We start from the raw sequence: 72,089 nt of genomic DNA on the forward strand, positions 1-72,089 counted from the left end.
ATGGTTAGAGGTAGGGGTCTAATTTTATAGTTTTCCATATGGATAAGCAGTAGTCCTAGTACCACTTAGTGGATAATCCATTATTTCCCCACTGATTTGAAATGTCCCACACGCTGCATATCAACCTTCCATATATGTGTGGTCTGTTTGGGGGCTTTATATTGTGTTTCATTGATTGTCTATCTCCATAGTATACTTTTAATTACTACAGATTTACAGCCAGTCTTGATACCTAGTGTATTATAGATTCTGGAACAAATGAATAACACAATCAAAAAATTACTTTGGGAAAAATATTGTTATGGCTGTCAACAGAGTAAACAGGTCAAAGGACAGAGTAAACCCAACAGGATTTATTTAAAGTAAAATGCAATAACCCAGATAGGCTATCACAAGGGCTTACAATAAAGTTATGGCAGTGCGAATGGAGAGAAAATAAGGAATCTAAAAGTAATTCCATGTAAAATATTAACAGGGTTTGTTGACTGATTGGATATAGAGATTAGGAGGGGGAGGACAATATATGACTTTCAAGTGAAATGATAATGAGTTAGTTTTGTGACGTAGTGATGTGTTAACAATGGACACTATTAGGTAACAGGTCTGGGCCAGGGATATATATTTGGACACTGTCTAGTTAGAGGTGACCTGGAGGGGACGCAGAGGAGGAGCAAAGGTCTGGGCTTTGGGGAATTCTCCGATATAGGGCATAGAAGAAAGAAGAGGAAGGGAAATGGTAGGATAACCAACACGGAGCATTATAACCTTAAGAAATATATATATATATTGTATGTTATATATATTGTTTCATATATGGATGATGTGGGTCGCATTGACACAACAGGTTTGAGATCCCCCATAGGTGTGACTGTGTTTTGTTTCTGTGGCCATCTTCAAAGTCCGCAGAACAATTTTGATGTCACAGGTGGCATTTAAACCCCATTCCTTGCTGGACATGGTAGAGACGCCCCCAGTCCGTCGGGTCTCTCGCTGCAGTTCCGCAGGTTGGCCGCAGGGAGCGGAATCTGCGGCGGCCTGGAAAACTGGCGGGGGCGCGAGGCGCCGCTCTCTCTCGGGTCAGATTCTCAGCTCCCAGCACCCCGCTCCCGGCGCCCGGCGCCCGGCGCGGAGCGGTTCCTCAAACGACACGCAGCCGAGGTGGGTGGGTGTGGGGACTCGGGAGCCACTGTCGTCGGATCCGCCCGCAGTCCGCTGTCCCGCCGAGTCCGGAGGCCGCCTGGATGGAGCCGCCGCTCCCGGTCGGAGCCCAGCCCCTTGCCGTATCCGCCGGAGAGAAGGGGGAGGGGAGACCGCGCAGGGCCGCGGGTGGGGGTCGGGGGCCCTGCGGAACACGGCGGGGCGGGGCAACCGGGTGGCCCAGAGGCCGAGCAGAGTGGGGGAGGGGGCCGGCGCGGGAGGCGAAGCCGGGCGGGGCGGGGGAGGGCGGCCGGGGGGGTGGGTGGAAGACCCCCTTCGCCCGCAGTGCACCACTCCTCCCCACCGCGCTTCCAAAGGAGACCCTTGACTAGCGCCCGCATACTGTCGAGGGTATGGAGATGAAGGGTCCTCTCCGGGAGCCCTGCGCCCTGACCCTAGCCCAGAGGAACGGGCAATATGAGTAAGTAACCACCTGATTCCCACAGAGGAGGTGAGCCTGCCATTACCTCCCAACCCCAAACCGCTACGGGTCACCCACTGTCCTCCTACTAAGGCCACGCGGGCAACAGGTTCAGGTCCAGGTGTGAAGTGCCAGTGCTCTCTAACCTCGGGGCTTTGTCCCCAACTTCCACGCCTCGATCTTGCTTGGCAGTGTGGCTCAGTGGAATGACTGAATGGGCGGGGAAGCAGGAAGCCTGGGTTCTTAGTTCCTGCCCCTGCAACTGACATGTGTTGTGTAACGTTGGGCAAGTCAATAAAGCTTTCTGGGCCAAAGTTAACTCTTCAGTTTAATAAAACCATTAACTGCCTTACCTTATAGCCTTTGGAGTTATAAGTGGGGGAAAAATAAATGCGAGCGTGGTTTACAAAACGTAAAAATGCTATGGAAATGCCTCATTGTTCACGTTACAGACGTGTCTTAACCCTATTCAGCTGGTTTCTCCAGTCTCCCCACCCCCTTATCCCACTTGTTTGAAGGCATATTCATTAATTCAGTAATGGTTTAGTGTAGGCCAGAAACTGCCTCACTTACTGATTTGACTGTTAGAAAGAAAATGTAATGAAATGTGTAGAGATAGAAATAACAGTATTTTATCAGTGTGTCACCTTCCTCTCTGCCTTAGACATAGGAACTCAGTAAATACTGTTGAATGTTGATCAAAAGATTATTTTGATAAGCTATCACTATAGCTGCTAACCTCTATTGTCACTAATGCCTCATCTCAAAAGTATCCATGGTGACCTTTACATATCATAGGTCCCTATCCCTGTGTGCCAAAGACACCTCCCTTGGATATTCACTGGCTTCTTGACATAATATTCCTTCCCAGTTTAAAAATTGTTCACTTAAATCTTGCCATCTCCCAACGTTGGGTTCTGCCTCAAACCAATTTCCTCAGTCCCCGCTTTTAGATCCTCTGTGTCTATGCTGTCTGATTTACATGGAAGAAATCCCCACTGGCCCAACCTGCTCTTTTCTGAGACTATTGATGCCACTGTAACTGGATGTCAGCTAGTTCTATGAAGTAGCTCCTTCCTAGGTCCTGCTTAGTCAGCTCTATTGGGAAGTTCATCAAACCCAGATTTCATCCAACCCTGGAAGACTAGTTTAATGAAACTAAATTCAGAATTTAATAAAACTAAATTCAGCAGAAAAGTGGAACACCACTAACATTTCCAAAGGCTAGAGTGGGTTAGAGAGAGGTGACCCTTGAGCAAACCAGTAAAACTTCTGTGCCTTGGTTTCCTCTAATGTAAAAACAAAAATCTGAAGATTGAATAGAATAGCTACATTACTGAGATGACCACAGCCCAGAATGTGGTCCCTCGGATTTAGTAGATTTGGAACTCTGTTGAGCTAATAAGGAAGTCTTGTGTTCCAATTCTGTGTAAGCTATGGGGGTATAGTTGGGGGTATATGTGGGGGTATGCGGTTGCTATATAACTAACACTAATATATAAGTAACACTATAAAACTAACAACTATATAACTAACAACTACTATAGTTGTTACTATATTAATAGTTTATTTATAAACTATATAGTTTTAAATATATATAAACTATAGTTTATATATAAACTAACAACTGATACAGTTGTTGCTATATAACTAACACTCAATGACTGCTTATGTGCCAGGTACTGTTCTAAGCACTTTTCATTAATTAGTTCATTTAATCCACGTGTGAGGGTTACGATAAAATAGTAATATCATCATCCCCCTTTTATAGATACAGAAATTGAAGCACAGACAGGTTAAGTCACTTGTTTGCGATTAGGAAGTAGAATACCTGAGATCTGATCCTATGTAACATGTCTCAGAATGACACTGAGAAGTTTCTCTTGAAAGCATTTACTGGAGACACCTAATACCAACCATAATACCATCTGTAATCCTCATGTTCTTGTCTCTGGTGCCTTCTCTGACTCGAACGTCCAGAACTTTTTACTTTTGGCCTGTTTGTCCTAGAACTTGAAGCCTGTCTTAAATCTTTAGGTCTGTGGTTCCTACTGTCAACCATAGGAAATTTACTTGACCAAAATTGCAATTAAAAATCAGGTTTTTTTGGAAACAGGGACTCAAACACTAAGATTCATCTTTTTCAAGGATAATAGATTATGAAAAAACCTGTTTGACCTTTAACCTTCCTTGAACAAATCAAAGTGTTTCCTAGGGATAAGGCAGAGTTGGCATTCAGGATTTGTCACTCTTTTCTGTTTGACAACTACCAAATTCTGAATTCCATTGTTTTGCTGTATACTAATTATTTCTAATCTTTATATTCTGAAATGAATAATTATACTCAGGTAGAATTTTTATGCTTATTCTTAGCCCTACTCTTTCATCGTAATTTAGTGGGTAACACGTAGTAAATACTCAATAAATGTTTGTGGAATTCACTTAAATTCTCAGTTTATTTCTGTTTTGTAGTAGTTTTTAACAGTACTGTTCACATGAAGCTTTACTGCTAGATGTTCAACACCGTTTCTTGTTTATGTATTTTGAGATTTTAGTGGTTTGTGTTTATCTTCCTCAAAGTAAGCTCTTCCTCCTTAACCTTTGATTTCTCAGCCTTTTATCTGGTTTCTGGTTTCCATCTGGGTTTATAGGACTCTCCACTCAACTCATGAACTTTCCAGATTGAAAGGGGCCTGCCCCATATTCCTGTAGTCACCTTAGAATATAAACCCCTGCAAATTAGGCAAGAAGGATCAGAGCAGAAAAGAAGCATTAATACTTTTATTTCCGTTAGTTCTATCTAAGTAATTACTTATCCTATCCCAGGTTATCCTCTTCAAAGTTAACACATTTGAAAATACAAAAAGCAAAAGCAACAAGCACCCCAAAAGACAACAAAATAGAAATCAAACCCTTCAAAACGATGACATTTTAATGTCAGAAGTTAAACAGTTTCATTTTAAAATTCACCTCTGCTTATAGCTTAATTAAGCTAGTTGATTTATTCAACCAGTATTTGTTGAGCATCTGTTAGGTTGCAAACAAAACTGATTATGATCTAGTCTTTGCTTTCAAGGGGCTCAAATCAGTGAGGGGAAATAAATATAACCATAATGGAGTGTATAAGTGTTCTATTAGAGGGGCAAACAAAGGCAATAAGGCTGCTGGTTCTGCTTGGGGGTATTGAGGAAAGCTTCACAGAGGAGGTGATATTTGAGATGAAACTCAGGAAGAAACAGAGTGTTCCTGACAAAAACAAAACTAAAAACAATACTTGGAAGAGTGCTTGACTTTGGGAATGCTAGTTGACGTTCAGAATGGCTGTTTACCAGTAGGTTGTACCTTGATTCTGGGCCATTAAGGATAAATAATAAATGAAAAATTAATATTTCAGGAGTACATATGGATTTAGAAGTATGGATTTCATACTGGGGAGCCAGGTTTACTCATGTTCATAGAAATACCAGCATAAACTTAGAAACCAGAGAAAAAACACAAGGGATTTGAAGGCAATCCGGTTGTGGTATCTGCCACCTTGTTGGTCACTGATATTTTGACCGATCCAGCTGGCTCGGCACTCCCTCTTACTCCTCCATGAACCTGAATGCTTGTTTGAAGAGACAGATCCATTCTTTGGTAAAAAGCCATGGTAATGTAATTGGAAACTTAATTTATGAATTTTCTAATTCATTGATTCCACACACACGAGCAACTGCTGTGTGCCAGGCTCTGTGCTAGGTACTAGAAATTCCATGGTGTAAAGATAGCTGTGGTCCCTGGACTTCACATCTGGCTGTCAGTTCTTCACTCTGGTATGCATACTCTGAAGCTATATACTCTGTAATTCATGCTCTTAAGCTTGTATGCTGCTTTTAGGGTATATGGCCTAGAGAACAGTGTGGGTAATCAGATGTTCATCACCACTAACATCCTTTTAGGCCTAGAGCAATATCTAGCTGTCATGATGCTCAGATCGAGGGAACTAGATGCAGCAAGTCTAATAAATACAGACTAGATTTGTATAACAGGACAGCGAAGTATTTTGTTGCTAAATGGGTTTTTCAGTGGCTATTCTTTGATGCGTTCTTCTGTTTCCTAGGTTAATAATCCAGTTGCATGAGAAGGAACAGCATGTTCAAGATATCATTCCTATAAATAGCCACTTCAGATGTGTTCAAGGTACTAGCTTTAATTGCTTAGCTAGTTTTATAGTGTTTTTTCTTGGTCATTACTGCATTATGTAATACCATGCATATTTAAATTTGTCACTGCATGTAAAATGAAATGTATTACTCTTTGCATAAAAAGATAACATTGAGGAGATGATACTTTAAGAATGCTGAAGGGTTATATTGCAATGTATTTGTATATATGCGTGTGTCTCTTGGCTCACCTGTTTCCTTGGCTTGGGTTAGAGATGTACGTAGATTGTTACCTGTGTAGGTAGTTTTTTATGCTGACTGACCTATATGTGGATTTAAATAACATTCTTGGGCTTAACGGACACAGTGCTCATTATAAGGTACCAAGGTCACTTGGATTCACACACATTCAGCACTTTCTCCACATGCTATTTGAAATTAAGACATTTGGCAACATACCTTGCCAGATTGTAATATCTTGTGCTGATTCTCAATTGTGCTGATTCTCAAACCTTGACATTGGTGAATCATAAGAAAATTGACTCTGGGGAGGAAATATTTGGCCTCCTGCCCTTAAATTTGGGGACGGAGCACAGAAAATCTGTTGTTTCATCTGCTACGATGAAACTTAAAAATTGGGAGGTTTGTGTAGGAGGTGTTGCTTCTGTCGTCTCACATTGCTCTAGAAAGGAAATTGATACTAGAGAACAAATGCATTCTGTTTTCACTAGGACCAGTGGCTTTATCAGTCAGAAGCATTCTGTATCAATTGTAGCTTCTTGGAAAACTTGTTTTTTCAAGATAAGGTCATTTCCCAGGCTCAAGCGATCCTCCCACTTCAGCCTCCCAAGTAGCTGGGACTGCAGGTGCACCACCCCCCAGCTAATTTTTATTTTTTTGTAACTTTTGTAGAGACGGGGTTTCGCCATGTTGCCCAGGCTGGTCTCAAACTCCTGAGTTCGAGCAGTCTGCCTGTCTCAGCCTCCAAAAGTGCTGGGCAACTTACAGGCGTGAGCCAGCATGCCTGGCCTTTCTTGGAAAACTTAAATCTTAGCTTGCATGGATTATTTCTTAAACTACATTGAACTTTTTTTTAATCACTAAGTGACATGTACATAATGTAATACCTTTGGAAAGAACAGAAAAGTGTAAAGAAAATAGGTCACTTAAATTCCCATCCTTCAGAGATAAACACCTAGCATTTTCCCTTTTTCTATACATACATTGCAGCATGAGTGATACTTATCTTATACAATTTTTTATCTGTTCTACATGCTATCATATTATGAGCACTTTTCCATATCATTAATGGCTATATACCATTCCAGTTTATGAATGGTCCATAATGTAATAATTCCGCTATGTTGACATTTCGGTTATTTTTTCACTAGTATAAATAGTAATATGATGAACATCTCTGCACCTAAATATACCTGCACATCTCTTATTTCCTAAGGATTTATTCCTGTAAGTGAAAATACTAAGCTAGTGGATATGACTTTTTAAGAATGCTTGTGTTAAGAATTAAAAATAGCTTCAATGAATAGTGTCCATATTGTACAGAAGAATGGAGTGATGGCTATTTAGCCTGCCCTATGTGAGAGAGACATTCTAAACAAGGTAGCTGCGTGCCATAGTAAGTGGCTGTGGCCACCTCACTTTTCAAGATGTAGCCCTTCACAGAGGGGAAGAGCCAAAGAACATGACTTTAAATTAATATCCTATTAGCTTTGTACCTTTTTACTCTACGTCTAGGATCTCTTTTACCCTGTTTCTCTTAGTATTTTTAATAAGAAATCAATTGCTGATTGTTAGATTGTAGTGCTGCTGCTTAGAATCTGGGAAAATATGTGCACACATGTAATGTAGTTCCCCATGACTGAAGAAAGACTTATGTATGATTTTCATCTCCTTTCTATTTCCTGACCTGTGCATCTATTTCATAAACTGTGCCTGTAATTCCAACGTTTTGGGAAGCTGAGGCAGGAGGATTGCTTGAGCCCAGGAGTTCAAGACCAACCTGGGCAACATTGCGAGACCCCATCTCTACAAAAATAAAATTAAGAAAACAACATTTGCCAAACGTGGTGGCAGATACCTGTAGTCCCAGCTACTTGGGAGGCTGAAGCAGGAGGATCGCTTGAGCCTAGCAGTTCGAGGCTGCAGTGAGCTGTGATTGTGCCACTGCATGCTAACCTGAGTGAGAGAGTGAGGCCGTCTCTAAAGAAAAAGAGAACCATCTGTAAACACTCAGGTTTTACAGAACTAAAAGTTAATGAAGAACAGTAGTAAACTTACAATAGCTATGTTTTGATGTCCTAATTCCCCTTGTTTAATCATCCTAATAATATCGAGACTACTTTCTGGTATTAAGTGAGTTAGTTTCTTGCCAGTTGCTTCTGTTGTACCTGAGTAATGGAGCCAAATAAATAATTCAGTCTTGGGAGGGAGGTGAAAAAGGTGAGACTACTCCATTTGACCAAGGTAGATCCAAGCTAATCCCACGGAGTCAGTACCCGGAATTCAGTTAGCCTGGAGGGTCTGGCAGGTGCAGTTGGTCAAATCCAGAGAAATCAGAGGGGAAGAGATAGCTTGGATCTAGACACTTGTTGTAAAGGAAGAAGTCCAGGAGAACCATTGAGAGATAAGAGAACTCTAAACTTGCAGACTGCTTTGCACCCTGTTGGGTATGGAGGGCTTTTGGCCCACAGGTAGTAATTGTAACCTGAAGGTATACTCTACCCACCTGTGTGGGGCAGGGGCAGACATGATGAGATCACTGGGAAATTTTCGTAGAATAGATCTGAGTTAAGAAAGTAATTCACCTGTGGGCTTTCAGGGTAACTTCCTTTGCCTTCTGGTATCTAAAGAAGTATCTAAAGGACCCGGAGTTAAATCAGTATATTACAGTTAAGGGGAATTAAACTTGCTTTTGCTTGAATTAACATGTTGTTATATTCTGTACTATTAATTTCTCGTTCCTTGATTTGCTTTGAGGAGTTCCATTTGGTTACTTCTTCAGTTCATTTTTATTTTAGTTGATTTGCTCATAGTCTTTAGAACCTAGTGCTATTAAAAATCCCTTTAAAAAATATTAAATGAAAAAGGATTTAAAAAAATAGGTTCTAAGACCTAGGAGTAGTGACTGAGAGAAGCAGTTATTTAGTTAGGCATGTATTCTTTTGGTTGTAATGAGTGGTTTTCTCTTCCCTGATCTACTCTTTTTTTTTTCCCATCTCAGAAGCAGAAGAAACTCTTTTGATTGACATAGCTTCTAACAGTGAGTATCTTTCTGAATGTGCTTGATTTTTATTCAACAAATATTTACTTGAACACTCACTACATTTAAGACACCTTTTGGGGCACATTTTTTATTTTACCATCTTTTCCTGTAGTCTCCTGTAGCAGCCATACAAATTAGCATTGTTTCCCAAAAACATGTAGGCTAAGCCTAAGAAAAAGCAGGTGGCTGGTAAGAATCTTTATAAAAATTAAAAATAATGAAGTATTTCTACCTTTCTAATGCTGTACTTCATTGAGCTACCAGTATTGTTGCTGTCAGTTAAATCATTGCTATAGAATTGTTAATTGTAGGAAGGGCTAATGTTTAAAGCACATAAGGTTTATTGGTGGGTTTTTTTGGTCACTTTTAACTGCTATTACATTTTAAGTTTTTTCCCTACCCTCTTTTTAAATTAGGTCATAATATTTTCCTTTATTTGTTGTATTTTTTGGAAGGCTGAAGAGTCCCTTAAATTGCTTGTCCAGGCATTCCTTTAAAAAAAAAAAGTTTAGTCTTTTATTTAAGCCCCATCCCCTCAAGGCATCTCTTTATTAGAGGGAACATGATCTTCTTTTCAGTGTTTCCATTCTCTCATTTTTATCTGTTTGAAGCAAATCATCTTTGACTTTCTGTGCAAGCTGTTCTTTGTTTATCATCTAATTGTCCTATTTTATGGGGTGGAGAAAATGGGCACTCTATGCTACTGTGAGGTTGCTATGGAAAAGAGTATCTGACCACATGAATTTAAATCAAATGGGTTGCCTTATCTCTTGGTTGAGTCCTTGGATGAGTGGGAACTGGCACTGAGCTTGGGACTAGGGGTTTACATAACTTTGTTTAGACAGAGTCCCAGCCCTTGGCACTATTAATTTGTATTGAATGGTTTAAGTAGGCTTTTTTCTGGCTTGAGTTTTTTTTTTTTTCCCTTTGGTTGTGGATTTTAGAAGTCTTTTTTTTGTTTGTTTGTTTGTTTGTTTGTTTGTTTGAGACGGAGTCTTGCTCTGCCACCCAGGCTGGAGTACAGTGGCCGGATCTCAGCTCACTGCAAGCTCCGCCTCCCGGGTTTACGCCATTCTCCTGCCTCAGCCTCCTACAGTCGCCCGCCTCGTCGCCCGGCTAGTTTTTTGTATTTTTAAGTAGAGACAGGGTTTCACCGTATTAGCCAGGACGGTCTCGATCTCCTGATCTCGTGATCCGCCTGTCTCGGCCTCCCAAAGTGCTGGGATTACAGGCTTGAGCCACCGCGCCTGGCCCCGGATTTTAGAAGTCTTAAAGGCTGTGCCTGAAAGGCCAGGTAAACCCCAGCTGCAAGTATCCAAGAGAGAAAATAACTTAATGTCTATTTCTTATTGTGCTTAGAAAGGAGAAGGCAAAAACAACACTTAAAAAAGCAAAATTAGAACAAAGGCAATTCTGTAACAACTGAAATTGCTGCTGAAATAAGAGATGGAAATGTCCTGTATTTGATATAGAGAGGTATTTGATTCAAAGCTGAAAAGTTAAACTGAGCTGTGTCTTTTCTCTTATAAGCACTTAATTTTCGGCATTAGTTTTGTTGTAGCTGCTTCTACATTAGCCATGTGTTGCTATGTCCAGAGTTCTAGTTACTGGCTCATAGGGGGAAAATAGGTAAGTGACCACTTAAATAAAATCCTTGGTTATTTCTACCCATTTAGTAATATTTGCACTGAAACCATATTTTATCTTGATCCTTGGGCTTCATACATAAACCTTTACGGTACACAGTGTGTTGCACGAAGGAGATCTTGGGTTTATTAGGCAGGCCTGATTTTAATGTAAATATGCATTTTCCCATTGTCTGGATATTGGTGTTAAATGCCTTGTAAATAATTTTTTTTCATTATAGAAGTAATACATCTTCATTATATACAATTTACAAATTCAGAAAAGCTTAAAGTATCAAATTAAGATTATTTTCCTGCAATCTAGAGATCACCACTGTGGTTAACATTTTTATGTATTTCCTTCCACTCTTTATATTTTTACATAATGGAATCCTCATACATAGTTTTTTATCGTGCATCTTCATTTAACATTATATTGTCACATTTTCCTATGTCATTTATAATTATTTTATAATATGCTTTTTAAAGACCAACATTTCACCATAGGTCTGTGCCAACTTTTATTAAATTAACTTCTTCATAAAATTAAGTCATTGTCAAGGAACATGATGTATCTATTTTTTTCAGGTCCTCCTTTATATCTTTCAGTAAAACTTTATAGTTTCTTCATATATATAGTTTTTAGGTTAAGTATTTTGTGGTGGATTTTATTTGCTGCTATTGCAAGTGGAGTTTTTTTCTATGCCCTTCTAATTGTTTATTACTAGTATACAGAATAGCTGTTGAGTTATGGATATTTATCTTTTATCCAGTTGCTTCATTGAAATTTATTTTTAATCTTTTTTGCTTTTCATTTTGTTTTTTCATTTTGGTAGCTAACCTTAATCATCTATAAATAATAATTTTGTCTCTTTTCTAGTAGCTACTATTGTTGTACACTATACCAGTGAGAATATTGGGACCAGTGGTAAACGATGATGTTTCTTGTTTGGCTCCTGATTTCAGTGAGAATGCCTCAAGTGGTATTTCACTGTTAACGACATTATTGCTTGTTGATTTAACAGGTTTTTTTTTTTCATTAAGAAACTGCATTTATTTCAAGTTTGTGTTTTTTAAAATTATGAATGTATACTGAATTTTAGCAAATGTCTTTTCAGTATTTATGGAGATGATTTTATTCTTTCTTATTTGACCAATTGGTACACTGTATTGTACTAATTTCCTAATATTAAACTGTCCCTTGTTTATTTATTATTCAACAAATATTTGTTGAGTGCCTTCTCTTTGTCAGGCACTTTTGTAAGTGCAGAATCAGTACAGAATGACAAAGGTAAAGTTGCTGCTCCTACTTTGGTTCTTGCTTCTGTGCAATTTGGTACTAGTGTCACACAGATACCTATAATTCAATCATTCATTCTATAAAAATATGACTATCTTTTATGTGCCAGGAACTACGCTAGGCTCTAGGGATATAGCAGAAAGCTGTACAGTCATGATACTTTAAGGATTTTAATATAGGAAACAGACTTTAAACTGATAAGATACAGATAATTGTTGTTTGGGTTTTTTTTGTTTTGTTTTGTTTTTGTTTTTGTTTTTTCTGAGATGGAGTCTTACTCTGTCATCCAGGCTGGAGCGCAGTGGCGCCATCTCGGCTCACTGCAAGCTCCGCCTCCCAGGTTCACGCCATTCTTCTGCCTCAGCCTCCCAAGTAGCTGGGACTACAGACGCCCACCACCAGGCCTGGCTAATTTTTTGTGTTTTTAGTGGAGACAGGGTTTCACCATGTTAGCCAGGATGGTCTCAATCTCCTGACCTTGTGATCTGCCCGTGTCAACCTCCTAAAGTGCTGGGATTACAGGTGTAAGCCACCGTGCCCGACCCAGATACTTGTAGTTTTAATAAATGCTCTTGAGGGAAGGTACTAAGAGTTTATGCGAGGAGTAAGTATATTAGGAGGATGGTCAAGGAAGACCACTTTGAAGAAGTGACAATTAAATTGAGACCAGAGGGGCTAAGTAAGAGACTGGTTAAGATGGGAGAGAGAAGAATTTACCAGGTAAAGGGAATCACAAGGCTCCAGGCTGGGAAGTAGCTTGACACTTTCTTTGAAGTGAAAGAAGACCAGGGTGCCTAAAACAGGTCTTGGGCACCAAGGTAAGAAAAACGGGCTAAGGGACAGATCTGGCAGGATCTTGTAAGCCTTGTATTAAATCTGAATTTTGAGATTTCAAAAATGAGAAGAATATGAAGGATTTTATGCTGGGGTGTCATCATTTGCATGGAAGCAGAGAGACCAGTTAGGAGGCTGTTTCCATAGCATAAGCTAGAGAATGTGGTGGCGGTAGTAATGAAGATAAGCAGTCAGACTTGATGGATGTTTTTGGAGGTAAAATCCATAGGAATTGGTTTGAGTGTAGGGGGTGAGAGGAAGTGTCAAGGATGAATCTCGGGTTTCTGACATGACTGTGGATGATGGTACCATTTGCAGAAATAAGAACACTGCAGAAAGAATGAGTTTTCCTTAAGGGGGAAGGGTCATGAATTCAGTTTCAGTCATGTTTAGTTTGAGATTTTTTTTTTTTTTTTTGAGATGGAACCTCGCTCTTGTCACCCAGGCTGGAGGGCAGTGGCGCGATCTCAGCTCACTGCAACCTCCACCTCCCGGGTTCAAGCTATTCCCCTGCCTCAGCCTCCTGAGTAGCTGGGATTACAGGTGCCCGCCACCATGCCCAGCTAATTTTTGTACTTTCAACAGAGATGGGGGTTTCGCCTTATTGGCCAGGCTGGTCTGGAACTCCTGACCTCAGGTGATCTGCCCACCTCGGCCTCCCAAAGTTCTGGGATTAGCAGGCGTGAGCCACCTTACCTGGCTGAGATTTTTTTTTGAGACACTTGAGTGTAGATGATAAATTGGCAAGTGAATGTATGCATCTGAATCTCAGAAGAAAGGTCTGGGTCACTAGCACGTAGATGATACTCAAAATCGTAAGAGATGATGTGATTGTGTGTGGACTGTGCTATCGAATACAGTAGCCACTAGCTACATGTGCCTATTTAAAATAATTAGAAATAAAATGAGAAATTCAGTCCCTCAGTTGCAGCAGTCGCATATCAAGTTGTTAGCTACCAAATCGGACAGCACAGTTTAGAGCATGCCTATAGTCACAGAAAGTCCCATTGGACAATACTGGTATAGAATGAGAAAAAAGATTTATGTTTGAACTTGAGGAGCTCCACTTTTTAAATGTTAGATAGAGGAAGAGATACTTCAAAGGGCACTCAAAATTAGTGACGAGAGAGAGAGAAACTGGATGAGTATGGTATCATAGAAGCCTTTGGAAGAGATTATGTCAAGCCCTGATTAACTGTTGATTTCTGCTAATAGGTCTAATAAGATGACTGAAGAATATCCATGGGATGGAGGTTATTGGTGAACTTAAAGCAATTTCAGATAAGTAGTGGGTTTGAAAGTCATATTGGAATGGATTCAAGTAAGAAATGGGAGGTCTGTGACTGTGTGTCTTTTAAAGAAACATGACTGCAGGGGAATATAGAGATGGACTGGAGTTGGAGGGAAATCAGAGCTCCAGGAATATTTTTGTTTTTCAGATGAGAAGGACTTAGAACATGATTATATGCTAATGTGGAGGAACTAGTGAAAGGGAAAGCGTTAAGGATATGGGGATGTGTCTAGGGAATAGTTGTGAGTGTAAGATTACTGAGAGAATCAGAGGGGTTGTAATTCAAAGTGAAGGAGGCTTGATAGGAGGAATCTTCTTCCTTGTATCAGTAGGGAAAGGATGAGATGAGTACAAATACAGATAAGTTTCCATGTGATAGCTTTATTTTTTCTCTGAAGTATAAGCTGAAGCATTCTGCTTAGAATAAGAGAGCTCAAGAAGATGGGGGATCCAAATTTTGAGGATAAATGAGTAGGTGTGAAACAGTTGTTTCAGAGAGTAGTAGGAGACTGATTGACTGTGGGAACTTAGGTTGCTTCCTATGATAGAGGACCCAGTTGAGATTGGCAATCAGGAATTTATAATGATAGCCATCTGGTTGTGGATGTGCATATTTGCCCCCTCTGGTTGTTCAGGTATAAGTTCAGAAAAGCAATTAGTTCGATTTATGAGGGTTGGTATTTAGCCAAGTAGGTACCATGGAAGAACAGAGAGGTAAGGCAGTTCGGGGTTTTTGCAAGAGTGTAATGATGGCATCTGTTTGGTAAAAGGGGAAGTGAGAACAGGAAGGGGCTGACGGATAGTAAGAAAATGGAGAAATTAATGGGCTGGAGGTTCCCATGAGGTTAAAAAAAAAAGTTACAGTGGGGATAATGAGCAAGTAAGTTGGAAGGAATAACATATCAGGGAGGGATATTTGAATTAGAGGTTTATGAAGTGGTGGTGGTTCTATGATGACAAAATCCAGGGTATAACTGAGAGGGTTCCAATAGCAACTGAGGAAGTGGTGGCTGAGGTGGAGGGGGAATCTCATTGGATGAGGAAGTTGAAGGGGTTAACTGGGTTTTCTGTGCTGATTTTAAAGGGACCCAAAGTTAATGGCAGGAGATTGAGTGTAGAAAAGTCTTATGAGTGTTATCTTAGATTCTGAAGTTTCTGGGAGGATGATGCATGATCTTGTAGAGGAAAGGGAGGAAATGGTACATTCCAGTGGATGAGCCTCAAAGGAGAAAGGATTTTGCCTGAGGGAGAAGGAGAAAGAATAGTTTGGTGGTGTTATTAGGACAAATAAAGACACCAACTAAAAATTACTTCAGGTGTGAGAGAATATAAACAGACTCCATTAAGAGGGTTAGGCCAGGCACGGTGGCTCAGGCCTGTAATCCCAGCACTTTGGGAGGCTGAGGCGGGCAGATCATGAGGTCAGGAGTTTCAGACTAGCCTGGCCAACATGGTGAAACCCCGTCTCTACTAAAAATACAAAAAGTAGCTGGGCATGGTGGTGCGTGCCTGTAATCCCAGCTACTTGGGAGGCTGAGGCAGGAGAATCGCTTGAACCTGGGTGGTGGAGGTTGCAGTGAGCCGAGATCACACCATTGCACTCCAGGCTGGGCAATAGAGACTCCATCTCATAAATAAATAAATAAATACATACATACACACATACAAGAGGGTTGTAGGAGAAGTGCTTCTCCTAGGGACCAGCCAGTTTTGCGGTAGACTCTGAATTTTAATGTGGACATATGGTCAGATCACTGGGAAACTACGAGTGCCTGGGCTTCACCTCCAGAGATTCTGTTTTAATTGTCCTGGAGTGGGGCCTGGATTCAATATTGTTTTTAAAGTGCCTGTGGTGGCCAGGCACAGTGGCTCACGCCTAAAATCCCAGCACTTTGGGAGGCCAAGGTGAGCGGATCACGAGGTCAGGAGTTCGAGACCAGCCTGACCAACATGGTGAAACCCATCTCTACCAAAAATACAGCAATTAACCAGATGTGGTGGCAGGCACCTGTAATCCCAGCTACTCAGGAGGCTGAGGCAGGAGAATTGCTTGAACCCGGGGGACAAGGTTGCAATGAGCTGAGTTCGTGCCACTGCATTCCAGTCTGGGCAGCAGAGTGAGACTCCATCTCAAAAAATAAATAAATAAATAAAAATGAAGTGCCTCTGGTAATTTTAATGCATGCATAGTTGAGAACTACTGAGAGATGCAGAGAATATTCAGATGAAGTTGAGGATGTAGGAGTGTTTGCAGATCATAGAGGTGCAGAGGGTTTCAGGATGGACAAGAAGAGTAGAAGGTTGAGTCTTGAGGTAATTTGTTCTCTTTCTCAAGCAACATGGTGAGGGAGCATCCAGCGTTATTTTGTAAGCAATTTCTGGCCCATTAAATAGGTCAGTTATGTATTTGCTAAAATAAGTCTTTCAGGAATTGTGTGTTTGTGTGTGTGAGAGAGAATAAGGGTTTTTGTTCTAAATTTATGTCAGATAGAAACTACTCTTTTAAAACCACATTTAGTATAAATTATCTGAGAACGAAAGGACTTGTTAGGCCCTGAAGGAGTTTTCCCTGTATCTTCATGGCTGCTGTAATTGACACTTTGTTCCTTCCCTCTCTTTTTTCCTTTCTACAGTGGCACCCTCATTAATTTTCTTATCTGTAGTCTATTAGGGTGCCTTCTTTCACATTTTTTCTCCATTTTTATCTCTTTTCTTCTAACTAATCATTTTATTTTCCTTTTTGTAACTCACTTTACAAAGATAGAAACAAGAAAAAATGCAGAGGACAAAAAGCCAAAGGTTCAGAAGTGAATTTCCACCATAAAAAATAAACTAGGATTTTCGTTTCATTTTCTCATGTATTTGTTATTCACAAGTGTTAAAGAGTCCAGTTCATCAGTCATTAAATACCTTCTGTCTGTGAAGTCTAATGTTACTGTCACCAGTAGAGTGACCAGCAAGCCTTATTTGCCTGGGACTTTCCCAGTCTTAGCATTGGAAGTCCTGAGTCCTAGGAATCCTCTGAGTCCCATATAATGCTGGGACAGTTGGTTACCCTAGACTGCTGAAAGTGCTGGGTTCCCTGTATGTGCACCCTGCATGTGTATGCTGCCTCTTGCCCTTAAAGGAGCTTGTAGTTTCCAGAGGCATGAGAAAACAACGTATGTAATAAATCAGTTACAATAAGAATAGAAACAAGTACATAGGTTTCCTGGATCACCACATCCAAACAGTTGATATAGATGATAACTATAGGGCATCAGAAAAGGGGAGACAATATGTTATACACATAAGAAATTAAAGTCCTAGCTAACTTTGCTTCTAATTCTCCTAGTTTCCAATTGGGCTATACTTGAACCAAACCACTTCTGAGCATAGGTCATTATATTGTTTTTGTATGTTTATTCAAGACATACATTTTAAACTTGAGGTAATGAGTTGTAGATGCTTCTTTTCAGAATACTTCAGTATCACTATTTTTAAGTCATTTTGTAAATTTTATCTGTACTTACAGACAAACCGTCCTACTTCTTTTATTCCCCTTGTGCTTCAGATACTCTGACAATATGATCTGGACTTGAAATGATAGGAATTTCCAGCTAAGGAATGGGAGGAGGGTGATTTGAGGAATTTACCTTTTGCTAGAATTCGAAGGTCCCTGCTTTGATGTCTGAGAGAGAGATCAGAACGCAGGAAAGTATGATTTTAGTGTGTGTCATATCCTTAGATTGGGCTGCTCATTGACACGTTTCATCAGCCCTAGGAGTTCTCACTTCCCTTAGGGTTCCCTCTCTGCATCACCCCTTCCACCACCGTCGTACTGACTCTCTTGATCTTGTACATGTGCTTCCTATATTATAGATCTGGAATATTTGTGTTCTGGACTTTCTATTAACCTGATAAGTTGAGAATATGATCCCAGTAAAACATTTTATCCCATAGCAGTATATGTATGGATTTCAATTCTTTTTAGGTGGCTGCAAAATTCGGGTTCAGGGGGACTGGATCAGAGAGCGCCGCTTTGAAATCCCTGATGAGGAACACTGTTTGAAGTTCCTCTCAGCTGTCCTTGCTGCTCAGAAAGGTAACTCAAGACTCAGCAATTTTCTTTCTTCTATTTCAATGGGAGTGGAATTCTGACATGCTGATACAGAGGAAAGTGGCCATTGGCAAAATACCTCACCCTTGAAGCCCTGATAGCTGATTTTTTTTTCTTCAGGAGTGAACACAGGGATAGGTTAGGGAACAAATCTGCCCAGCTTTTAGGACACTAGGCCTGTTTTCAGAATATTCAGTGTCATGGCAAGCACAGATTACCATAGACTATAATTCTCCTTCTGCCCCTAGATGACCCCAGAGCTGCCCTCATTTCCTTAGTTTCTTCCACTGTATCCAAAGATGGTGCTGGCCCCTGCTTTTAAGGAATGTTGAAAGAATGGCTTTTGGCTATGGTAAATTCTACTCAATGAAAGACTTCCCAGTTTCTGACCATGAACCTTATCTCTCCAGCTCAGTCACAACTTCTTGTTCCAGAGCAAAAGGACTCATCTAGCTGGTACCAGAAATTAGACACTAAGGACAAACCTTCTGTTTTTTCAGGTACTAAAAAGTTCCTGGTTCCCTTGTTGCTATGGTCATTGCAGAGTCAGTGGATTTTATCAGGCCAAATATGGTGATGTAGATTAAAGCCAATGTCAGACACATTCTCCTGCAGAGTAGTTTTATCAAGTCCAGACCCACTGACCAGCATTCACTCCTTATCCTTTCTGTAGCATGGTAGCTGTTCAGGAGCCAGCTTAGGAGGATAGTAGAAAGTACAAGCTCCAGAGCCAGACAGCCTGGGTTTGAATCCCAAGTGAAGGACTTACTAGTTATGCGACCTTCATCGAGTTACTCAACAACTCTGAACTTCCATTTTCTTTTCTGTAATATGGGAAGATTTTTAATAGTACTAACTTTGTGGGTTTTTTGTGATGATTAAGTGAGATAATGATATATTCCCTTACTGTCAACCAGGCATTGTGCTAAGTCTTCAATAAATGTTAGCTATTACTAGTCTGTTCCAAGTTATTGTAAACTATTGTTCTAATTAGTATATCAGTGCTTCAGGAATGGGTGTGCTTCTTCAAATCCCAATCCAAGTAATTTCTACCCTTATGGTAGCTTTCTGTATAGTAATGCCACTGATCAAATTGTGATCAAATCAAAGCCCTGTTACCCTGGATATGTTGGATGTTAGATTTTTTCCCCCTTTGACTTTGGGGTCTGTGTCTTTCAGGGCTTCTCGGATTTGAAGACAATTTTTCTTCTATGAATTTGGACAAGAAAATAAATTCACAAAATCAGCCTACTGGGATTCACCGGGAACCCCCACCTCCACCCCCTTTAGTGAATAAAATGTAAGTCCCATGTGAAAACATATTTCCCCTGTAGGAGAATTATAGTTTTAACAATTTTACTTTTGAATCTCTCGTTTATTTGCTAGGCTTCCACGTGAAAAAGAAGCTTCTAACAAGGAGCAGCCCAAAGTAACCAACACCATGCGGAAGCTCTTTGTACCAAATACCCAATCTGGGCAGCGGGAGGGTCTCATCAAACATATCCTGGCAAAGCGAGAGAAAGAATATGTCAACATTCAGACTTTCAGGTTAGTGTCTCTTTTGCTTCCTGAGTCTAAAAAGTTAGTAGGTATAACACAGTGGCCTGGTGGTATTTAAGACATTAGCCTAATTAAGAATCAAAATATGATAAAAAGGAATGGTCGCCTGTTTCAAGCTCCTGTCTCTATGCTGGCCAATAACATGCATATCAAAAATAATGCAGATGCTACAGTTTCCCTTTTATTTTCTCTTTTTTTGTGAGTCAGGGTCTCTCTGTCACCCAGGCTGGAGAGCAGATCATGGCTCACTGTAGCCTCAACCTCTTAGTCCTAAGCAATCTTCCCACCCCAGCCCCGCAAGTAGGTGGGACTATAGGTACACACCACCACATCCAACTAATTTTTTTTTTTTGAGACGGAGTCTCACTCTGTCACCCAGGCTGGAGTACAGTGGCACACTCTCAGCTCACTGCAAGCTCCGCCTCCCAGGTTCACACCATTCTCCTGCCTCAGTCTCCCGAGTAGCTGGGACTGCAGGTGCCTGCCACCACTCCCGGCTATTTTTTTTTTTAATTTTTTTTTATTTTTTATTTTTTATTTTTAGTAGAGACTGGGTTTCACTATGTTGCCCAGGCTAGTCTCAAATTCCTGAACTCAGGCAATCCACCTGCCTCGGCCTCACAAAGTGCTGGGATTACAGGCTTGAGCCACTGTGCTTGGCCTTCCCTTGGACTTTCTAACTACTAATTTATGCCATGTCTACTAATGTCTCTATCGAGTCCTAGAGAACCAAATCAAGGTCACGTGTACTAGGGAATTTTCCCCTAGCACATTCCATAAGCAAGCATGTTTATATATATATATCTGGCCTGCTAAGTTTTTTTTTGTTTCAGCCAATATTAGAAAATTAAAGTCCATCATTACCACTAGCTCTTAACTTACTTACTTTGGTAAGTAAAGAAAGTTTCACCCAGTCCTCTTGATTGGGAGGTCTATCTTGGATTCTTTGATCTGTATTATTTTTTATTTCGTCTTTACTTGTCGACATCTTCTTTTCTGGACCTGTGTGTGTATGCTGCATGTGAGGTACCATGTGGCATGTATCACCAATGCATGAAGCAACACCACCTTTCTTTGTTATTCATGAGCAGAATGTACCCTTCTAGTCCAAGATTCTAGTCCCATCTGCTTTCCTGTCATGCCTCATTTATTCTAATTCAATCATAACTATATCACTGTGCTAAAACTTCCAGTTCCTCATATTGCCCACTATGCTTATATTTGTGTGTAAACAGTTAAGACAGTCATGAGTTTTCCCTTCTGCTTTCCCCCTTAATACTATGTCTGCCTCATCAGAATTTCCTACACAGATGTCTTTGCAATCCTTCAGGAAGTGAATTTCTGGAGTCAACTACAGCCCCTTATAGAACATTTATCCATATTTGACTAGCTTACAGCATGAAGATACCTCTTTCCCATCCGTAAGCTCTCCTTTCAAGTATGAGTTTGGATGGAGCTTAATTGAAAGGAAATGTGGTATAGCAATTACCTTTGCATTTTTTAAAAATAGAGACTTGGTTTCCTCCGTAGTTTTACTTAATGTAAAATTTAGAGAAAATAAGCCCACTGCCTTTGTGTTCTAGATGCAAAAGATCTTTCTTACATATGTAGCAAAACATTTTGAGGAATTATGTTAGCATATTGTGAACATACCTTTGTATAGAAGTGAAAAGAAAGACCTTCTGTTGGTTTATACTTCATCTTTGTTTTCAAATTATCTTTTCATATTATGTATTAGGTTTTTTGTTGGAACTTGGAATGTGAATGGCCAGTCTCCAGATAGCGGGTTAGAACCTTGGCTGAACTGTGATCCCAGTCCTCCTGATATCTACTGCATTGGGTAAAGAACACTTCTGGAATTTCCTTTTGGCTATATGTTTGGTGTTAGTTTACATGATGTTTTTGCCTTTTTTAAAAAAGAATTTGGTAAAACCTACTGTAGACTATACACGAGAGTTAACTTGTGGGTCAAATTTGTGAGAACAGAAAGGAACAGATACCTAAAATGGTGTAAGGAAGCATCTAACTTTCTTGAAACCCATAGGAATCTATATATTCTGCATAGAAACTTAAGACTTGAGGTCAGTTCTAACAGTGACAGTTCCTAGGATATAAGTGCAAAGCTCTACTGTTATCCTCTGTGGGAGGTATTTTGATTTATTTTTTGCATAGCTTATGAATGTACTTGTGGGAATTGTTTAGAAAAGAAAGCTACTTGTCGTTACTTATAGCTTGGGTGAACAGAACAGTTCTATAAAATTTATCTCTCTCCCATCTTTTTTTCATTTGCTGTTTCAACATATGGGACAGGAGGTAGCCAGAGATAATTATGGGATATGTATAGATCTCACATCCCTTTTTTCCTCAGATTCCAAGAACTGGACTTGAGCACAGAAGCCTTTTTTTACTTTGAATCTGTGAAGGAACAAGAATGGTCCATGGCTGTAGAGAGGGGTTTGCATTCCAAAGCCAAGTATAAAAAAGTAAGCCTCATTTAATTATCTTTTTAAGTATATGACTAAATAGGGCTCACCGGGAGTTATTCCATTATCTACAACTTGTTCGAAAAGAACAGTTTAATTGAATTCTTCTCTGTGTGTAGTACTGGGATAGGGCAGACTGATCATTCATCCGTATTTCCTAGAAAAAAATTTCCCTAAGCTTTTGGATACTGTATTTTCATTGCTTAGATAGCTTTTAGGGGAAAAAAGAATTTTATTATTCATATATCAGTACTTAGTTTGAAATAATTACACATAAGAGCTCTGATTTATGCAGTAAAATTTGAAGATTGAGATTACTCACTGACATGGTCAGAACTGAATGCTTTACAGAAAAGCAGTATGAAATATGGGCTCATGGTGCATGTGTTGCAATCAGTGAAGTAAAAAGGAGTGCTGTTTGGTTGATTTCAATTTCTTAGAAAATTAGACATCAGAAACTAGGAAGGAAAGGTGGAAGGAACAAGCTGGGGTAGTGGCTTTATTATTTGAACTTTTAATGCTGCTTACTCCTGGTAGGCTAAGAAGTGATTAAAAGAATGGATCTAGAGCTGAAAGTACTCATTGTCCCTCCAGGCTTTTAACTCTTACTGGTCAGAGCCAGATTAGAGCCTCCCCAGAGAATATTGGTTTCCACTTGATGGGGTCCACTGTGAAATTAGAGGATATGAATTCAGGTTTGGGCATTGGTATATCATCTTGATGAAAAATTAGTCATGGGACGTTAGATATGTGGCAAAGATTGGTATTAAAATTAACCTTTTATAACTCCGCGGAACTCATAGGTTCAACTGGTACGCCTTGTCGGGATGATGCTTCTTATATTTGCCAGAAAGGATCAGTGTCGATATATTCGTGATATTGCTACAGAAACAGTTGGAACTGGAATCATGGGGAAAATGGTGAGTTACTTTGGAAATGAGCTTGATTATTATTCATGTTCATGTAAAGTTCAGTTGCTAGTTCAGTGTACTAATTGAATAATTACTCTTGCTAACAGGGAAACAAAGGTGGGGTCGCTGTGAGATTTGTGTTTCACAACACCACCTTTTGCATTGTCAATTCCCATCTGGCTGCCCACGTGGAGGACTTTGAGAGAAGGAATCAAGATTATAAGGACATTTGTGCAAGAATGAGTTTTGTGGTCCCAAATCAGACCCTCCCACAATTGAACATCATGAAGCATGAGTAAGTGATTAACTCACCTGTAGCCTTTGAGTAGTGGCTACAGGAGTTTGGATAGTGAAGAGATTAAATGTGGTGAAATACTGTAGAGCTGTGAAGAGTGAAAGATTACCAGTGAGGGATTGGGGTCACAAAGAAGAGAGGGTTTTTGAGTAACAACAGAATCATTGAGGCCGAGAAATTAGACTTGATATCAGAGGAAAGGATAGTTCTATTAGTGGGGCATCTAGAATAATGCTGGAGGGTCTGTAGTTGGAGTCAGTTTTTATTGTTTTTATGATAAAATAGAAATATTCATTGTAAATGTAATAAAAGATAAAATGAGAACTAAAATTTCCTCATTTCATATTCTCTACCTAGCCAGTCCCTCTCTCCAAAGGAAACCGTTCTTAACAGTTGGGTGTGTAGCCTTTTAGATCTGTACTGTCTAAGATGACAACCAGTAGCCGTATATATGGCTGTTAGGTACCTGAAAGTGACTGGTCCAAATTAAGATATGCTGTATGCATAAACTATATATTGGATTTTAAAGACTTAGGAAAAAGATGTACAATATCTTGATTTCTAAAATATTGATCACATGTTGAAATAATTTGAATATATTGAGTAAAATGAAATTTATTGATATTTTCACTAGTTTTTTTTCTTTTTAAATGCATCTACTAGAAAATTTAAAATTATATTGTGAGGTACATTATAATTCTATTAAATAGTGCTATTCTAGCCTTTTGTCTATTCACATACAAACACACATATAGGTACCTGGTGTATAAGACTATATTATTCGGCCGGGTGCGGTGGCTCACGCCTGTAATCCCAGCACTTTGGGAGGCCAAGGCGGGCAGATCACGAGGTCAGGAGATCGAGACCATCCTGGCTGACACGGTGAAACCCCGTCTCTACTAAAAATACAAAAAATTAGCTGGGCGTGGTGGCGGGCGCCTGTGGTCCCAGCTACTCAGGAGGCTGAGGCAGGAGAATGGCATGAACCCGGAAGGTGGAGGTTGCAGTGAGCTGAGATCCTGCCACTGCACTCTAGCCCGGGCGGCAGAGCGAGACTCCGTCTCAAAAAAAAAAAAAAAGACTGTATTATTCTATTTATTGTATTTATTGTGGATCCCTTTCCAAGCCCCTAGATCTACATTGTTCTTTTTAATGGCTGTGATTATTAAAAATAGGGGCAGCAGAGAGAGATCAGTGAAGAATGGGATTTAATAAGCATAGAAGCAGAGATGTGTTGAGTAGATATGGTGGTGGTAGAAAATGATTAGTTTTAAAGAAATTAATATAGAGAGTAGAGTAATTGGGGAAAGAGGAGGAAAGAGTAGGGATATTCAACTATTTTCCATAATGTCTCAATAATTAGGATCATGTGGAATTCTATTTCACAGTGGTAAAGTTAAGGCCTTAAAATGTATGGTCATGAAGTTGCCATGAAATTCCATAAATTTATTTTCCCAGATTCCATAAATTTCATGTTGCATTTGAGATTGTCAGAATGACCCATTGGGAACTTGCGATCACTCAACAGGAGAGTCCATTTTGATGTGGTAATTTCATTGTCTCCCTTTGTGGGGCTCAGCACATCTAAGGGCCTGTTGCTGTTATTGGGAGCTGAGGATCCCATGGAATGCCAGTCTCCTTCCTGCCTGTAACTTGGGCAATGGTAGACAGATTAGGCTACACTAGAGAGCCCTGGACCTACTTTTCTTAGTGGGTCCTGCCTGGGAGAGCTGTCACTCAGACCATGCAGACCTTAGTGGAGAACCTGCAGAACTTCAGGGCTCTGAGAGGCGGAAGACGTTCAGATTCTCTTCCCCTAAAGACCTGGCTAGTAGCCAGGCAAAATTTTGAAGCTAGTCCAGCAAATAAACTGCATACTTCTCAGTCCATTAACTCCTTGGCTTCTGAATCCCATACATAATATTTCCCATTTTCATTCTTCATGTGTAGAGTCCTGTTCTCCCACCTATTTTGTAATCCCTTGTCTCTCTCAGGTGTTGATAGTAGTTGCCCTCAAAGGATTAGTTACAACTTTAAACCCCTTGTGAGGTAGTGGTTAGTGAGCGTTTGTCAATAATCTACCCATTTTTCTTCTCTCCATCCTTCTCTGTTTTTTTATGCTAATCACTGCTACTTCTGTTCATATATTTTTTTGATCCTTAGTGTTGTCATTTGGTTGGGAGATTTGAATTATAGACTCTGCATGCCTGATGCCAATGAGGTGAAAAGTCTTATTAATAAGAAAGACCTTCAGAGACTCTTGAAATTCGACCAGGTAAGTAAAGTTTCATTTTAAAGGAACTTTCCTAGATGGGAGATGAGATTGTTAGAGTTATGGGAGGTATGTCTTACTCTAGGGAGGGACGGAAACGTCTTACTGTCTTGTGAAAACAGTGTAACTAGTGATGCATTGACTACATACAAGATTTGTAGTGCTTTCATTAAGTGCTTGGATGGGAGGAGGGAAGATAACGTTAGTGATAAAAAGTAAATATAACATTTATTCAAAACGTCTTTATCAAGAAAAGATTTCAGAGATTTGTATAAATGAGTTGGTGAATGGGTGGGGTTAATTGGAGAACACTTCCTGGAGGAAGTGGGCCTTCAGCTATGTTGATGTGGTTTGGCAGATGGAACAGGGAAAACTGTTCTATGATTACTTGGCAGACTGAGGAACAGCTTGGAGGTAAAAGAGGGAGGCCCTGTGAGGGGAATTGGGAAGCACAGAAAAGAAGTTTGTCTGGGATGAACAGCATAGGCTATGGGCTCATGGGAACTAGATGATAAGTTGAAGCTAACTGGTATTTAAAACCTGCAGAAAAAGCATTGAGTCAGTAACATTTACATAAAACCTGATATTCAAAAACCTGGTTTCCATATATTTGAAGCAGTAAATTTGCTTCAGAACCTGGCATGTGACTTGAATTTTTACTTCAACATATGGATACTGGCTGCTAAAAGTGAATGCTGCTTATTGAGGGAAGAAAATGTTTTGACTTCATTCGAATAATCTTTAAATCGTTATGAGAGCCTTTTCAACCTTCAGACGTAGCCAACATTCAGGTGATTTGCAGCAGAATGGTTTTTGTAGTGAGCCGTTCTTGTCTATGTCTACCTTCACATTGTGGTTGGCTGGCAAATTTCTTTGCTTTTTCTTTCTCTGTTCTGCCTCCAAAAGGGGTATATTTAGGATAAATTCTGAGTCTTATGTAACTCTGGTAAAATATTTGAGTGAGGATCTTTCAAAACAATTTGAAACTATTCGCTGAATTTGGTTTGTGGAATTATTCATTCAACATTTGTGTGCTTTTTCTTTAAATTAAAATTGCGCTGGGTGGTTTCTGCCCAGCTCCAAGGAACTTATAATTATTCAGATTTCGTTTTTCCATTTTACCTTCTGCCACTATTAGCAATAAAAGAATAGTGATGTGCTAATAACAAGCATCCTATCTGAGGGTGAGTTTAGATGCTATGGGAATGCTGAGATTTAATTCATAAAGTATAGAAGTTTTATTTATGTACCCTCACAACAGTTGTAAAGGCTGTGGAACTAGATACTTAGAAATGGGAACAGTGGCTTATCAACCTGATTATCTCTTATATTAAGATAGTGTTATCCTGCTTATTTGATGCTTCTTTCTATCTGTAGCTAAATATTCAGCGCACACAGAAAAAAGCTTTTGTTGACTTCAATGAAGGGGAAATCAAGTTCATCCCCACTTATAAGTATGACTCTAAAACAGACCGGTGGGATTCCAGGTAAAGTAATAACCATCTCACAGAAAAGGTTAAGGCTTGATCTTACTTCTGACCCTCCATATTGGTAAGGGGCTAGGAATTTTTTAGGCCATACCATAAGCAGATATAAAAACCTAATGGCTCAGTGCTATTGTAGAACAATAGGAGTGTTTCATTCATCTATACTGAAAGGTGAGCCTATCTTAGGGAAGTTATTACTTATATGTCAAGACTGTTGAAGTTTTATGGGTTACCTACAGTGCCTTATTTCTCTCACCTCAGCAGACTTAGACTTGCTTAAATTTTTGCCTTCTTGATTTTGCCTTTGTTTCTTACCTATTACCTATTCTGGCTCTTTTTTTCCCAAACTACTCAACTGTTTAACTCAGGATACCAGAAGGCAAAACAAAGCCATGAAAGGTTCTTCTGGCACCAGTAGCTCTCAATCCTTAAAAGACTTTAGAATCTCTTAGAGAACTTCAAAAAATACTAATGCTTGAGGGCCGGGCGCGGTGGCTCAAGCCTGTAATCCCAGCACTTTGGGAGGCCGAGAGGGGTGAATCACGAGGTCAGGAGATCGAGACCATCCTGGCTAACACGGTGAAACCCCGTCTCTACTAAAAAATACCAAAAAAAAAAAACTAGCTGGGTGAGGTGGCAGGTGCCTATAATCCCAGCTACTGGGGAGGCTGAGGCAGGAGAATGGCGTAAGCCCGGGAGGCGGAGCTTGCAGTGAGCTGAGATCCGGCCACTGCACTCCACCCTGGGCGACAGAGCCAGACTCCGTCTCAAAAAAAAAAAAAAAAAAAAAAAAAAAAAAAAAAAAAAAAAAACTAATGCTTGGACCTAATATCTGCCACAGCTGGAGAACACTGAGAACTACTGTTTAGTAGACCCTTTTGATTTCCTAATCACCATAGTAAAGTGCCCTCACTGTTCTTAGTGACTATTTGTCCTCTACCTACTATCTCTCTCTCTCTCCTTCCTTCCTTCCTTCCTTCCTTCTTCCTTCTTCCTTCCTTCCTTCCTTTTTCTTTTTCTTTTTCTTTTTCTTTTTCTTTCTTTTTCTCCTAGCTGGCTGAGCACAGAAACTTGAAAGACAAAGAATCCCCAGGGATGTTCAGCTGTTTTGAACTCTGAGAGTACTGGCATGGGGGTGGGGGGGAGTCGATATTCCTGTGCTCCTAGGTAACTGGCCAGCAAATGAAGTGACACTGTTAGATCTTGTACACTTTGCCATGTTTGTTTCACTCACCTGACTTTAGAGTCAACTGCATAGCTACTGATGAGAAATACGTGTGCCACCTTCTGGATCAGGTGTACAAGGTGTTGCTTGTTTTAATGGAATGATGAATAGGTTCTTTTTCCCTACCCTTGGTATTCTGTGGACTGATACCTGCTCAGACTTGCATGGTTTGATTTTATTTTGTCTCTATTAGAAGAAGCTAGACTTGTCCATAAATGTCTGGTTTAAAGGAGAAATAAATACTGTTATTCCTCTCCAAAGATTAAGCCCAGTCTAGGAAGAGAAGATTGGAATTTTAGACTTGATTAGTTATCTATCTGTTGTGAAGTGTTGTTGACACTCATAGAGGAAAGGAAAATGAAGTGTTCAAAATATAATCCAAATCTTCTGAGGATATTTTAAGGACGTGCTATTTTCTCCTGTGGTGACATTGTTGAAGATGTACTCCCAATCTTAACAGAACCATTAATTCATTAGCTATTCATTGAGCACCTACTTTACACCAGATACCATGCTAGGTTCTAGGAGTTCAGTGGCAAACAAGCAAATACAATCCCTTCACAGAGCTTGCAAAATAGTAGGGAGGATGATAGTTAGGGGTTGTTAGGGAAGGAGAAGTACATGGTTCTTTGGGAGCATGTAACAAGACAGCCTAACCCTGATCTAAACCAGTGTGGTAGGTATTATGTTCTTGTGTGGTATGTTCTCTTTATAACTCATTTCTTTACTTACAGTGGGAAATGCCGGGTTCCAGCCTGGTGTGACCGAATTCTTTGGAGAGGAACAAATGTTAATCAGCTTAATTATCGGAGTCACATGGAACTGAAAACCAGTGACCACAAGCCTGTTAGCGCCCTCTTCCATATTGGGGTAAACACTTGTTTGTACATTCACTTATTTGTGTGTTAAGTATCAATTACTAGAGGATTATTTAGACTCAGAGCAGATCAATAATTCAGCAAGCCATAAATGTTCCATAACCAAGTAACCATTTGCAGCATTGAAAGGTTAGTACCCCCAACCCTCCCAAATGCTGTCCGTATAGTTCTTAATGCTCCAGGCCTTTTAGTGACACAGATGTTTCTCATGCTACATAGTGGTTAGGTGGTAACTTGAGCTTCCTAAAGTAAGTATGCATAATGAAGAGTTAAAAACTAAGTTTTATCAGATAGTAAGGAAGGGAAACACCTGGAGAGAGATTCTGGGTGGAAGGGTAGAGACAGCAGGACCAAAGGCACAGACTGATCAGAATACAGCCAAATCTGCATATTGCCTTAAGGGACATAGTGTCATCCCTACACTTATTTTTTTTTTCTTCTTTCTTTTTTTTTTTTTTTTTTGAGACGGAGTCTTGCTCTGACCCCCGGGCTAGAGTGGTGTGATCTCAGCTCACTACAACCTCCTCTTCCCAGGTTCAAGCAATTCCCCTGCATCAGCCTCCCAAAGTGCTGGGATTATAGGCATGAGCCACTGTGCCAAGCCAATTTTTTATTTAACTCTGTTCTATCCTGGGCTGCATTAATGGCCAGTTATTTAATTTTCTGTCTGTATTGTGAGTAAAGTTTTTTTTCCCATTGTATTTTTAAACTGTGTGTTATTGGTATGTAGGTTATATCTTGTAATCATGCTGATTTAATTTGTTATAGCCAGTACATTTAGGTTATTTCTTGCGGATTTTTCAGATCTACAGCCCTATAATCTGGTGGAATGTATATAGTGCAGTGCTTAGTAGAATGGACTTTGTAGTAGACTTCTGGGATTTGCATCCCAGTTCAACCACTTTCTCACTGTGTAACTATGGGCAATTTATGTAACATATTTATGCCTCAGTTTCCTCCTCTATTAAGTGTGGGTAATATTGGTACACACTTATGAAGATTAATGAGTTCAGACATGTGAATAGTGTAATGGGATAGGTTTCTTTCCTCTGTGTGTGTGTTGATTTGGGGGGCTTCTGAGATAGATATCACCAACCTGTTTTATCCTGCTCCTGTTTTAAGGAAGAAAGACTTTGGGGCTTTTCATTTAAGATCAGAATTAGTTATTGGTCTTAGAATAGATTTTAAATTTTATCAAGATAGTCATGACTTTACTTTTGTCCATTTTGAAATTTTAAAATAATAATCATCAATAATAGTAACTGTTCCTCAGATAGCAGCTAGTAGCTGTGTGGCAGGCACTATGTGAGGCAATTTGCACACATCTGATTTACTCCTCACAACAACGCTTTGAGTTAAATACAGTTGATCCTTGAACAACATGGGTTTGAACTGCACAGATCCACTTATACCCAGATTTTTTCAACCAAATGCAGATGGAAAATACAGTATTCACAGGATGTGAAACCCACGTATAAAGAGGGCCAACTGTGGTACTTGAGTATGCGTGAATTTGATTATACACAGGCAATGCCAGAACTAATCCCCCACAGATATCAAGGGACAACTGTATTTCCCATTTAACAGATGAGCAGATGGAGAACAGCAAGTTTAAATAATTTATTTAAGAGCATTCAACTAGGAGGAGAGCTGAGATTCCAATCTTCAGTTGACTTAACTCCCAACTCTGTGCTCTTTCTACTACCCCACAATGCCTCTATAATTCTATAGAACTTGACAAAATATACCTTTAGATAACTTCTTTTAGCCCATCTAATTTCTAGTTTGTACTTGCAGGCTGCCCCTTTTTCTTCATTTGAATTCTCTTAATCCATTTTGAGACGGTATCTTTCCTCAAACACTAACTTCTTTGGTTAGATCAGCTATGATTGGCTTTTTTGTTTGTATTTCTTTTCAAAACCTTCGAATTTTTTGGTTTGTTTGTTTGTTTTGAGACAGAGTCTTGCTCTGTCACCCAGGCTGGAGTGCAGTGGTGTGATCTTGGTTCACTGCAAGCTCCACCTCCCGGGTTCACCCCATTCTCTTGCCTCAGCCTCCCTAATAGCTGAGACTACAGGTGTGCACCACCACGCCTGGCTAATTTTTTGTATTTTTAGTAGAGACAGGGTTTCACCATGTTAGCCAGGATAGTCTCAGTCTCCTGACCTTATGATCCACCTGCCTCAGCCTCCCAAAGTGCTGGGATTACAGGCGTGAGCCACTGCGCTCGGCCAACCTTGGGATGTTTTTAATACTCCATACACATTAATGCAGAGCTTCTAGTGGGATATTTACATTTTTTTCAGGCTTCCTGTGTATTTATGTGTATCTTTAATAAAGATCTGCCTTTTGAGTTTTTAATGATTTTTAAATTGTACAGCAATTACAAGTGCTTTTAAAAAAAATTAAAAGGAAATTTAAGCAGAATTGACAGATAAGGCAGAAGTTCTTCAATCCCTGTTCTGTCTCCTACTCCCACCTTTGCCTAAACCCCCATTCCCCAGCCAGGCCACTACCCTTAGGAGTTTATATCTTTCTAGACCAGTGCTGTGCAATAGAGCCTTCTGTGATGATGGAAATGTCCTGTATCTGTGCTGTCCAGTCCAGTGGCTACTAGCCGCAAGGGGCTATTGAGTACTTGAAGTGTGGCTATTGCAACTGAGAACTGAACTTTTTATTTAATTTAAAGTAATTTAAATTCAAATTCCCTATGTGGCCAGTCACTATTGTACTGAACAGTGCAGTTCTAGACCTTTGTATATGCTTTTTTGTTCACCTGTAGACAAAATACTGATTTGTGTGTGTCTCTATATCATAAACGGTCTCATATGTATGTGTTGGTCTACAACTTGATTTTTTTTTTTTAAATCAGCAGTGCGTCTTGGAGAACCTCCCATCTTATTACATAAAGACCTAGCTCATTGTACTTTTTTTTCAAATTCCTAGTTTCGTCAGTAATTTCCTTTACTAAAATGGATGTGTCAGGTCGTGAATTCTTTGGGATTTTTCCCCACCTCATTATCCTTGATTTGCCATTAAGTGATGTGATCATGATAACCCGCTGAGAAAAAGTTTGATTTTATTGAGTAATCACCCCATGTTTTGAATTCTTGGGCATGTTATGATTAGAGGCTTTAAAAACCACACTACATTTTCACCACCGTTGGCACCAATGACTGTTAACAAAGGAGCCGAGTGCACCGTGGCCAATTAATTTCAGAAGACTTTCTGTGGGCTGGCTGAGATAGAGCTGGGATAGGATTCCAACCCTGCACTTGGTACTGTGATCCGTTGCATTGGTTCTCAGACTTCAGTGGATGTAAGAATTGCTTAGAGAGCTTTAAAAAAAGTGTGGATGCATGCGTCCCCACCCCTGGAGACTGTGATTAGTAGGCCCAGGCAGCTGTGCTTTTAAGACATACTCAAGTTGATTCTGCCACATATCTGGTATATTGGAAAAAGTCTTACACTAGTCCAGATATCACCTTTGGTATTAACTGTGGCAGTGAGCAAGTTTGTTGATTGTTGTGTATCTTAACGTTCTCAACTCTCAGAACAAAAATATTCCTTGCTTTGGTAGCCTTCCAGGTTGTGAAAATTAAAAGACATGTGCAAAATACTTTTGGAAATTAAAAGTTGCAAAGTTTTGTGAAAGTATAAAATTCATCTTAACCTAATGCTATAGTATGGACCCTAGTGATGGTAAAATGATGTTTGATCCTCAGTTCTCTAAGAGTTACAGTTCAAATACGTGAAAAACTTCCCCAGTCTGAGATACTTGACTCAGCTTTGATGTTCTTATTTTCAACATTTAAAAAAATTTTTATTTTACTTTAAGTTATGGGATACAAGTACAGAATGTATAGGCTTGTGCCATAGGTATATGTGTGTCATGTTGGTTTGCTGCACCTAGCAACCCATCATCTAGGTTTTAAGCCCCACGTGCATTAGCTGTTTAACCTTAATGCTCTCCCTCCCCTCACCCCACTACCCCGAGTGGCCCAGTGTGTGTTGTTCCCCTCCCTGTGTCCATCTGTTCTCATTGTTCAGCTCCCACTTATGAGAATATGCCGTGTTTGGTTTTCTGTTCCTGTGTTAGTTTGCTAAGGATGATGGCTTCCAGCTTTATCCATGTCCCTGCAAAGGACATTTTTTTTATATTTTTTGAGATGGAGTCTTGCTCTGTTGCCCAGGCTGCAGTGTAGTGGTGCAATCTTGGCTCACTTCAACCTCTGCTTCCTGGGCTGAAGGGATTCTCCTGCCTCAGCCTCCCGAGTGGCTGGGATTACAGGCACCCACCACCAGGCCTGGCTAATTTTTTTTTGTACTTTTAGTAGAGACAGAGTTTCACCGTCTTGGCCAGGCTGGTTTTGAACTCCTGACCTCTAGTGATCCTCCTGCCTCGGCCTCCCAAAGTGCTAGGATTACAGGTGTGAGCCACTGTGCCCAGCGTGATCTCATTCCTTTTTATGGCTGTATAGAATTCCATGGTGTATATTTACCACATTTTCTTTATCAAGTCTTATTATTAATGGGCATTTGGGTTGGTTCTGTCTTTGTTATTGTAAGTAGTGCTGCAGTAAACGTACGTGTACATGTGTCTTTATAGTAGAATGATTTATATTCTTTTGGGTATATCCCCAGTAATACGATTGCTGGGTCAAATGGTATTTCTGGTTCTAGGTCCTTGAGGAATCGCCACACTGTCTTCCACAATGGCTGAACTAATTTACACTCCCACCAACAGTGTAAAAGCGTTCCTATTTCTCCACAGCCTCGCCAGCATCTGTTTGCACATCTTTTTAGAACCTTTGCTGCATGTGTCAATTTTTTTTGACACGGATTTTTGTGAAATTTCCTAGTCTAAAAAAGAAACCGATATCTCAAGTTAAAATCTGTTAGTTATGTTAATTTTGGCATTGGTTTGTATGAAGTTTTAATATTTTAAAAAAACACAGCTATATCAGGAAGCTGAAAGTGCTGTGTCAGGTGGGAATTTTTTTATTTATCAGTCAAGATGTGTTTATCCATTGTCATGGTTTTACTCTAGTCTAGGACATTTTGTTTCAGCCATTTTCTAAAATGGCTGTAGGCTCCATTTATTAATATATCTTTGCAGTGATATTATACTTCTTGGTATTGTACATAGAATCTAATAGAGTTAAAAGCTTTTTAATAATATTTTCTGCCACCTCACCAAGTTATGATTGTTAGAAACAGTAATTGCTGTGTTTCGACACCGTCATTTTGTACAGTGCAAGCAATCATTTTTACCACAATCACATTTTTTCCACTACCAAATAACTTAACAATGAAGCAAGAAAATGTTCTTCCCAAATATTTATTATTGCCAAGCTTCTTAACATAGGAGTTTAACTTTTACAGGATGTTAGCCAATTAATCTTACCTTTACCTTAAAGCGTGTGCTTCTATAATGCTTTGTTCAATTTATGTTTGCTTTAGAGACTCTTGGAGATATAAAAGTTGAGAGCATGTAAAACTAAAGCAAGGATCTGTTTTCTTTCAGGTGAAAGTTGTGGATGAAGCAAGATATAGAAAGTGTTTGAGGATGTTGTTTGCACCACAGTTTATTTTAAATGGTTGCTGTAATGACCAGTTTTAAATTGTTAGATAATCTCCAAGGCAGATGAGCTAGAAGCATATAAGACTCAAAAGAGGATACATTTTCTTTCAGGTGAAGGTTGTGGATGAACGAAGGTACCGTAAAGTCTTTGAAGATAGTGTACGCATCATGGACAGAATGGAAAATGACTTCCTTCCTTCCTTAGAACTCAGCAGGAGGGAGGTGAGCAAAAATACATGATCTCCCTGTCTACTGCCCACTGTGGTTAGCACAGAAGAAACTGCTGCTTAGAAAAGGCAACATAGCACAGTGGTTAAGCCCATGTCGCTGGAGTCAGACTGCCTCCATTCCAGTCCTAGCACTGCTGTTTAGTAGATGCATGACCTCAGGCAAGTGTCTTACCCACTCAGAGCCTCAGTTTCCTTTTCTGGTTTAAGGGGTAGTTGTAAGGATTACATGAGTTACTACACGCGAAGCTCTCAGAACAGCACCCGGGACATAGTAAGCCCTCCGTTGTTAGCTGCTCTTGTTTAATATTTCAGAGTTGCTAGTTAATTTATATCTCAGAAACCAGGACTTGGTCACAGGATGAATACTCTGAACCAAGGTTGGGTTACCCTCTTAGGATCCTAGGAATGATCAGAGTAGCCTGGAGAAGTAGCAGGAGCCACCTAACTCCTTCTCTGCTGTTGTGAGTATAATAATACATGCAAGTGGATGGTGTGAAGTTGGTTCAGTTGGTGAATGTCTATGGCATTTGCATACCTGCTTAACAATTACCTTACTCCTCATATCCTCTATGGAATAATCCAACTGACTTACTTCCCCTACTAGTGATGCATGTTTGTGTCTGTCTGTTATTCCCCAGTTTGTGTTTGAAAATGTGAAGTTTCGGCAACTACAAAAGGAGAAGTTCCAGATCAGCAACAATGGACAGGTTCCCTGCCATTTTTCTTTCATCCCTAAACTTAATGACAGCCAGTACTGCAAGCCATGGCTTCGGGCTGAACCTTTTGAGGGCTACTTGGAGCCAAGTGAGTTTTCCCTTTACCATTGTCTCTGCTGGTAATGTCCTCATGACTCCCATCCCCTTGGTCTAACTTTCTGTTTTCTAACCACATGTCTCTTACCTTTACTGTCATATTGGTGATACCTCTTGTATGTGTCCTGTCTCTTCCCCCTCATTGCTTAATGATTTTTTTAGAGGACACTTTTCTGTTGGTTCTTATACTTTTTGCTTTCCCACTGGAAGTTTTTCTATTACCATGTATCATCTCTTACATTTCAGATGAGACAGTGGACATTTCTCTTGATGTGTATGTCAGCAAAGACTCTGTAACCATCCTGAACTCGGGGGAAGATAAGATTGAAGATATTCTCGTCCTTCACCTGGATCGAGGCAAAGATTACTTCTTGACCATCAGTGGAAATTACCTCCCAAGTTGTTTTGGCACATCCTTAGAGGCTTTGTGCCGTATGAAAAGACCAATCCGAGAAGTTCCTGTTACCAAACTCATAGACTTGGTAAGAACTGTCCCGAGACATAAACCTCTTTTACATTTAATTTTCATAATACTTAAGTGACATCCTCTTTATCTTTGTGCTTTCTGTCTTCTTTTGGCCACGGGGGATGTCAAATGATAAAGAAGCATGTTACTTTAGTACTGTTTTGATTAGATTAAGCCTTAGAGGAAAGAGGGGGGACTAATCTGCAGTTGGCTCTTGTTGGGAGTACAATAGATAATACTAAGCTCACCAAATAAGATTAAACACTCCCCTCTCAAAGATATAATGCTTATTTGTTAAGCTCTTCATACTCTCAAGTCACTTGTGTATAAATTAGCATGTACGTGAGATATGCTAAGTGGGGCAGGCAGAATTATTCTCATTGAGCATATGAGAAAACTGAGGCACAGAGACATTAATGTGCCCAAAGTCAGATACCATCAGTTAGTAACAAATCTAGCACCCATATTTCCTGGCTCCCAGTTTAGTATTCCTCACTAATACCACATTATATCTAATCAGAGTAAAACTTTGCTGCTTATGGAAACATAAAACTATACTGCAACCCTGGAGTACCTGAATCAGAATCCCTGGGGGCGCTTATTACAGGTACCCTCACTTCTGGCAATGGAATCAGAATCTCAGGATGTGGAGCCTACAAATCTGCATTTTATCCACATTCCAGATGCTTATAATGTACATTGAAATTTGATGCTTATTTAATGTGATGTGCTTAAGAAAGAAAAGGAGGTTGATTTTCCCACCTCTCCCGCAAGCCAAGCTATAATATTAATGTTTTTATGAAGGAAGTACTTACTATCTTCAGTAACATAAATTGATTTAGTAATAAAGTTCATTGTATTAAGAAATTTCCTTCTAAATGAAAATATTGTTGGATTGTATGCAGAATCTCTTTGGGCTACAAAAGTATATTCTTGGTTTTTTTACCAAAGAAAATTAGGTTAGGTGACAGCATACGTTATCCTTACTGTTAGTATTCACATGGATCCTTTAGGCCTAGCCAGAGCGAGTGATTGTGTCTAGCAGGGAGGTCTAGACCCGCCGGCAGGCTGCTGGCCTGTCTGAGTCCGATCTGTTCTGTTGCCATGGAATTGTTTTAGCTGTGACTCAGATAGCAGATTAAAACACTGAGTCCAGCCCCGGCATTATTTCTTGGAATTATACTTATTTCCCTGGAGCCCTCATGGCTGAGTATATTACCTCTGTTTGAGAGAGAACCATTTTCTTCAGAAATTCATATCCTACCGTTCTGCTGTTTTTCATGATAATTGTTTTTCTCCTAACATTATATTTCTGTCTTTCAGATTTTAGTATTTCACCTTTTAGAATACATTTTAGATGATGAAGTTGTTTTTCCTTATTTCTCCTACCCCCTTTCCTTCATCTCAGACATAATTTCCCAGCTTTCTTTGTTTCAGCTTTTTATTATGAAAAATGTCAAATGTGCAGAAAAATGGAAAGAATAGTACAACACACCCCCACATGCCTCCTGTACATATATACACACAGATGTTTTTTGCTGTGTCATGTAAAATTAAGTGGTAATATGTCACTTCACCACTAAACACTTCAGCCTGCATCTCTTAACACAAAGGGCACATTTAAGCACAATACCATTATTATGTATAAGAAAACTAACAGTAATCCATAGTATCATTTAACATTCAGTCCATATTCAGATTTCTTCAGTTCCAAGAATTTCTGTTACACCTTTTTTTAAACCAAAATCCAATCTGGGTTCATATAGTATTTGGTGAGGTCTCCAAAGTCGCTATTGGAGTACTGCAGGTCCCACTTTCTTTAGTGACATTGACTTTTTTAAGAGTCCAGTACAAATGTCCAGTCAAGGGTCCACCGTTTTCTAAATTCGTCTGGTTGTTTCTTCTTGTTCTTTTTTTTTTTTTCAAACTTATCCCTTTTATACTCTCTCCTTCCGCCTACATGTAAACTGGAACCTACCCTTATTTTTGATCAAAGTCAGTGAAGATATTAGAATATCTTTGCCATTAATATGAAAAACTGCAAAGCCATTAATATGAAAAACTTGGCAGTTTTTCGTATTCTGGGATTGGCCAGAAGAGGCTCAACCAGCATAAAGTTTTTATTTTATGTAAAGTATACTATCAGGTAATTTTACCATGTTTGCTCATGAATAGAAAGGAACCAAAATCATTAGAGGAATGAATGGCTCTTTGGGAAGCCTTTTTCCTTCTTTTTGTGCACAAGTGATTCAGGGTTAAAATAATAGAACCCTGATCATTTTTAATTACAGAATTTCTGAGTTTTTATTAAAATGTATGTGTGTGGTCATCATTTTTCTTTTAAAGCTTTTATTTGGTAGGATTTAGGGTTCTGATTCTTTTCACAGTCTGTTGCATTTCAGTGTTATTAAATTCCTGTATCTCATTGATGAGGAAATTATCTATACAGGTTGATTATCTGTTATCCAAAATGCTTGGGACCAAAAGTGTTCAGATTTCAATCTTTTTCAGATTTTCAAATGTATCCATTATGTACTTAACAGTTCAGCTTCCCTAATCTGGAAATCAGAAATCTGAAATGCTCCAGTGAGCATTTCCTTTGATCATCATGACAGTACTCAAAAAGTTTTGAGTTTTGGAGCATTTTGGATTTCTAGATTGGGGATAGTCAACCTGCATTAGTGTGGAGCAGTAAACAAGAAATCTGAAAACAATTAGTACCCCATCTTTAATACCTTCCCACTCTATTGTGACTTGATTTTGACCTTTGAAATGATTCCTCAGGTATAGTATTCATGTTTTTTTTCCCAAGACCCAATATCATATTTCAAATCTCATGAGATGATGCTATTAATAATGGTACCTGCCCTCTGTTGTATTATTTGCTCTGAAATTTTGTTGAAGCCAGAAATGAGTTCAATGTATGTGTTGTCTCTCTATGTACTGTTTTAGAAAGATCCTTATGCACTGTTTTAGAAAGATCCTTATGCCACACCATCTTCCCACCAAATACAGAGTGAAATAACTGACATAATTATTTTTTATACTTCCAGCTCTTTTCATAACAGTGACTTTGCCACTTCTAGAATAGTTGGGATTAGCACAAGTGGGAAACGGATGAAAATCTACCATTTGTAATCATCTTTATTCTTTTTCAGAATTAAGATAGATTTTTCTGTTATATTAACTAGAATATTAAGTAGCAAATAATCCTCAATGTTGATTCATTACACACTGGATACAAAGTATTATGGAGTTCATGTGAGTTCCCATAATTTAGTGGTGATGAAAGTATATTTACATGTAAAATATGGCTAAACTTTAAGTCATGGTTAATAGGGAGTTTGGTTACAGATAATCTGAACATTGACCACCTTTACTGGCTAATGTCTGGTGTGCTTGGTAAGTCAGCATTTTGGAAAGTCATTTAAAATGAGTATTATGGAGGTTGTAGTTTGTGTTAACAATAGGTTCCTTTCCTGTGTTATTTATTAAAGCCCTTATATGCTATAAAAGCTTATTGACTGACCAGCTAATCCCTGTAGAAATCAGAATCAGCCTGTTTTCATTTTAACGAATATTTAATACATGTAACATTAACATGACTGAGAAATAAGTTTAGCACATAAGAATAAAGTGAACTAGGAAAGGGATTTGGGGTTAGTTACAGAAGTATTTTCAGTCAAGTCCAAGTACTTAGGAAACATGTATTAATATAGTGGGTGAGCAGGCTCTTCCAGGCATAAGGGACATCTTAAATAAAGGGTAGAAGGTGAAAGTGAAAAGACTGTATGAAAAACTGTAAGATTTCCCTGGTACAAGTAAAGATCAAAGATAAACATGTATGAAGCTGGTTAGGGAGAATGGGGCAGGTGGTAGAGAGTCTTGAAGTCAATACATAAGTTTATACTTGAGCCAGAGGGTATCTAGAACCATCAGAAGGGTTTGCTGATTAGTATGAGGTTGCAAATTGATATAGTTGGAAGAACATTCTGGTGTTGCTTGTAGAATGGACTAATTGAAAGGAGACAAGACTTGAACTTGCCAGATGTGGCTAAGTTGTAAATACAGAGATGAAAAAAGCTGAGGGATGGGTGGAGAAACTGTATTTGCTTGGGGACATATCTGTTGGGAGAACAATATTAAAAATTTGAAATAACAGGAATAACTTGTTAATTTGTCCATAGTTTTTTTTTTTTTTCACTATGTTTTTACTTTGTCTTACTAATCTAACCATCCATTTCTTACTCTATTAAGTATATGGCTTGTATTTCTTCTCTATTCATATGAACTAATCCTTTTTAGAACTTCATTTTCCATTCAGTTTTCGGCTATTTATTTATTTATTTCTGAGATGGATTCTCACTCTGTTGCCAGGCTGTAGTGCAGTGGCACAATCTTGGCTCACTGCAACCCCCGCGTCCCAGTTCAAGTTATTCTCCTGCCTCAGCCTCCTGAGTAACGGGACTATAGGTGCGCACCACCACACCTGGCTAATTTTTGCATTTTTAGTAGAGATGGGGTTTCGCCATGTTGGCCAGGCTGGTCTTGAACACCTGACCTCAGGTGATCCACCTGCCTCAGCCTCCCAAGGTGCTGGGATTACAGGCCTGAGCCACTGTGCTCGGCTATGCTTTTTATTTTTAAATGTGGATATTCTACCTCTAATTGACTCTTTTATATTATTTTAGCTGCATTTACCACGGGGAATATTCTTCTGAGGGTGAATGTTGGGGTAAAGAATGATTTGCATTGCATTTGCTATGTGCCAGTGTTGTCCCACTGGGGAAATCCTGAACTCAGTTCCCTTTTTAAATGTAATCCATGTATAGCCTTTTGCAGAGAGTGGGCATCTCTGCTCTTTAAAATTCGTTGGACTAAGTGATTCATAGTAGAAACCTTAGGATTATTATGGGAGTAAGTTGTTTACTAATAAAGGTTAAGTGACGTTTCTATTTTCAAAATTGAGACCAGGGTTTAATTCAATGTAATTTCTGTGTTGTTTCTTTGTACCTGTAACTAGAGAAGTAAATCTCTTGTCACTCCGTCCGTATTTAATCAAAGTCCTTTCGATTCTTCTTTCAGAGTTTTCTCTTGTATTCATTTGTAAGTGTATGTATATACCTTTTATTATATATATAATATACCCTTTAATATATATATACTTAGAAATTATATATATACCTATGTGTGTGTATATACATATATATATATGTTTTTAATTTTCCATTATTAAGATGTTTACCTTCTTCTGCTTGACCTACCTCAGTAGCCTTTGAATGATCCCCTTGTCTTTCTCACTGTCTCTCTCTCTCTCTTTCTCTGTCTCTGCCCTCCAATTTTTACTATTCAGGGCTGTCAGATTGATCTTTCTGTACTACTGCTTTGGGGCCTATCACTTCCTTGCTTAAAGGTAGTCAGTGGCTCCCCCATGCCTGCTGAATACAATCCAAATGCCTTAATCTGTCATGTAAGGTCCCCCCAAGGCTAACTTCAACATATCTTTTCAGATTTATTTCCCACTATTTTTCTTGGCATTCTCCATGCACCCCACAAACAGATGACTAACTTCTTCGTAATCTCAATTTGTGATTTACAGTCTCTGTGCCTTTTGCTTATTTCTGCCTCTTCCACTTGTAATATTCTCTCCTCATCTCTACCCTTTAAAATTCTGTGAGTCTTTTAAAGGGCTAGCAATGATCTGTTGAGAACTCGTATTCATGAATTATGACAATACCAGTCTGTAAACTCTGGAACTCCTCACCCCAACTCAGTTGCAAATCAGAGTCAGGGACAAACCAGGTATTTCTCCTTTATCCTCATTTCTCATTGCCTTCCCCTGCAAAGGCATTTTAGCACAATGCCTTGTACCGGAGGATGGCTGCTGCTTAAAGAAAACTTTTTGAGAGCCTGGTTTGACAGGTTAGTATACAGAATCTCTGTCTAGTTTTATTCATATCATGTATCAGATATTCATGGAAGGAAAAATATAAAATGTGTCAGATAGATTCTTCATTTGATAACACGTCCTAAATTTTACAAGAGGTTCTAGTCTAAAATTGTATCAGATGTTGGGTACTCAAAATCAACTTGACATTAAAAGGTATTGTAATTATAGTACTATAAATATGTACCTTATGGAGACTATTATTCTAATTACTTTATTTCATGTGATATTTAAGAGTCTAGGTAAACCCACAAAAGCATGTTTAATTCGTGAAGTATCTACCAATATTAAAACGCCTAATCCCCATGGATAACAGTCTGGGAGGAATGCATTCAGTATTACCACTAGGAATGCCAGGGAACACATGCTTTTCCTCCTCCCTGTCCACTCCCAGCTCCCGTGCATCTCAGACAGTAAGATTGGGATTTCTCCTTTTACCTGTAAGAACTGAGACATGTAATTTAGACTTGAGTGCTTAGTGGTCCATAGTCAGATTTGAAACAATCCAGGTTGGGAGTCACTGGGGAGGTATGAGAAACCTTGAGGGACCCAGACCTTCTGCTGGCATACTGCCCCATCACCCTTTGGTTTTAGGCTGCTTCAAGGTAAATATTACTATCCCTGTTTTAGAGATGAAGAAACTGAGGCTCTATGAAGTTTGGTAACTTGTGCGAGGGCTATACAAAATTGCCAAGAGGTGGAACAAAGATTTGTACCCAAGCCTGTCCAACACCAGTGCCTATACTCTTTCCATTAACCATGCTGTCTTTTAAGTGGGGTTTCTCACTGTCCTTAGCCTGTTATGGAGAATACATTCTCACAGTTTTCCTCTACCTCTCTGTCCAGGAAGCAGTCACATTGTCCTTTTTGAATTGTCTAACAGAACATAGTGATAATGACTGTGGAGTTGGTCAGACCTGGGATCCAATCCTGATTCAGCCACTTACTACCTAATAGTGAGTGTGGCCTTGGGAAAATAATTTAAGCTTTCAGAGCCTCAGTTTCTTCATCTGTAAAATGGGAATAATATCTACTTTGGACGTGTGTACAGATTAAATGACTGTATATAAGCACTTTGCACAGTTCCTGGTATATGACAGATGCTTCCTAAGTGGTGGTGGTAGTTATTGCTGCTATTGTTATTGGATTGTAATAACAGCCTAAAAGACAGGAAGATTAAAAAGATACCTTCTTACCTATCCCCTGCCTCTCTTTTTTCTCTTATACCCAATAGGAAAATAAAAATAGGGGATAATGATGGATCTTCTGATCTGCAAAGGTCTGAAATGAAATTCATTTATAGTTCAGAAGGGCCTTCAAATCTGGGCACTCTGAGGGCCTTTGAGGAGGGGAGTGGATACAAGGAGATAGAAAGGAATCTGGGATGCTGCTTAGGAGGCTGGCTGGCGTGAGAAGAATGAAAATGGAAAGTAGAGTGGTTTACCATCTCCTGCCAGATGGCCACTGTTGGGCCTACAGCCATATTCTTTCAGTGAGGTATGTACCTCAGTGCACCTGCCTCCAAGCAGCAGACAGGAAGAGACATTGGGGCATTTGGCTGGGTCAGTTGGCAGATGCCAAAGAGCACAGAAGTCTAGAACTGCAGATATTTATTGAGTGATATTCTCAAACTGCACAAAAATTTAAAATGTCTAGTAGAGAACTTTGTGTATGAAAAATGTATTTCATTTTCAACAATCATAATTTATTTGAAGAATTCAAAGCTGTTTAAAGCATGTATATCTGGTAAGATAGTGAGTTCTAATACTGATCTGTTTCTAATTCTGTAAATTAATTCTAATCATATTCTGTCTGTCAATGACTTTCTTTTCCTGCTCTGCTCTCAGGAAGAAGACAGCTTCCTAGAAAAGGTAATGCAATCCATTGGTGGTTATGAGAGTTTCCCTGTGCTTAACACTTAACTGTGGTCCCTGGAATTTGTCCCTAGGCGTTCCCATATCAGAGACCTCTGACTTGGTGAGACTCCCCTAAAGTCCTACCAGCTGTCCTTAAGTGTTGGAAGTACAGGAAACATATTTACTGTAGCAGTCAAGTCATTGAGACTCGGTACATAAAAACAGTAGGACTCAAGGTTCTAGATTTGTATTTTTGAAATGAGAAGTAACTACAGAGCCGTCTTGACGTATCTGAATGCTCATGAATTGAAGGAGGGTACCAGTTAGCTGTCCTCCATTTCCAATGACAATAAAACCAGAAGAAGTAGCTTTCTGTTGCATTAAGAATGATTTGAGGTTAGTGATCATAGCAATTAATTTCAGAAAAAAATACACAGATATGATTAAGAAATAGAGCATAGAATAGAATCGTGGACCTGAACAAGATCATAAAAGATCATCTGGTTCAGGCCTCTACCTTCAGACAGGGTAAGGTATTTTCTCCGTTCTAATAGATGAGACAACCAAGGCCCAGAAAGGTTGAAAAACTTCCTGAAGTCATATACCCTCCCCACTTGGTGGAATTTAATGCCTTTTGATGATGGGGATGGCATACTGTTTTCATGCTGTAGTTATTAACACTAAGTAAGGTTACAAAGTGTGGGCTTATCAGGCGCTGAATGTGTCTTGTTGAAAGAAGACAGAGTACCTTGGTTTTCCTTTGAAAATTAGAGTTCAGGATAATTTGTGAAATTATTCAAGTATTGTTTCTTGTGCATGATCTTTTCTCTAGACTTTGGAGACACAACTGTGGCATTCCATATTATCATACAGGAATTTGAAAATGAATAGTGGATGGTGTATGTAATCTACTGACATTTTATTAACCTTTTTAAACCACCAAGGTTTGAGACAGCTGTGCTTCCTAGCTCTTCCCTGTTAAGAGCAGTCCATGTTCTGTCTTTTTATCTTACACAGTGCCTTGTGTTGCCTTAATGCCTTAGTACAGGAAAAGCTCCAGTTGGATGTCAGACTTTTTAAAAAGTACGTGAATCAGTGCTGCATAATTTCTATATGGCAAGTTTGGAGGCATCTGCTAAAGAATCAGTACATGTGCTGCATTTGGTCCAGAGAGTTAGCAGAGTGCAAGATGGACAGTGTTTTGGCTCAAATACCATGTGGATGCTTGGATTTGATACTTGCAACTGGAAAGAAGTAAATGGATGAGCCATTGATAGACATTCTGGCAACTATTAGGAACATGAATATCAAGTGATAGAATCCCAGGGACAGAAAGGAAGCAAACTGAATGTGGAAAAAAAAAAAAAGAAAGATTTTAAATGGTAACCAACTGTCACACTCCCTTCTCTTTCTTATTCCCTTAGAAAGGCACAGCAGCTTTTAAAGGTCATCAGTGCTTGTTAAAGAACATAATGTTGAGAAGAGACCTCAGCTTGGCTGTGGTGTATGTGGTCTCTGTCAAAGTAGTGACATGCTCCTTTTTTTTTTCTTTTAAAGCTACGTGACTGGGGGTTGTGGATGGAATTCACAAGTTGCACAATGTCGGGCAAGAATTTCTTAGTTAAACATGCAGAATATATATGACCTCAAGCTAGAGGCGGGGGAGGGAGGAGGATGCAAAAAATTTGGTCATAGTTCTCTCCACTGGGATTTTTCTGAAGGCTACCTTCAGATGCCTTTACTATTTCAAACATTTTTTCATGTAATTTATATTTGACTACATGAACCTAAGATAACTGAATTTATTTCCTGGCCATTTCCAATTCACATATAGTGATTGATTTAATTTATGTCACTTCTGGGTTTTTCTCTTACAAAATTCTTTCAGAAGAATGTAACAGATAGTAGAAAGATAGATGAAAGGAGTAAAAGCCCCTAGAAATCTTGGCTGATCTGTTCCTAGAAAATGTAACTTCTGGACTCAGACCTTAGACTTTTCATGGTATTTCTGCCTCTTGGTTAGCTATATTCAGTTTACTATTTTTGGACCTTAAGGCTTATGAGTTTTAGTGCCTTAAGATTAGAACTTCCATCAAGCCTGAAATATTTACATATGTGGGTCTAATGTTGTGGAGAGTTGTCTTTAATTCCTGAAAACCAAAGAAGCTCATTTAAATCAACATTGAAAACAAACAACAGTATCTGTGGTAAGACCTGAAGGAAGAGTAAGTTAGAAATAAACAAAAACCTAAGTGTAGACCCTAATCTCTCAAAGTACTACATTGACAATTGTAATTTAATAGTCCCCCCAAGTCACCAGTGCTGTATGGACTCCACTGTGACTGTATCACTGGAGCAATGGTTCTCATTGTCACCTTTGAAAGGATTTAAACACAAGGCATCCACATAATAAACATAATAAACTCAAATGAAATGCAGAACAATTAAGTGAAGCATTTAGGAAAGGAGATTCTTTAACTGTGGGACTCGCTATCAAGTGCCTTCTGACCAGGGGTGTCCCCAGTGAGAAGAAATGGAAAATCTTAGGAGATGAAGATCACATTGTACCTGCATGACCAGAATTTGAAGGATTTTAAGTTATACACCAAAATCTTTATTCTGAGACCCCTTTGATTCTCATCCTTTTCCATCTATTAGGAGAAATCCCTTCTGCAAATGGTTCCTTTGGATGAAGGTGCCAGTGAGAGACCCCTTCAGGTCCCCAAGGAGATCTGGCTTCTAGTAGATCACCTATTCAAATATGCCTGTCACCAGGTAAGTGAGAGTAGACCTTCCCTACAACTTTGGAAGGTGTGTAAATACTATAGGAAATCATAACACCTCACATCAGCATAGCGCTTTTAACTTTCCCAAGCTATCTGCACACAGTGGCACTGTCAGATCAACTGGGTGAGTGGAAGTGTCCCTAGTCACAGATGTCACAGCTGAAGCATGCAAAGCTAAGTTACTTACTAAGACCAAGGCCTAAGTGTAGTTGTGGCAGAGCCAGGACCAAATTAAGAGCACCTGTCTCCTGGCTACTCTCTCGTTTTCCCTGGACAGCTGCACACCTGAGTCTATAATGCCTACTTTGGCTATGAGTCATGTAGGCATTAGAGATTTTAAAATCCAAAGCAGATTTTAAGCCCATTTTTTAACTTGGTCCTAGTTTTTCTTTTAAATCCTATCTAAAATACCACCCCAACTCATTCACCCCCAAAAGAGACATTTCTTGGGACTAAATTGAAAGGTAATGTTCTCTTACCTACCGAAGAATAATGTAACTTGAAAGCAAGGTTTAGTATGAGCATGCAATTTCCTCCTTCCCCAGCGTTCAGTAGTACTAGCATTTGAATGTGGTTATTCTGTTTGGACTCTGCCTTCTGCTTCTTGTCAAGAGGCTACAAGTAGGCCAGGCACGGTGGCTCATGCCTGTAATCCCAGCATTTTGGGAGGCCAAGACGGGCGCATTGCTTGAGCTCAGGAGTTCGAGACTAGCCTGGGCAACATGGTGAAACCCCATCTCTATTAAAAAAAATTTAAAAAGAGGCTAGAATTAGAACACCTGATTTCTTGCTCTAGCCATCTGGTCCCCTGCCTTATCAGGTGTAGGCTAAAACCTTTGGAAAGAACATTTTCTTATTTGAAATAACATTTCACATGGATTAGAGAAATGCTAAAGGAAAAATGTGCTATTTTCACACCTCCATTTGTAATTATTAACACACATACCACCCTTCCGTTTTGCTTCCTGCTGCTCTTCTGATCCTTGGGTAATCATCATAACCTCAGGAGTGATTATCTTGCCTGTTCCCTTCATTCTGACTTCTTTGGTAGGAGGACCTGTTCCAGACCCCTGGAATGCAGGAAGAGCTCCAGCAGATCATTGATTGTCTGGATACCAGCATTCCTGAGACAATCCGTATCCTTTGCGACCAAAGCGTAAGAAGCTGGATGAGTACTTGGTCAAACTCTTCTTCGCACCTATATTTGCTTTTTGTGGTTCTATATTTATTTTCTTTGTAATGTCTTTTATTATAGGATAACCACTGACTATCCACTTGTTTCTCATTTCTTTTTATGAACTTTTGACCTCTTTCCATATCCAGCTCTTACTAAAAGGAAGCAAGGGGTAGATAACAATGACTTAAAAAGCATGGGACATAGAAGCCACAACACCGGTACTATTCTCCTTCAGGTGATCAGTCACTCCTGCCACCACACGTACTGTTGACAGGGCAGGGAGAAGGATGGGAAACATGGGCAACTGGTTTATAGGACTGCTCCAGTGTCAGCTGTCACTCTGCAGGCTATATTCCCCTGACCCTGAAGCTGGGCCAAAGCTGCCAAGAGTCTTTGACCAATTCTGTAACAACTCAGCTGCAGGGCACTTGAATCAATAAAATATCAAACCCCCATTAGGATCAGTGTGCCCCAAATAAGAGGAGGAAAACAGTCCCTGCAGGATCTTGAGGAAAGGAGCCCGTCGGGGCTCTGTGTGGCCTTTCTCCTGGAGCCCCTTTCCCTTGACTTAAGTTGATTCAGCTGGCAGCAACCACTCTGTGGCTGAAGCACTGCTCATTTTCTTGGAAGCCCTGCCAGAGCCAGTCATCTGTTACGAGCTGTATCAGCGATGTCTTGACTCTGCTCATGATCCCCGGATCTGCCGACAGGTGGGTTCTACTGACCTCAGGATGTGTTTGACACAGGTTCCCCCATAGAGAAGTCGTCAGTTTTACAGAGCCAGATAGGCAGCCAGCTGTCTGGTAGGATGGGTCTGGATCTGTTATTAGTGGCAGGACACGAACATTTGCTACCCTTAAATTTTAGGTTGTGTTATTTCCTGTGATATTTGCCACCTTTTCCCCATTGGCCTATTTCTGTTTACAGAAAACCTAGTGGGGTGGATCCCTCTACTCTAGGGTAAATTGGTGAAGCTGATTGTACTTGGAATTCTGGCTGACATTACCAGGAAGGATGGGTGACACTTGGGAGGCTTTCTTCTTTTTCTCTTCTTGGTGTGTGTTTTTAATCCTGAAATGATTTTGATGCACAGTAGCTGAGAGTACCTGTGAATTGGACTAGTGAGTATTGGGAGGAGTCCCCATCCATGCTAAGTGACATTGTAAAGAAAACCATTCAAACAAAAAAGAACAGAAAACCATTCAGCTTGGTAGGTGCCGTGGCTACATGCCTGCGGAAATGGGAAAAGAGCAGATGAACACCGACCTATTGTGAGGCGGGGTGTGCGTGTGAATGTGTGATGACCACGTGGCCTGGTCATTGAGTGGACGGGGACCAAACAGCACGGCTGTTCTTACTTTGAAGTTATAATTTGGAAGGTGTTGTGTTGGCCATGAGGAGATAATAGAAGTTGACAGATGAAATGGGTCCTGCAAGGGTTGGATTATAGACTACTATTAATGGCAGCTGTAAGTTCCTCTTACTTTCATCTTCCACCTGTTTTTCTCACTGCCTACCCCTATTTTTAAAAACAGGTGATCTCCCAGCTTCCGAGATGCCATAGAAATGTTTTCCGTTACTTGATGGCATTCCTTCGAGAACTCTTAAAATTCTCTGAATACAATAGCGTCAATGCCAACATGATCGGTAAGAGTGCTTCATGCAGCATGGGGCATTTGTTGAAAATACTCTTCATGCATTGTATCCAGTATATACCTTACTGCGTGTGCAGGCACATGGCAGTCAATAGTCATTGTCCCCAGGCCCTCCAGCCCTGAGGTTTTGCTTAGGTTATGTCTGACAAAAGTTTCCGCTTGTCTTTCTGTCGTCTTCTAGCTACTCTCTTCACTAGTCTTCTCCTGAGGCCTCCACCCAACCTTATGGCAAGACAGACTCCAAGTGACCGCCAGCGTGCTATTCAGTTCCTTCTGGGCTTTCTGCTTGGGAGCGAAGAAGACTAAGGCTTTTACTATTCTCTGATATTCTAGAAGCAGACGATCTCGGGCTCCAAGTATTTCAGAATGATTTAAAAAGTCATGCCACAGGAAGGGTCTATTGCAGAATTTCAAGTTCTGTTTATAGTAAAAAGGAAGAGTGTTTCCTAATCCCTCCTTTACCATATCCTCCACAGCAAAATACTTTTAGACTTATATTGCCAAGCCAAAGTTACCATATTTTGGTGTTTTTGTGTTTTCTCTTTATAAGGCAAAAAGATCTGTATTTACACTCCTTTACCTAGGGATGTGTTTGTTGCCCTCCTATCCAATTGTCATGATTGTCCTTAGTACCCTAGGCCTAGATTCTGAGATGTTCCCATTCTGGGCCTACAAGCACTACTTGCTGTAGCTGAGACTTGTCTAGAGTCCTTTGTATAATGCACTTTGACCCACCCCTTCCCGGATCACTCCTTTGCACTGCACTCCCCTCGTTCTGTCACTTTGAACGAAGTCTGAGTGAGGCTAGTGACTCCTTGGGTGTCCTCAACATTGAATTCACTGTCTGCGTGCAGTTATTACATGCATTTGTGCATTTCTACTACAATGGCATCTTTATGTCTCTGTAACATTGGCCTTTTCATGGCTCCACACTGGGTGGAACCATATTCTCTTAGATCACATTTAGTAGCATAACTTTAGGGACTATTAGAGATGGCATCCCATCGATGTGAGAGAATCACAATCAGAATGGAAGCACTTTGAGTATCTGAAGAGTGAGAGCATTCGTGTTTGACAGGTCCTGCTTCCCACTATCCTTTTCCTATTGTTACTCAAATTTTACACAAGGACTAATCCTGGGTGTCTCTGAGACCCATCTCCTGCCTAGACATCCACCTCCAGAGCAACACTGGCCCCACAGTAAAAGAGGGAGTCTTGTACCTCAGGCAGGCCCATCTAGAGCTATTGATCCTTCCCACAGCAAAGGTATTGCGGATGACCCTTAGAATCCGTTTTCTGGTCTTGTGAAGTACCAAGGGCAGGTGTCACCTTCTTCCTCAGCGGGACTGACTGTGCTCTACAACCAGCTCCTGCACGTAAAGGGTTTAGAGACTCCCCTTGGCTCCCAGACCATATCCAGTGTTGTGTAAAGAGACTGGCCAACAGGACCAACCAAGCACCTTACCTCTCCCATCCAAGATGACCCTCTGAGCTTTTCATTTATTCAAACTCTGTGATACAGCCTTTTTAAAAAAAAATTCATCTATATTGGTTGATAAGCCACCAACCACTGACTGCAAAACTGCCTGATGCAATTGGTTTCCTCCTGGTTTTCTTTTGTTACAACCACCCTTACCTGTTTGCGTTAATTGCAAGGAACATAACGTACAGGCTCTGTGTACGATCCTGGGCATTGACTCCATGACATTTCTAGCATATCCAAGGCACCACCAGTGATTTCCCCCATTTCTTGAAAAAAAAAAAAAAAAAAAAAAAAAAAAGGTACGTATTTTGCAATACGGCTAAACGCTTTCCTGATTGAGAGTTAAAGCAGTAGGAGTCAAGTTACTGGTGCCACAGAGCTGGAGGTATGGTAGGTCAGGGGCTGGGTGTTGAACTTAGTTAATGGAAGACTCAGAGCAGAACAGGTTTGTCATCTCCGCAAGGCCAGAAAGTGACCACAAAAAGAGGCAGATAATAGACACTGGGGTAGGGTCATACCCCAGGGAAATACCTTTCCTGGGCTTGTTTTCTAGCATATCGTTGACCTGGGATCTTTGGGTGATCAAGGGTGTGGTTAGTGGAGGCTCTGTACTGCACGTATGCAGTATCCTATCTCTTTCTACATCAGGTCAAAACACTAAGTTGGTGTACTGCCTCGACCTTTTTTCAGCTCATCCTGGAACATATACAGGGTTGAGAATTTTAGACAATCTCTAGGTAGAGGAGACAAGACGTAGACCCAGACAGAAGAAATCTGCTTCCCTACCATGCCTATTCCAACACCCCACCTGTGATTCCCAAGTCCTCTAAGGTACTAATTTGTAGCTGCTCTGAAGTAATGATTTCAGATTCAACTGGTAGGGAAAGACTCTGCACCTGCTGTCTTAGGGAAGAAATGGTTTAAATCCATGTGGTGACATTGCGTTAGTCTCCCTTTCACTGTTTTCTTATTCTATAATTGTTTGTTATATTTCCCAAAAATGTCTTGATCACTAAGCAAAGCTGCTAGTGGGATTCTATATTTCGTGTCATCTTTTTTATTATAATTTATTGCAAATTTTTTTCTGAATAAATATATGTTGTGTGAAAAAGCAAAGTGTGATTTTGGTGAGGAAGCACTCAGGAGGGAGGGCTTATGTGTCACTGGGTTCCATTTGACTTGACTGCAGTCCCCATCAGCTGTGCCTGTACTGTCATTACCTGTCTTACAGGGAAATACCATTTATTAGAATTCTTGGTATATTCACCCTCAGAGATGAGAAGAAACCATGCATTTTCAGAGGCTAATAAAGGCGTCCTATACTTTCAGAGGCCAGCCACGTACGCTTATTTTAACCCTAAGGATTCAGGCAACAAAACAACTGAATTAGAGGAAAGGATGTTGACTCTTAATGCATGTAAATGTCACACTAGGTCAGATCAGTGATCCCTCCAGCCCCAGAAACCTGACAAACCCTGATGCACATCTGGGGAGAACCCAGTTACCCCTGCTCACATAGTCTCAAGATGTGCTTCCCCAGAGAGCCTGTTTTAACATAATCCTATTTTGCAGCTTTTGAAAACCAGTTTTGAACTTTTATGACTTATTGGGGTGATCAAGTCCATAAATTTAGTACTTTTTTGTTGTTCTCATCTGAACTGTCTAACATGTTGGGAGGAAACCCCTGATTTGCGCATGGTGCCAATCTCCATTATGAATTTGTGGATTCTGATTCCATTCCCTTTGAGACTGAAGAAGCCACAGCTGGAGGTTTCTTCTCTACTAAGGCCCTCTTCCAATTCCCTCCAGCTGTGAGCTTGACCCTGCTGAATGTGCTGACTCAGTGTTGTCATAAACAACTTTCGAAGCCCCACCCAAAGCCTTGGCAGGAGAAGGTGTTTCTTTCTGAGAGTGATTTTCCCCCCAGCAGATGGAGACTGACACCAGAAGTTTTTACATAGCAGCAGGCAATGTGAATAGCAGGCATGGTGGTCTATCTTTCCAGAGGTTAGAGAGGAAATGGCATCCCCAGCTGCTAGGCTTCTGTTATAGGAGACCCATTAGGGCCTTTCTGATTGCAGGGCAAGTTGAAGAACTGGCTCTTGGTGTAGCCTCATAATGTAAAAGCCACACATTGCAACAGTGGCATCACTAAATGTTAGGGAGAGAACCTTAGTGATGACCTAATCTGATCTCATTGTTTGGATAGGGAAAGTCTCAGAGGGGACAATGACTGACCTAAGGTTACTTAGGTTAGTGACACTGCATGGTATAGTGGCATTTTTTTTTTCAAACAGTTCTACTCTGCTTGCCCATTAATTCCTTTGGTGACATCTTATCAATTTCCGTGGCTGTAAATATCTGTCATACCCTGATTCCCAATGTTACGTTTCCACCTCATAGCTCTCTTCCAAGTTCCTGCCCAGTATATCCAGTTAGTTAGCTGACATCTCCCCTCAGATGTATCACAGGCATGTCAAGCTTCACCATTTCCAAAGTAGAATTACTTTACTTCTGGTTCTTTTACTACCACCCAACTTAGATCCTCTAGCTGTCTCCCCTCAGCTCAGAGAATGTCAACACCATCTGGCCAGTTGCTGGGGCTAAGTAAGCATCTAGGAGCTAGCCTTGATTTCTCTCTTTCCTACCGACCGACCACGTCAGCAGCGTGCCCCACACATCTACTTTTCATCACCCCCTCTGCCAATTTTATTGGTCAAGGCCACCACCATTACGAGGGTGTTGTAATGACTTCCTGCCTGGTCTTCTTTTTCTCTTTTTTTTTTTTTTTTTTTTTTTTTTTTTAAAGAGAGGTTCTTACTCTGTTGCCTCGGCTGGAGTGCAGTGGCGTGATCAGCTCACTTGAGCAGCCTGACTTCCCAGGTTCAAGCGATCCTCCCACCTCAGCCTCAGAGTAGCTGGGACTATAGGCGCACATTATCAAGCCTGGTTAATTAAAAAAAAAATTGTAGAGGTGGGTTCTCCCTGTGTTCCCCAGGCTGGTCTCAAACTCCTGGGTTCAAGCAGTCCTCCCACCTTGGCTTCACAAAGTGCTGGAATTAGAGGCATGAGCCACCATGCCCTGCCTGGTCTTCCTTTTAGCTTTGCTGCCCTCCAATCCATTCAGCAGGCAGCATGACTTAATTACATCAGTCTCATCCCTTCCCTGTGGATAACCCTTCAGTGACATTTACAATGAAACCTAAGCTTCCCTGTGGCCCACCAGGCCCTGCATCAATGGGTCTCAAATATTCATGTGCAGAAGAATCACCTGGAGACATTGTTAAAAAGCAGATTCCTCGGCTCCAGAAACTCTGAGTAAGTTGGTCTGAGATAAGGCACAGAGTCTGCATTCTAAATCAGGACCCAAGAGCATTTTGATGCAGGGGTGCTTGGACCACACTTTGAGGAATACCACCCTAAAGGATCTGACCTCTGCCTACCATAAGCCTTCCTCACCCCTGCCACTATACTCTGATACTGTCCTTTTACTCCTCCCAGTAAGCTGAACTCTTTCCAACCTCAGGGCCTTTGCATGTGCTGTTTACCCAGAAAACTCTTTCTTGCCTCAGCCCCCATCTTTGCTGTGCCTAACCATAAGTCACCCGTCCTGTCCCATTGACTCTCTGCCCTCATTCCTGGGCTTTCTGGTACAGCATTCTGGCTGACTGCCCCTGGGCTTGCCATGTACTCTTCCACAATCTTCCTCTTCCTCTCTTGATGACCTCACGTACCTGCTCCATGGGGCCTAGGGAGGCAGAAAACTATAGTGGTTCTTCACATAGGCTCCAATGACCAGACTGCCTGAGTTCAAATCTCAGCTCTGCCACTTCCTAGATATGTGACCCTGATCAAAAGTTAATTGACGTTTCTGTGCCTTGGTTTCCGTGTCTTTTCTCCCCAGCTTTATTGGGTATAATTGAGAAGAAAAATTGTATGTATTGAAGGTGTATCCACATCTTAAAAGTAATGATAGCACCTTTCCTCATAGTATCATCATGAGGATGAGATCAGTTATACATTTCCAGGCCTTGGAACAGTGTCTGGTGCCTAAGTGCTAAATAAATGGCAACTAGTGGAGTTATTCCCAAGCCCTCCATGGACTTCCAGGCCCAGAACCCACTTCTGCTGCCCTTCAGCTCCCAGCAGGTGACTGTACCCTTTGCTTTGTGAAAATGTCAAAACAGTCTTGCCCCCTGCATATCAAAATGTCTCCAGCTTAACTTCATCTCTCTCTCTTTCCATCTGTCTGAGAAATAAGCGGTCTTCCTCGCCAAGACCAGCTCTTTCACCTGCACTTTTGAGCCCTTCTCCTCCACCCTCTCTGGACTTTTCCCCATCAACCATCACCCCTCCTCTTACATCTCAGTATGGGTTATTCATTTAACAAGTATTTGTTGAGTGGCTCCTGTGTGCCCCATGCTGTTCAAGGTGCTGGGGATCTAGAAGTAAACCAGACAAGGTTGCCATTCTCATGGTGCCTTCATCAAGAGGGCAGGGCAGGGATGAGGGTGGACAGATATGCAAATTAACAGTACCCAAGGTCACTACAGATCCTGACAAGTACTGTGGAGAGTATCAAACAGGGGGATGCACTCGAGGGTACAGCGGGGTGCCTTGGTCAGGAAAAGTTGCTTTGAAGAGGTGATGTTTTAGCTGAGACTTAAACCTCAGGAAGCCAAGACACCATATCTTGATTTGAATACCCCCAAAAAGAGCCACATGTGCAAGATCTGGCAAAAGACATTCCGAGCAAAGGAAAAGACAAATGCAAAGGCCCTGAGGCAGCAAAACAGCTGGCCGTGCTCAGGGAACAGCCAGGCAGAACTCCGTGAGGGACAGGACTTGCTGGACAACAGGTGAGCAGGAACGTGGTCACAGAGGGCCTGAGGAACCTCGGGCAGGAGCTTGCATTTCATTCGACACCACAGGAGGCCATGGCTGCCTTTACTCAGGGAAGTGACGTGACTTCTGTATGCTCCTTCTCCTAACCTTAGAAAGAGTAATAATAACTAATAACTCTAGCTGTCATTTATCCCAGGTACTAATACATTTAATATCATTTTAGCCTTTACAATAGGCTGATAAAGTACTACATTATCCCACCTTTTTTTTTTTTTTTAATTGAGACGGAGTCTAGCTCTGTCACCCAGGCTGGAGTGCAGTAGCGTAATCTTGGCTCACTGCAACCTCCACCTCCCGGGTTCAAGCGATTCTCCTGCCTCAGCCTCCCAAGTAGCTGGAATTACAGGCATGTGCCACCACATCTGGCTAAGTTTTGTATTTTTAGTAGTGACAGGGCCCGGCTAAGTTTTGTATTTTTAGTAGTGACAGGGTTTCACCACCTTGGCCAGGCTGGTCTTGAACTCCTGACCTTGTGATCCACCCGTCTTGGCCTCCCAAAGTGCTGGGATTACAGGCATGAGCTACCGTGCCCGGCCACTTTTATAGGTGAGAAAACTGAGACTCAGAGATGGCGTAACTTGGTACTCAGCTAGTGGCTGACCAGAAAATGACTTCAGAGCCCAGATTTGTGCTCTTAAACACAGCCACTGTCTCCCCAGCTGGACTGGGCATGAAGGTGAGGGCACTCCTTAAAACCCCTATCCCTTCTAGCTACATCCCAAGATTTCATGTCAGCTAGATTGCCTGCTGGCAGGTCAAATTCAACTTTTCTTTGACCCTGACCAGCTTCTCCTGGCATCCTTCTCTCTCCCATCACCCAGGCCTAAGCTTTTGGTTATTTTTGGCCCCTGCCCCACTTTCTAATCAGTTACCAATTGCAATTCAACAAATATTTATCCAGCACCTGCCAAGTGCAGGCTACCATGCAAGGTTCTGAAGGAAACCAAAATGGGTGAGACTGGTCATTACGAGACAAGACAGACATAATATTTTTGTTTGTTTTGTTTTGTTTCATTTGAGACAGAGTCTCACTCTGTTGCCCAGGCTGGAGTGCAGTGGCACGATCTTGGCTCACTGCAACCTCCATCTCCTGGGTTCAAGCGATTCTCCTGCCTCAGCCTCCCTAGTAGCTGGGACTAGGGACTACAGGCACGTACCAACACACCCAGCTAATTTATTTGTATTTTTATTTTTAGTAGAGATGGGGTTTCACCATGTTGGCCAGGCTGGTCTTGAACTCCTGACCCCAGGTGATCAGCCTGCCTTGGCCTCCCAAAGTGTTGGGATTACAGGCGTGAGTCACCGCACCTGGCCAATATTTTTTTAAAAGAAGGAAAAAAAGGAAAGATGGATGAAAGAAGGGCAGGAAGGAAGAAAAGAGGGAGGAAGGATGAGAAAAAGTAAAGAAAGCAAGAAAGAGGGAGGAAGGGAGGACCTCCACAGAAAAGGGGCCAAGATCAGCTCAACTGCAGTCTCTAGCTGGCCCCTCCTTTCCACTGCCCATTTCCCAGCCCCTCCAACTCCTGCCCTCCTCCCCAATAAAATTCAAACACTCATTGCCTCATTTAAGGAGTTAAATCGCCTGATGTATTTAACTCCTTTCTAACTAATTTCTCAGTTGCCAGTTTCTCTCCCTGTACACATCACTGCACTGTTTTGATGTCTCTCCCCTATTCCAGACCCCTGCTGGCCCCCCCAGCCCACTTACCATGGAAGTTCCAATCCTTCCACCTGGCATGCAAAGCTCTCCTTAGTCTCTTCCACCCACCTCTCAGGCCGAGTCTCCCACTTGACCTTCTCATGCTGTTCCCTTCCCTAAACTCATGTGCACTCTCTGCTTTGGCTCAGTCTGTACCGGCCACTTGGAACCCTCCAGCCCCCACTTCTCCACCTGCCCAAACCCCATCAAACCCAAATGTCACCTCCTCCAGGAAGCCTTTTCCCACAACCCCTGCCCCTACTGAACTCCTAGGACCTGCCCTCTGTACCACCATTTAAAAATACTGCATACCAAAGGATGCTGTTGCCCCTTTTGGACTGGAAGCTTCAAGAGAGTGGGAACCAAGCTGGGCATATTTTGGGTTTCCCACAATGCTTTGCAGAGAGTTAAGTGTTCAATGATGTTTGGCTAATAAAGATTGTCCCTCAAAGCATAAGTGTATCCAATAAGTGTTCCTGAAATGTATATACATTTAATTATTCATTCTGAGCTCTATTAACTTTAGAGGAATTCATGTGGTAGGGGGGGACTTACTGAATTATATTAATGTAATCCAAGAAGATAATAGTTTTTAGCAACCACACAGTACTGTTATTTTCTATTGTTTTGTAGGCAACAAAATCAGCCTTATTGAATTTGCTTTTTAAAATTGATTCTCAAAGTTTATTAAAATTAGAAATAGAACTACCATATGGTTCAATAATCCCACTTCTAGAGATATATCCAAAAGAATTGAAAGCAGGGTCTCAAAGATATATTTGCACACCCATGTTCATGTTATTCACAATAGCCAAAAGATGGAAGCACCCCAAATGTCCATGGATAGAAAAACAAAATGTGTTCGTTCTCTACATACAATGGAATATGATTCAGCCTTAAAAAGGAAGGAATTCGTCATGACACATGCTACTACTTGAGGACATTATGCTAAACGAAATAAGCCAGTTCCAAAAAGCACTGTATGATTCTACTTCTATGAGGTCCCTAGAATAGCCAAATCCGTAGAGAAAAGAAGCATGGTGTTACCAGGGGCTGGGAATTGGGGAAATGGGCAGTTGTTTGATGGGTATAGAGTTTCAGCTTTGCAAGATGAAAATGTTCTGGAGATTCATTGCACAGCAATGTGAATACTCCTAACACTATTGAACTCTACACTTAAATATGGCTAAGATTTTTATGTTTTGTGCTTTGCTTTTCTTTTTTTTTTTTTTTTATTTGAGTCTAGCTCTGTCACCCAGGCTGGAGTGCAGTGGCACAATCTTGGCTCACTGCAACCTCCGCCTCCCAGGTTCAAGTGATTCTCCTGCCTCAGCCTCCCGAGTAGCTGGGATTACAGGCGCCTGCCACCATGCCCAGCTAAATTTTGTATTTTTAGTAGAGACAGGGTTTCACCGTGTTGGCCAGGCTGGTCTCGAACTCCTGACCTCATGATCTGCCCTCTTCGGCCTCCCAAAGTGCTGGGATTACAAGCGTGAACCACCGAGCCTGACCCCTGTTTTGTGCTTTTTACCATGATTAACATTTTTTTAAATCTTAAGTGATTCTTCAAAGGTGAGTCTGATCACATCGCCCCTCTCTGGGTCCCAGAATTCTTACTTGGACCCACAAGCCTTGGCTTGTCTGCTTGTCATGGACTGAAACCTCCTCCCACATCCTGCCATCCACCATTCTTTCAGCTGAGGTGGGGCACATTCACGGTGGTGTGGCCGTAGACCCATCCCCCATTCTTTCAGACTGGACTTCTGTCCTTGTCTGCTCCCTGCTCCCTCTCACACAGATCCAACTCCTCCCAAGGCTTCAGTCTCTGCAAAAACATCACTTTCTCTGTGGAGCTTTCCCTGGCCACCTCCTAGCCTAGGATGTAACATGTCCTTGTGACACACTCTCCTTGCACCCTTTCCTCTCCTTCACTTTGTAATTACACATTTATTATTTGATCAAGGTCACTCTCTCCCACCAGCTCAGGAACGCTGCTGAGGCAGAGACCACATCTTTTCCTCCCCTTGCTATCATAGCTCCAGCAGCTAGCCTGATGCCTGGCATCCAGTAATCTTCATCATTGATTACTCCAGTGTTGGCAAAGGCAAGGAAAAATAAGCCTTCCTGTTGCTTGGACAAGAGTAAATGAGTGTCACCTTTCTAAAAGCAATGTGGCAACATGCATTAAGAGCCTGGAAGCATTCACACTCGTAATTTCACTTCTAGGAAATCACCCTAGAGGAGCGCAATGGCGTAAGTCTACCCGTTCTTCTCAACATATTCATTAGCACAAAAAATGAAGCAGTTTACATAACTTTCATCACCAGAAGATGGGTAAACACATTGTAGATGTTTATGGATATAATATTATAGAGCCTTGTCAAATAATGTTTTTGAGGAATTGTGACATGGAAAAATGTTAGGATATAACATGAGGTGGAAAAGGCAGCATGTAAGTAGGTATGTACCTAATGTTCCTAAATTTAAAAAATCAGATATAAAGACAATCCATAGGCACAAAAATAGTGGAAGTCCATTCTCCAAACTGTTAACAGCAGTCACCCCTAGAGGGTGGCATCATGGGCAGTCATGGCTTCAGAATGTGTACATAGGAGGGTTTAGAAACCATTGAAAGGTAGGCTAGGGGATTTGTCTTGAAGCTGCAAGATGTCTTTGCATAGCAAGTAGGGTTTTGCCTTACACTGCATCTATATTCAGAGTGACTATGGGGGTGCTGATAGAGATTAGGATAAAGCCCCCAAGCCACTCTCTGGAGCCAACCTCAATGGATTTCTTTTTTCTCATATTTGTCTGGTTTTCTAAATGCTCTACAATGAAGATATATGACTTTTATAATCAGAAAAAGATTAAGGAAAACATTATTTCATGAAAGAAAGGCATTTCTGTGTGTTGGGATGAATGAACACAGTGTCCTGCTCAAGCAGGACAGGGCCTTGCCAGCACAGCCGCTCACCGCAGCTCCCTCACATCACAAGCCTGCCCTCTTCCTCGCACCCGCAGGCATCTGTCCTCCAGCTGCTGACATGGCTGGGCGGCAAAGGTCCCATCTTGACTGTGCACCTCGGAGGCAGCGCCATGGAGCATGGAGTTCTAAGGCATGTCCACGGGCCAAGCACACTTGCAAAGGCCATTTGACAACAATGGGCTTATACCCCTCTACCTCTTATGATGGCCCTAGCTTTGAAGAGCAAGGATCATTTTCTGATTGTAGCTGTGGCCACTAGATGGCAGAGGAGAATGACAGTTCCTAGTTGTATAATAAAATTGGTATTTAAAGCTGCAGTTACTTTTCTTATTTCATGATCATTTCTATTTTGGGAAATTCAGTTGACTTTTCTCCTTACAGTCTCTTACTTATGGCCTTAAAAGTCCACAAAAACAAAAACATTTTTTTTTTCAGAACTAGGTTAAAAGTATCTAAAGTTCATGGAAGTTTCAGCACTCTTTCTTTTCATTGAACACAGAATTAAATCACATTTTCCTCTCTTACCTCTTTCACTGTCCATCAATGTTTCAAGTTATTTTGAAAGTGTCCACAATGGTTGGGAGGTGATCTCGCTGCTGAAAGGTAATGACTTCGATCTTCTCTGGAGAGGGGTCAGCTGGGAAGGAAGGATGGAAGCAATCCAGGCAGTTGGAGAGGCGGGGAGAAGCACAGTTGTGACCTGGGAAGAAACAGACTAATCCCTGGCCAGAAGATGGCACAGCGAAGTAGAGAGGAAGGAGACCAAAAGGGAATGGGGCTTGTTACAGGTTCAGTTGTATCCCCCCGAAAATCGATATGTTGAAGTCCTAATCCCCAGTACCTGTGAATGTGACCTTATTTGGAAATAGACTCATCACAGATATAATTAGTTAAGTAAGATAAGGTTATACTGGGAGTAGGGTGGCCCCTCATCCAATGTAACTAGTTTCCTTATAAAAAGGGAAATTTGGACAGAGACACACAAACAGGGAGAACACTGTGTAAAGGCAAAGGCAGGGATCAGGGTGATGCATCTCTAAGCCAAAGAATGCCAAAAATTGCCAGCAAACCATCAGAAGCTCAGGATGGGCATGAGACAGATTCTCTTTCACAGCCTTCAGAAGGAACCAACCCTGCTGACCTCGATTTCACACTCTGGCCTCCAGATCTGTGAGACAACATGTTTCTAAGCCTCCCACTGTGGTACCTTGTTACTGCAGCCCTGGGAAATTAATTACAAGGCTTTTGGAGCCATGAAACAGTGGTAAAATCAGAATAGAATTTCTTCACACACTTCCAGGACTGTTGGACCTGATACGTGGGGGTGATGGCTGAAGGATAGAAGTTTCCTCCTCTACCATTCTATCACCCCCTCCACAATCACATTTCTTTTTCTTTCTTTTTTTTTTTCTGAGACGGAGTTTTGCTCCTGTTGCCCGGGCTGGAGTGCAGTAGTGTGATCTCGGCTCACTGCAACCTCTGCCTCCCGGGTTCAAGCGATTCTCCTACCTCAGCCTCCTTAGTAGCTGGGATTACAGGCGCCTGCCACCGTGCCTGGCTAATTTTTCATATTTTTAGTAGAGACGGAGTTTCACCATGTTGGTCAGGCTGGTCTCGAACTGACCTCAGGTGATCCACCCGCCTCGGCTTCCCAAAGTGCTGGAATTACAGGTGTGAGCCACATTTCTTGAAAGAGTTGTCTCCACTTGCTGTCCCCACTTTCTTACCTCCACTCACCCCTCAACCCTTTCTAGCCCATTCCTCTGACATGATTCTCACCAAGGTCACCAGCAACCTCCATGCTGCCAAAACCAAAGGTCATTTCTTAGTCCTCACCTAACACAACCTCTCAGCAGCATTCCACCCCTTCTTCAGGAACACTCCCTTCACCGGGCTGCTGGAACTCCACACTCTTCCCGGAGTTCCTCCTGCTTCACTGACCACTCCATCTCCATCTCCATTGCAGGCTCCTCTACTTTCTTGGCCCCTCCAGTAGATGATGGCATGTGCTGAGGTTTGGGCTTGGGTCACTTCTCTTCTTACTCTACACTACTCCTCCATAAACCCCACTCGCTCCTCTGTCTGCAGCTGTCTCCAAACTCTATCTGAAGCAGTCTGTCGCTGCCACCACACACTTCAGACTTGTTAACAGTGGCATCACATTCAATTCAGGTTTACATCCTTTTTTTGTTTTGTTTTTTTTAGATGGAGTCTCAATCTGTTACCCAGGCTGGAGTGCGGTGGCGTGATCTCAGCTCACTGCAACCTCCACCTCCCAGGTTCAAGCAATTCTCCTGCCTCAGCCTCCCGAGTAGCTGGGATTACAGGCGTGTGTCACCATGCCTGGCTAACTTTTGTATTTTCAGTAGAGATGGAGTTTCACCATGTTGGCCAGGCTGGTCTTGAACTCTTGACCTCATGATCTGCCCTCCTTGGCCTCCCAAAGTGCTGGGATTACAGGCATGAGCCACAGCGCCTGGCCACCCATGCTCATTTCTTTATATATTGTCTATACTTGCTTTGGGGCTGCAACAGCAGAGTTGAGTGGTTTCTACAGAGACTGTATGGTCTTCAGAGTCTAAAATATTTACTATCTGGCCCTTTACAGAAAGTTTGCCGAACTTTGATCTAGACCGAGCTTGTCCAACCAGTGGCCCGTGGGCTGCATATGGCCCAGGACAGTTTTGAAGGCAGCCCAACACAAATTCATAAAGTTTCTTAAAACATTATGAGATGTCTTTGTGATTTGATTTTTTTTTAATTTTTTATTTTTTTAGCTTATCATCTATCGTTAGTGCATTTTATGTGGGGCCCAGGGAAGCCAGAAGATTGGACAGCCCTGATCTAGACTGTGGTCTCAGCCGTCACCATTGAAGGCTTGGGGCCTCTTAACATAGTGAGATAGCCAGATGGGAAGGGCTCCCTGACCGAACCTCCCGCAGCCTGCGCACTGGGAAGAATGCAAAGTGGGGCGGAGCCACATAAGTTCCTGTCATTTGCAGCGGGGAGGAGCCAGGCCCCTCCTCTTCCTGGGTGGAACCTGAGATTCAGCAAGTGGAGGCAACTCTTTCAAGAAATGTGGCTGTGATCCCAGCACTTTGGGAGGCTGAGGCGGGTGGATCACCTGAGGTCAGGAGTTCGAGACCAGACTGGCCAACATGGTGAAACCCCCATCTCTACTGAAAATACAAAAAATTAGCCGGGTGTGGTGGTGCGTGCCTGTAATCCAGCTACTCCCAAGGGGATATAGTAAAGAAAGACTAATGACCAAAACTCGAGAGAAAGGAGGGGGCTTGCCATTCCTACGGCATGGCTCACCATCTGCAGACAGAGGGCATCGGAAGTCAAAGGGAGGCACCAGCAGTGGGTCAGTGACAGCTTCAGCCTCTGCACTACATCCTGAGGTGTCCCCAGTCCTCACAGCACATGCCTGCAGTCTGAAGACAAGACAGGGAGCTGAGTTTCCTGAGCCAGGCTCCTGTTCAGTGTTCAGACCAGCTTCAAGTTCTGGCCCACAAAGTCATCTGAGGCCTGGTTGTCTCTCAGCTCCCCTCCTTGGAACATGGATCCTCACCTCTTGCCGTACACAGGCTCCAGTGTGGAAGGGATACAGGATGGAGCCTTTGGAGGTTCTTTCTGACTGGCTATGACCCCAGAGAGGGAGGTGTCATGCTGGAGAGTTGGGCAGCCACCCTCTGTGATGACCAGCCCTACCACCTGGCCTGGCAACATGCTCACTGTGGGGAACCCAATTGTGAGATTCCCCTCTGCCTCACCCCAGTTTTCTGGGCGGAGATGTCCACAGGCAGGTGTGGGCGGGTCCTCCAGCACATCAAGCTTTATCTGTAGGCTGGTACCTATGAAATCTGGAAGGCTGGGGATTTTGGAATCTCTGACCCATTCAACCTGAAGCATCTTGCTGAATCCCACCAAGAATGGAGACCTCAGGGCCTAGTTATTTGATTTGCAAAATGTCATCTTAGGCCACCTCCTTACCAGCGGGTCCACTGCACAAATGTCTTGCTCAGATCCTTAAGAGCTGAGGAGTGCCAACAGCACTCCTGACAGATGGGTGGCCAGCAGCAGAGGCAGGAGCCCTGTGCCCTGCCAGGGGAGAATCAGGAATGAAAAGCTTTCCCAGTGCTGGCCGGGCACGGTGGCTCACACCTGTAATCTCAGCACTTTGGGAGGCCGAGGTGGGCGGATTATGAGGTCAGGAGATCAAGACCATCCTGGCTAACCTGGTGAAACCCCGTCTCTACTAAAAATACAAAAAAATTAGCCGGGTGTGGTTGCGGGTGCCTATAGTCCCAGCTACTTGGGAGGCTGAGGCAGGAGAATTGCTTGAACCCGGGAGGCAGAGGTTGCAGTGAGCCCAGATCGTGCCATTGCACTCCAGCCTGGGCGACAGAGCGAGACTCCTCAAAGAAAGAAAGAAAGAAGAAAGAAAGAAAAGAAAGAAAAGAAAGAAAGAAAGAAAGAAAGAAAGAAGAAAGAAAGAAGAAAGAAAGAAAGAAAAAAAGAAAGAAAGAAAGAAAGAAGAAAGAAAGAAAGAAGAAAGAAAGAAGAAAGAAAGAAGAAAAAGAAAGAAAAAAAGACAACATAAATAAATAAAGAAAAGAAATACAAGAAATAAATAAGAATAAAGAAAGAAACAAAGACATGACAAGAAAAAGAATAATAACTCAAAGCCCCTAAACGACAGCAAAGAAGAAAGAAAACACACACACACAAAACTTTCCCAGTGCTTACAAATCCGTCTTCCATCTCACGTCGGCTTGCAGTGTGCTGTGTGACCACTGAGAGGCACTGTGAGGTCACAAGAAGCTTGGAGGAGCGCGGCCACCATTTCAGTCCCAGCCTCCGGGAAGTGAGAAAGCCCCTAGGGAAACGTGCAGGATTCTGGGACTCTTTGGGACATCCCCCCCGGCAGAAAGGATCTGTTCTAGTCAGCAGTGAGGACCTGGGCTGGGCACCTCATGCTAGCCATTGCGAAGGGTGGTGCAAAGAGGAAAAGAACAGAGACCTAAAGGGGCCCTAATTCATCCCAGGCATCAGCCACGGGCAGATGACTTGGCCCAAACAAGCGGGGAGCGCCACACTGCAGAACCAAGCAGGAGGCGGAGCCAAGCAAGGAAGGCGGGGCCCTGGAGGACGTCTTGGCTCCTGGCTTCGCGCGGGTTCTTTGGGATGTTTTAGGAAGGACTCTTGACCTCCAGGTGTGTGGTGGTTGGGGGTATGCGGTGCAGTGGAGGACCCAACACGGAACAAACGGGAGACTGGGTGTTGTTTTGACACCTCCCTTTCATGTTTTCACGTCCATGTCATCGCCAAGTTCTTTCATTTCTACCTCCTGAATATCCCTGGAATTTTTCCCCTTTGACCCAAATCTGCTCCCTCCGCCCTTGTCTAAGCCACCATCCTCTCTCCTTGATGTCTCCAAGATAGGGTTGCCAATAAAATACAGGACACCCAGTTAAATTTGAATTTCACATAAACAGAATAATTTTTAGTACATCTTGTATAATACTTGGGATGTACTTATACTAAAAAACCATTCTCTATTATCTGAAATTCACATTTAACTGGGTATCCGGGGTTTGGTTTGGTTTCACTCTTTTGTTTTGTTTCTAAATCTGGCAGCCCAACCAAGAGTTTTCCCAGCCCTGTGCCTCCTCAAGGCTTTCTCTACAGAGCAGCCAGAATGAATATACAGAAATTCAAATCTACCCAGGTCACTGTCTTGCTTAAAACCCTGACCACTTCCCAGCTCTCAAGTCCATCTTCCACTGTTTCCCTAAGCCCACAGCGTGCCCCCAACAAACCAAATATACTGTAGCCTCTTAAATGTGCCCCACATCCTTCTACACACACCTATCCCTGTCCAGCCACCTAAAGAATTCAAACGTGGTCATCAAACTCAACTACCACCTCTTTTTGTCAGGCTCTTCCAGACATGTTGTCTGCCTTCCCCAAGCCAAGCACGCCCTCTTTGCACTGTGTAGTAGCCTTTTGCAGAGCACTTGGTTAACTGTATCTAAATGATTAGGTGTCTGACTTCCCCCACTAAACTGTGTCCTCTTTCAAGGAAGGGGCCCAGTGTTATTCATCTTTGCAACCACAGTGCACAGCACAGTGCCTGGCCCAGAGTGGGGAATTCAGTGAATGAATGAATGAATGAATGAATGAATGAATGAATGAATATTCGTGATTCCAAATCTGAAGCCTAGATGGGCCACTGGAAGTGACTGCAATGACAGGACAGGACACCAGGGAGCAGAATAACCTCAGTTTTCTTTAAGGCAGAGGGGCGTGGTACAGAAAGCCGACTTCTTGGCTCTGGGCTCCCTTCTACAGCTCCAAAGAGAAGAGTTTTTATTGCTTTGTTTTGTTTTTAAATCACCGAAACATAAAGCAGGAATGGACCTTAAGAAACCATGGGGACCAGTCCTCTGCTTTTTCGTAGTTAAAAAATTCTTTCCATTTCCACTTAACTACCTGTTTTCAGGTAGTGAAAAACATTCTTTGGTTTGTTACAGACCAATCACAGAGAGGTTAGAGCACTTGCTCCAAACTACACAGCAAGTGAGTGGTACAAGGAGGCCTGGAGCCCGGTGTTCTGCAGACGTGATCCCATTTCATCCTCACTGCAGCCCCATGAGCGGAGGCACTATTGTTGTCTTGCAGGTGGGGAACAGACACAGAGAGGTTGTCACCTGACTGGATCATGCCGTGGTAGAGCAGGGAGCTGGATGGATGCAAGCAGGTTTCCAATCTTCCTTTCTAGTGCCCCTACCTCTCTTACACTCACAAATCTTTGCTTGACTCTTTTTTTTTGTTTTTTTTTTTTGAGACAGAGTCTCATTCTGTCACCCAGGCTGGAGTGCAGTGGCGCCATCTCAGCTCACTGCAACCCCTGCCTCCCAGGTTCAAGCGATTCTCCTGCCTCAGCCTCCCTAATAGCTGGGACTACAGGTGTGTGCTACCACGCCCAGCTAATTTCTTGGCCTTTTTTTTGTTCGGGGGGGTGAGTGGGTGCTAACCCCAGATCCCTACATCCTCAGCACTCAAGCCCAGAACATCTTCATGGGCCTGACAGGTTCCGTAAATCCCATGGGGAACCACTGGGCATTGGCCCAGGCCCTGTGACAGCTACAAATAGGTAAGACAAATGAGGGTATCTGGAATGCAAACTCTAGGGTGGCACTCCTGCAAGGGCAGGGGTGAAGGCTGAGAGTGAGCCCCTCCTGACACTGTGTGCCCTAGGGGCCTTGTTTGCCTCCCTCTAACTTCAGCCCTGGGTGCAGTATTTGAACAGAAAGTCTGTTCTCCTTTCCTCCAGCTGCTAGGCCAGTCTAACCATGGAGGGGTCTCAAGGAGGCAGGAGCCACTTGAACTCTTTAAGGAAGGTGAGATGGATGGCAAGTAACCACCAGAGACTGTGTTCCACCCTGTATAACTGCTCCATTGTAGAGGCTCAACTCAATAGGGTACAAACACACAATGCTTTTTACTTTCCACAGTCACGAACCATCTTGGCAGGGTTCTGGAGGCTTCCCCACTTCAGAGTTCCCTGACGTGGGAGAAGCTATTTGGCCACTACTTCTTCCAACCAACCCAATCCCCACCCACACCTACACACACACCTGTCCCCAGCAGTATCTCCAAAGACCTTTGTTGTTGAGGTCCCCTTACCCTGAAGCCAGTCCTCTTGAACAGGACAAGGTAAGACAACTCAAATGTGTGATCTTTGGAGGTGTCCCTCTGACCCAAGGAAAGCCACATGGCTGGCTAAACCACTGCTGCCCCTGCTCTTTGCCCTCTCTCCACTCCCCTTTAGTTGTTCTCATAGGCTCAGGGCAGAGCCACAAGGCTGCCACCCAAGCAGATGTCCAACCAGGAATGAGATAACATGTCCCCACTTCACAGCCTGACCCCCCACCCCATCCCAATCTTGATGGCATTCTCTTGGAATCCCTCACTTGGCCACAACACTGGACCAAAGTCTCCTGATCATCCCAGTGGTGCCTCCCCCCCCCACCACCTTCTGCTTATCTAGATGAGGTGGGGAGCAGTAGAACCTGTTTGCTAAGCTCTTAATAAGCTCTAAAGGAAGCATTGGTCCCCTATCGTTGGAAGTTCCTTGGCACTTCTTTCTTGGAACTAGTCCTCAGCTTTGGGCCCCTGTTGCCAGTTCTCGGGTCTACAGAAGTCCCACTCACATCCTGTTGAATGTCAATTGCATAATTTTGCATGCCTCTGTTCCAACTCCTAAGGACTGGAGGGAAAATGAGTGTCCCCTCTTCACCTCAGCTATTTTACATTGGATGGAAATGGGGCGTAGAATGCGAAGGTGCCAAGAGTGGAGGAAAGGATTAGCTGGGAGCCCTTCTCAAGTAAAAGGGACCTTGGAGTAGTGGAAAGAGTAACTCATTGTCAGTCACTGGATGCATACCTTGTACAAGTCACAGAACTCCCTGAGACTCAGTTTCTTCATCTGTAAACTGCAGATAACACAAATGTCCCAGGAATGTAATAAAGATTAGATGAGATTATGTATGTAGAAGCCTTATATCAACTGTAAAGCACTGATCAAAGAAGTGAAGCTAATTATTAATTAGTTTTAAAGAAGCCATCCCTACCATCAAAGATCTTGCAGGGATTGGGTAGCAATTCATAAGAGATTATGACAGAGGGCTGAGCTGTGGGAGGAAGTAGAGAGCAGCTGTTAAGAGCAGGGACCTTGGTTTCTAGCTCTGGCACGTCCTAGCTGTGTGGCTTTGAATAAGTCACTTCCCCTCTCTGAACCTCAGTTTCCTCAGATGTAAAGTAAGGATGATAACACCTCCCTCAGGACCTGGGAGGATCTGATGAGATGGTACTCAAGAAGAATGAACTAGCACAGGGCTTAATACAGAGTGGTGCCCAATAAATGTTGGCTTTAACTAGGATGATTAAGAGATCAGCAGCCATTACAAAGGGAAGGAGGTGTCACGGAAAATCTCCTATGGGAGATTAAGCTTGAATTTGGCCTTGACAACAGGAGACAAATTTGGAATGTCAGAAAAAGATGCATATAAGTAAGTCTTGCCAAGCATTGGGGGAACAAAAAAGTAAGGCCCCAAAGTTTACTTCCATCCTCTCTCCTAGATGGTCTAAAGAGATGGTCATGCAGGTGGCCTGGCCCAAGAGGGGCATGCCAGTGAGAATTCATAGGGAAACTAACATAGTGACATGGCCCTCCTACTCCTGCTGAAATTTGAACCTCCTCATAGGCAGTGGAGGGAGAACTCTGGGCCAAGCTGTGCGGTCTACCTCCTACTTTGTGACCCAGGGTGGCCCTGAGGCCCTGGGCCTGTCCCTCTAGCCCTCCCCTGAAAAATCAGTCCCTAACATGTGCCTCTTGGTTGTCAGTGGATAAATGCCTGACCTCTTCCAGGGAACTGGTATGCATTTCAATGGGGGCTTTCTAGAAACAATGCGTTGCCTCTCAGGGTTTCCCAACTTTTTAGCAGCTGGAGCTCTTGTTTTCTTACTTGAAACCTCAGTGGATTCCTCCAGCAGTTTAAATCTTCATAGTTTGCTGAATCCCAGGATCCAGAAAGCACAGTTTGCATCTGTCTTAATACCCAGGACTCACTGGGGCCACCTTCAGCCTTGGAGACAAGATGGGCCAGAGGGAGGACAGCTGGTGGCCCACATCGGTTTTCACTTTTGTTTGGACAAAGATGGTGTGCCATGTCCTTTTCTCTGTCACTGTGCATTGGTCAGAATATGTGGAGTTAGGCCACAATAACACAGAAACCCTGAAATATCAGGGGTTTAACACAAGAAAGTCTTCTTTCTGGTTCTCACAAAAGTCTAGTGCAGGTTGGACGACACGTAGTGAGGCCAACCTGAAACATGTGGCCTCCTAGAACTCCACAGCAGGGGAAAAGAGAGATGGAGAAGCAAATAGTCTTAGTCAGCATGGGCTGTCCTAACAAACTAGCATAGACTGGGTAGCTTAAAGAAGAGGAATTCATTTCTCACAGTTCGAGAGCTGGAAAGCCCACAGTCAAGACACTGGCAGATTCAGTGTCAGGTAAGGGCCCTCTTTCTGGCTTGCAGATGGCTGACTTCTTACTGTGCCTTCCCATGGCTGAGAGAGAGCTAGCTCTCTGGTATGTCCTCTTACGAAGGCACTAATCCTATTAGATCAGGGCCCCATTCTCATTTAACCTTAATTACTTCCTAACACCAAATACAGCCACACTGGGGGGCTAGTGTTTCAATATATGGATATGGGGGACACACATAGGCTGAGCCTACTAGACTGTGAGTTTCCCAAGGGAAAATAGGGACTGAAGTCTCTATAGCCTTTGCCTCCTGCAAGGTAGGGAAGAGGCAGTGCTGACTCATGTTTAAGAATACTTGAGTCCTGGCTGGGCATGGTGGCTCACGCCTGCAATCCCTGCACTTTGGGAGGCCGAGGCAGGTGGATTGCTTGAGGTCAGGAGTTTGAGACCAGCCTGGCCAACACGGTGAAATCCTGTCTCTACGAAAAATACAAAAATTAGCCAGGCATGGTGGTGGATACCTGTAATCCCAGCTACATGGGAGGCTGAGGCAGGAGAATCACTTGAACCTGGAAAGCAGATCATACCACTGCAATCCAGTCTAGGTGACAGAGCAAGACTCCATCTCAAAAAAAAAAAAAAAAAAAAAATACTTGAGTCCTAAAGTAGTAGTAGAGTTATCAAATTCCCAGGTGAAAGACACTCCTGAGGATTCACTGAGCACCTGTGTATAAGTTTAGCATCCACTATGTTCTAGGGCTCTAAGTTGGCATGGTCCTTGCCTGCCTCCATGAAACTTGCAGTTCCAATGGAAAAAGCATAAATCAAGTAATTACTACTTTTAATTATCATCATTTAATAATAATGTACTGATAGTAGTAGCAATGGCTAACACATATTATGCTTGTGTGTTTTGTGCTGGGCACAGGGAGGAGGGTTATAGATCCTCTCTGAAGACACACAGTGCCCAGCACAAGATAAATAATAAGAGACACTTATATAGTGCTTATTATGTACCATGCATTGTTCCAAACACTTTGCATCTATTAACTCATTTAATTCTCACAGTGGCCCTATGAGGTAGGTACCATTATTATTCCCAGTTTTACAGATGAGGACATTGAGGCTCAGAGAGGTCAAAC

The 72,089-nt window shown here is 41.8% G+C and overlaps 1 protein-coding gene and 1 long non-coding RNA gene across 2 annotated transcripts; one reads left to right on the plus strand and one right to left on the minus strand.

Annotated features, from left to right (window-relative positions):
• The first annotated feature begins 955 nt into the window (after window positions 1-955).
• Window positions 956-52,410, plus strand: OCRL (OCRL inositol polyphosphate-5-phosphatase). Its single transcript, XM_030933665.1, has 24 exons — window positions 956-1,280; window positions 1,543-1,618; window positions 5,718-5,797; window positions 9,002-9,040; window positions 18,067-18,177; window positions 18,603-18,692; window positions 19,372-19,492; window positions 19,579-19,740; window positions 21,491-21,592; window positions 22,121-22,235; window positions 23,039-23,155; window positions 23,254-23,441; window positions 25,605-25,716; window positions 27,091-27,200; window positions 29,160-29,295; window positions 34,999-35,109; window positions 35,756-35,921; window positions 36,176-36,411; window positions 44,190-44,213; window positions 46,857-46,973; window positions 48,036-48,120; window positions 48,744-48,871; window positions 49,697-49,808; window positions 49,998-52,410. Exons 1-24 carry the CDS (start codon window positions 956-958, stop codon window positions 50,120-50,122), a joined length of 2,988 nt encoding a protein of 995 aa, XP_030789525.1. The 3' UTR covers window positions 50,123-52,410.
• A 3,397-nt stretch (window positions 52,411-55,807) lies between these two features.
• LOC115898764 lies at window positions 55,808-65,941 on the minus strand. The gene is made up of 3 exons (XR_004058442.1): window positions 65,642-65,941; window positions 61,415-61,611; window positions 55,808-56,291 (listed from the first exon to the last, which is right to left on the minus strand). It is a non-coding gene; the product is annotated as an uncharacterized LOC115898764 (long non-coding RNA).
• Between the last annotated feature and the right edge of the window lie 6,148 nt (window positions 65,942-72,089).

Source organism: Rhinopithecus roxellana, chromosome 7, assembly GCF_007565055.1.
Source record: "Rhinopithecus roxellana isolate Shanxi Qingling chromosome 7, ASM756505v1, whole genome shotgun sequence".
NCBI lineage: Eukaryota > Metazoa > Chordata > Mammalia > Primates > Cercopithecidae > Rhinopithecus > Rhinopithecus roxellana.

Excerpts from the sequence above, each read along its gene's own strand:
- OCRL (XM_030933665.1), top strand. The coding sequence starts at position 956 with ATGGTAGAGACGCCCCCAGTCCGTCGGGTCTCTCGCTGCAGTTCCGCA. Across the intron at positions 35,110-35,755 it reads TAGAACTCAGCAGGAGGGAG|TTTGTGTTTGAAAATGTGAA; the intron begins GTGAGCAAAAAT and ends GTTATTCCCCAG. Across the intron at positions 46,974-48,035 it reads TCAAATATGCCTGTCACCAG|GAGGACCTGTTCCAGACCCC; the intron begins GTAAGTGAGAGT and ends CTTCTTTGGTAG.